We start from the raw sequence: 59802 nt of genomic DNA, 5'->3' as shown, positions 1-59802 counted from the left end.
TTTAGTCAATTCACAAGGTGTCATGACACGGAGTGAACATGGGGGCGACCTTCACTCTCATTCACACCAGAGTATGTGAGTGGAGCGGAGTGAGGAGTGGAGCGAGCACAATTTGAGTGCAGAGCGAGTTTCACAAAGGCAAAAAATCTGATCTCTTAAAAGTTTTGTTCATTTTTGTTCTATTATCTATACAATAGTCCCTGTGCCCAAGGAAGCGAAGGTAGCACTCACGTCTATAGCCATGAAGTGCTTTGAAAGGCTGGTCGTGGCTCACATCAACACCATCATCCCGGAAACCCTAGACCCACTCCAATTCGCATACTGCCCTTACAGATCCAAAGATGATGCAATCTCAATCACACTCCACACTGCCCTTTCCCACCTAGACAAAAGAAACACCTATGTGAGAATGCTGTTCATTGACTACAGCTCAGCGTTCAACACCATAGTGCCCACAAAGCTCATCACTAAGCTAAGGACCATGGGACTAAAAACCTCCCTCTGCAACTGGATCCTGGACTTCCTGATGGGCCGCCCCCAGGTGGTAAGGGTAGGCAACAACACATCTGCCACGCTGATCCTCAACACCGGGGCCCCTCAGGGGTGCGTGCTTAGTCCCCTCCTGTACTCCCTGTTCACCCACAACTGAGTAGCCAAACACGACTCAACACCATCATTAAGTTTGCTCAGGTAGGCCTGATCACCGACAATGATGAGACAGCCTATAAGGAGGAGGTCAGAGACCGGGCAGTGTGGTGCCAGGACAACAACCTCTCCCTCAATGTGAGCAAGACAAAGGAGCTGATTGTGGACTGCAGGAAAAGGCGGGCCGAACAGGCCCCCATTAACATCGCCGAGGCTGTAGTGGAGCGAGTCAAGAGTTTCAAGTTCTTTGGTGTCCAAATCACCAATGAACTATCATGGTCATAACACACCAAGACAGTCGTGAAGAGGGCACGACACATTTTTCCCCTCAGGAGACTGAAAATATTTGGCATGGGTCCCCAGATCCTCAAAGTTCTACAGCTGCACCATCGAGAGCATCCTGACCGGTTGCATCACCGCCTGGCATGGCAACTGCTCGGCATCTGACCGTAAGGCGCTATAGAGGGTAGTGCGAACAGCCCAGTACATCACTGGCGCCAAGCTTCCTACCATCCTGGACCTATATTCTAGGCGGTGTCAAACAAAAAATTGTCAAAGACTCCAGTCACCCAAGTCATAGACTGTTCTCTCTGCTACCGCACGGAAAGCGGTACCGGAGCGCCAAGTCTAGGACCAAAAGGCTCCTTAACAACTTCCACCCCCAAGCCATAAGACTGCTGAACAATTAATCAAATGGCCACCCGGACAATTTACATTGACACGCCCCCCCCCCCCCCCCCCTTTGTTTTTACACTGCTGCTACTCACTGTTTATTATCTATGCATAGTCACTTTACCCCTACTTCCATGTACAAAATAACTCGACTAACCTGTACCCCCGAACATTGACTCGGTACCGGTACCTCTTGTATATTGCCTCGTTATTGTTATTTTTTTGTCTTACTTTTTTATTTGATTTTACTATTTTTGCTTCAGTTTATTTAGTAAATATTTTCTTAACTCTTTCTTGAACTGTATTGTTGGTTAAGGGCTTGTAAGTAAGCATTTCACGGTAAGGTCTACACCTGTTGTACTTGGAGCATTTGACAAATACAATTTGATTTGATCATAGATTTTTGCCCAATATGCCTGACATATTACCTCTTTCAATGAGTTTTCCCGTTTTGATAGGCCTAAAGGTTTTTAGGCAAAATAACCCTATCTATGGAAAAAATCAATGATAGTGTAACGATAGTCTATATCGTCCTCCTCATCGGACGAGGAGAGGCGCGAAGGATCGGAACAATACGCAGAGTGGTTAGTTTCCATAGTGATTTAATATACAACAAAACAATATGCGATACAAAATAACTACCGTGACAGTCCCGTGTGGCAAAAACACTGACACAGGAACAATCACCCACCAACAAACAGTGAACAGCCTACCTTAATATGGTTCTCAATCAGAGGAAACGTAAAACACCTGCCCCTGATTGAGAACCATATCAGGCTAATTGAAAAGAACCCAACATAGAAACACATAACATAGAATGCCCACCCAGCTCATGTCCTGACCATACTAAACAAAGACAAAATAAAGGAAATAAGGTCAGGAACGTGACAGATAGCCTATTGTATAAACTCCCGACGTCCTCAGACATGGATGGACATCGAATACTGACTTGTATCAAGGGTGACCTGGCTGAAATAATAAATGTTCTTTCCTTCGCCTGACCTATTTAGCGTGTATATGCTGTTTAATACTACATGAAGGTTATTTGAAATGATGTGCTTGTTACAGTCACCTTTTCATATTGTTTATTAAAATACTTTTTTAATTCAAAACATATGGTTTTGTTTCAATACTTCAATACAAAACCAAATGCTGGGTCCAGGTAGTAGAATAGATGGGTGTTGGCTAAATAAAGATTTTAATTAATGGAGCTAATTTGGAGTGGCAGTTTTTTTTCCTGAGAGTGAAGAGTGGTTTTTAGTGGAACTGTTGGAAAGGACATGGTGCCGGGAGCAGCAAGCATCACTCAGTGAGTGATGAGCGGGATTTCAGACGGCTCAGCTCCACTCACATACTCTGATTCACCTTGCCTCCATATTTTTTTATTTTAGTGACCTACCCTTTTCTAATCTCGATGTGGCATGTGGCCCTCTAGATAACCAATTGAAAAGAAATGAAAGTAATACTCATCACTATGCAATTAAGAGGGTCTTCACACTGACTAGACTTTTCACAAAAATACCCTCGGCTACACATTATTACTGCAATGTAGACTTGCGAACTTCTCAAGTCTCGACCACTACCTCTGGAGGTAGCGCGTGCCACTAGCCCGACAGTTACCCCCCTCTAAGCAGCGCAGTGTATTATCTTGTTGAGCCAACACTGTTACAGTAAAAAATGTATTAGCTGAGCAATTTTACAGCTAAAATGTCTTCTTTTTTATACTAGTTTTATAGAATTTTTACCAGAAATTTGAGTGTCAGTCTTGTTGGGAAGGGTCATGGCAGCCCTACAGGACTCCAATTGCTTCCAATTACCATAGGCCACGCCAAGCGGTTAAGAGCGGTGGGCCAGTAAACAAAAGGTTGCTGGTTTGAATCCCCAAGCTGGCAAGGTGGAAAAGTCTGCCGTTCTGCCCTTGAGCAAGGCAGTTAACCCCCCAAAACAACTGCCCCCTGGGTGCTGATGAAGTGGACATTGATTAAGGCAGCCCCCCACACCTCTCTGATTCAGAGGGGTTGGGTTAAATGCGGAAGACACATTTTTGTTGAATGAATTCAGTTGTGCAACTGACTAGGCATCCCCTTTCCATTCACACCTGTTCCCACTCCCTTAATCACCTCTCTTGCCTTTTTCAAACCTCTGTTTCCCCATACAAGCAGCATGCTTCTCTCTGAGCACTAGTTCACTACTTTGTCACGTCTTCACCTTTATGTTGATGTGTTCCTAATGTTTTCCCTTTTGTATCTCCCTTCCAGACCACCACATCTTTCATATCACACCTAGAGGCCTTACTAGCCCAACTCCTAACCTCCATATTCAACTCCATCCAAACCTTCGCCCCATGTGCCTCTGTATTGTATAATACAGTGCCTTGCAAAAGTATTCATCCCCCTTGGAGTTTTTCCTATTTTGTTGCACTACAACCTGTAATTTAAATGGATTTTTATTTGGATTTCATGAAATGGATATACCTAAAATAGTCCAAATTGGCGAAGTGAAAAAAAAGAAAAACTTGTTTCAAAAAATTCAAAAAAATAAAAAACTGAAAAGTGGTGCGTGCATATGTATTCACCCTTTTGCTAAGAAGCCCCTAAATAAGATCTGGTGCAACCAATTACCTTCAGAAGTCACATAATTAGTTAAATAAAGTTCACCTCTGTGCAATCCAAGTGTCACATGATCTGTCAAATGATCTCAGTATATATACACCTGTTCTGAAAGGCCCCAGAGTCTGCAACCCCACTAAGCAAGGGGCACCACCAAGCAAGCGGCACCATGAAGACCAAGGAGCTCTCCAAACAGGTCAGGGAAAAAGTTGTGGAGAATTACAGATCGGGGTTGGGTTATAAAAAAATATCCGAAACTTTGAACATCCCACAGAGCACCATTAAATCCATTATTAAAAAATGGAAAGAATATAGCATCACAACAAACCTGCCAAGAGAGGGCCGCCCACCAAAACTCACGGACCAGGCAAGGAGGGCATTAATCAGAGCGGCAACAAAGAGACCAAAGATAACCCTGAAGGAGCTGCAAAAGTCCACAGCGGAGATTGGCGTATCTGTCCATAGGACCACTTTTTAAGCCGTAAGCGCCACAGAGCTGGGCTTTACGGAAGAGTGGCCAGAAAAAAAGCTATTGCTCAAAGAAAAAACAAGCAAACACGTTTGGTGTTTGCCAAAAGGCATGTGGGAGACTCCTCAAGCATATGGAAGAAGGTACTCTGGTCAGATGAGACTAAAATTGAGCTTTTTAGCCATCAAGGAAAATTATATGTCTGGCGCAAACCCAACACCTCTCATCACCCCGAGAACACATCCCTACAGTGAAGCATGGTGGTGGCAGCATCATGCTGTGGGGATGTTTTTCATCGGCAGGGACTGGGAAACTGGTCAGAATTGAAGGAATGATGGATGGCGCAAAATACAGGGAAATTCTTGCGGGAAACCTGTTTCAGTCTTCCAGAGATTTGTGACTGGGACGGAGGTTCGCCTTCCAGCAGGACAATGACCCTAAGCATACTGCTAAAGCAACACTTGAGTGGTTTAAGGGGAAACATTTAAATGTCTTGGAATGGCCTAGTCAAAGCCCAGACCTCAATCCAATTGAGAATCTGTGGTATGACTTAAAGATTGCTGTACACCAGCGGAACCCATTCAACTTGAAGGAGCTGGAGCAGTTTTGCCTTGAAGAATGGGCAAAAATCCCAGTGGCTAGATGGCCAAGCTTATAGAGACATACCCCAAGATACTTGCAGCTGTAATTGCTGCAAATGGTGGCTCTACAAAGTATTGACTTTGGGAGGGTGAATAGTTATGTACCTTCAAGTTCAATTTTTTTGGTCTTATTTCTTGTTTGTTTCACAAGAAAAAATATCTTCAAATTGGTAGGCATGTTGTGTAAATCAAATGATACCAACCCCCCAAAAATATATTTTAATTCCAGGTTGTAAGGCAACAAAATAGGAAAAATGCCAAGGGGATTTAATGCCACTGGCATTAAACATGGCTAAAAGATTACATTAGCTCTGTTGGAGTCACTTTTATAGATAACTTTGACACCTTTTGGAAACCGAAGATGCTCTACAGGAATGACAGAGTCCATCCAAATCATCTTGGCTAATAGACTCTGCCCACACATTTCAAGTCTGCGTTGAGACAATGACTTATCAATGACCCAAGCCCAGCTCAGTTAATCCTTACCATTGTGTGGCTGAGTTGTCATAATGCTGCAGAAAATGTACATTATCCTTGGAACGCTGGCAGACACAATGTAAGTAACCTAATTTATGTTCCTCTAACTGCCCTGAATACCTCTGTTGATCCTACAGATTTTGTATGCAGTAATCATGTGCCTATGAACCAGAGTTATAATGTTAGCACTGAGATGGTGTGCACTAGTAGGAAGTTCACTGTGTGCAGCTCACTCTGCACTATCAGCTCAAAAATAAATAACATGAGCATATCTACTTCTGATAAGCTTCAATGTAAACCAATAAAAACAATCAAGCATTCCAGAAAAGTGCAAAAAATAGCCCACGTTAAACATATGTTGCATATGAAACAAGGTTCATGAAATAAATAACTTGCTAGTAACAGATGACATTCATATTCTGACTATTTCTGAAACTCACTTAGATAATACCTTTGATGATACAGTGGTATCAATACATGGTTATAACCAGAAAAGACAGAAATGTCAATGGGGCGGTGTTGCGGTCTATATTCAGAACCACATTCCTGTAAAGCTTAGAAAGGATGTCATGTTAAATACTCTTGAAGTAATATGGCTACAGGTTAATCTGCCTCACCTAAAGCCTATTCTGGTGGGAAGCTGCTATAAACCACCAAGTGCTAACAGTCAGTATATGGATAATATGTGTGAAATGATTGATAATGTATGAGATATCAACAGAGAGGAATATTTTCTGGGTGATTTAAATATTCAAACTGTAACCAGTGCCTGCAACCTGGTTCAGGTTATAAGTCAACCTACAGTACCAAGGTAGTTATAAACAGCACAGGAATGAAGGCAGTTACTTCCAAGGCAGTTACAGTCAATGAACTAATCACTGATCATAATCTTGATGTGATTGGCCTGACTGAAACATGAATTCACTGTGTTAAATGAGGCCTCATCTCCTGGTTACACTAGTGACCATATCCCCCGCGCATCCCGCAGAGGAGGAAATGTTGCTAACATTTACGATGGCAAATTTCAATTTACAAACAAAAAACAACGTTTTCGTCTTTTGAGCTTCTAGTCATGAAATCTATGCAGCCTACTCAATCACTTTTTATAGCTACTGTTTTACAGGCCTCCTGGGCCATATACAGCATTCCTCACTGAGTTCCCTGAATTCCTATCAGACCTTGTAGTTATGGCAGATAATATTACCATTTTTGGTGACTTTAATATTCAAATGGAAAAGTCCACAGACCCACTCCAAAAGGCTTTCAGAGCCATCATCGACTCAATGGGTTTTGTCCAACATGTCTCCGGACCTACTCACTGCCACAGTCATACTCTGGACCTAGTTTTGTCCCGTGGAATAAATGTTGTGGATCTTAATGTTTTTCCTCTTAATCCTGAACTATCGGACCACCATTTTATTACGTTTGCAATCGCAACAAATAATCTCCTCAGACCCCAACCAAGGATCATCAAAAGACGTGCTATAAATTCTCAGACAACCCAAACATTCCTAGATGCCCTTCTAGACTCCCTCCACCTACCCAAGGACGTCAGAGTACAACAATCAGTTCACCACCTAACTGAGGAACTCAATTTAACCTTGCGTAATACCCTAGATTCAGTCGCACACCTAAAAAAAACATAAAACATTTGTCATAAGAAACTAGTTCCCTTGTATACAGAAAATACCCGAGCTCCGAAGCAAGCTTCCAGAAAATTGGAACAAAAATGGCGCTACACCAAACTGGAAGTCTTCCGACTAGATTGGAAAGACAGTACCATGCAGTATCGAAGAGCCCTCACTGCTGCTCGATCATCCTTTTTTCCCAACTTAATTGAGGGAAATAAGAACAATCCTACATTTATTTTTGATACTGTCACAAAGCTAACTAAAAAGCAGCATTCCAAAAGAGAGGATGGCTTTCACTTCAGCAGTGATAAATTCATGAACTTCTTTGAGGAAAAGATCATGATCATTGGAAAGCAAATTACGGATTCCTCTTTAAATCTGCGTATTCCTCCAAAGCTCAGTTGTCCTGAGTCTGCACAACTCTGCCAGGACCTAGGATCAAGGGAGACACTCAAGTTTAAAAAAATATATTATCTCTTGACACATTGATGAAAATAATCATGGCCTCTAAACCTAAAAGCTGCATACTGGACCCTATTCCAACTAAACTACTGAAAGAGCTGCTTCCTGTGCTTGGCCCTCCTATGTTGAACATAATACATGGCTCTCTATCCACCGGATGTGTAACAAACTCACTAAAAGCGGCAGTAATAAAGCCTCTCTTGAAAAAGCCAAACCTTAACCCAGAAAATATAAAAAAAACTATGGGCCTAAATCAGTGGCGTGCCGTGGGCCTGGGGCCTGGGCCTTCAGTGAGGTATTACACAGTCCCACCCGAATGAATCCACCTCATTATGATGCCATGGCTCTAGACACTATACATTTAGACAGAAACGCAGTATAACCAGGCGTTGCGTCACCTTGAAATTGACAAATTGACATTTTTGGGTAAACAGTGTTTACCCAAAAACATGACACAATCAATGAGTCTTTTCAATATTTCCCTTCACCTTTTCATTGTGCAGCTCCGTTGCCCTGCGCGCGTGTTCTTTGAGCTGTAGATCCACTCCGGTGTCCCCAAAAGTTTTCAAAAGCACCATTGCTTGTTAGTGCCCAGCCGCACTTTGGTGTCTCGTTGCTGCCTTGGTTAGACAACTCAAGTTTGCAAAGCCAGTGTGGCTCCAAACACCAAATCGATCACTTGCAAATAATAGGCATTCCCAGCAGTACAGTTTGCAGTGCTTCTCGGAGCCAAGGAGCCATTGACAGCGCTCGTAGTTGAAACTTTGAAAGTGGCGAGCGAACGAAGCCCTTTCCCGCCTGTGACAGGCTTTGTGACGTCGGGCGACCTCTCCTTACAATGTCTAACTTTTCTTGAAAAGTTCGTCTTGAGAATGGCGTTATAATTATATCCTCGACCAAATCGATATCTTCTCCTCCTTCCGCCATTGTGGGTTGAAAAAACAGCTTAGTAGTACGCGAATTAATTCGTTTATCAAATTCAGTTTCCTAGATCTCCATAGGACCTGCCTCTCAATATTGGTAATCCAATCAAAAGACGTGCACGCACTACGCCTGCTAGCTGGCTCCTGTGTAACACTGGAGCCAGCCAGCAGGCGTACAATAGCCAACTCTAAAGCTGATTGGTTGACACTAAATTTTCATTTCCATTCACTATAAGCGACAAGCGCCCGCACTGTTGATTCTGAAGGCCTGAGGGCAGATTTTAGACCCCTGGCAACACATGATGGCTGAATATGATTGGATAAAAGATCTAACCTAAAGACAAGCCCTCCAAATCTCAACCTGGGGCTGGAAGCAGTGCAACCAAGAGGAAAGCTATGAAATGAAGAGTATAACTCTTACTCTGGGGAATAATTTAATACATATTTGTGGGAAAATATATTTAAAAAAAATATATATTCTGATGATGTTTAGGCCAGCAGAGAAGGCCTTGCAGGCCCTGACGGCCCACCACTGGCCTAAATCGAATCTCCCATTCCGCTCAAAACAAATGTAGAAGGTGTTGTGCAGCAACTCACTGCCTTCCTGAAGACAAACAATGTATACGAAACGCTTCAGTCTGGTTTTAGACCCCATCATAGCACTGAGACTGCACTTGTGAAGGTGGTAAATTACCCTTTAATGGCGTCAGACCGAGGCTCTGCATCTGTCCTCGTGCTCCTAGATCTTCGTGCTGCTTTTGATACCATCGATCACCACATTCTTTTGAAGATTGGAAACTCAAATTGGTCTACACAGACAAGTTCTGGCCTCGTTTAGATCTTATCTGTCGGAAAGATATCAGTTTGTCTCTGTAGATGGTTTGTCCTCTGAGAAATCAACTGTAAATTTCAGTCTTCCTCAAGGCTCCGTTTTAGGACCACTATTGTTTTCTCTATATATTTTTCCTCTAAGTGAAAACATTATGTTTCTGAATGACAACTTTCCCTGCTATGCGGAAGAAACACAGCTGTACATTTCGATGAAACATGGTGAAGCCCCAAAATTGCCCTACCTGGAAGCCTGTGTTTCAGACATAAGGAAGTGGATGGCGGCAAATGTTCTACTTTTAAACTCGGACAAAACAGAGATGTTAGTTCTAGGTCCCAAGAAACAAAGAGATCTTCTGTTGGATCTGACAATTCATCTTGATGGTTGTACAGTCGTCTCAAATAAAACTGTGAAGGACCTCAGCGTTTCTCTGGACCCTTCTCTCTCTTTTGACAAACATATATCAAGACTGTTTCAAGGACAGCTTTTTTCCATCTACATAACATTGCAAAACTCTGAAACTTTGTGTCCAAAAATTATGCAGAAAAATGTATCCATGCTTTTGTCACTTCTAAGTTAGACTACTGCAACCCTCTACTTTCCGGCTACCCGGATAAAGCAATAAATAATCTTCAGTTAGTGCTAAACACGGCTGCTAGAATCTTGACTAGAACCAAAGAATGTGATCATATTACTCCAATGCTAGCCTCTACACTGGCTTCCTTAAGGCAAGGGCTGATTTCAAGGTTTTACTGCTAACCTACAAAGCATTACATGGGCTTGCTCCTACCTATCTTTACGATTTGGTCCTGCCGTACATAAGTACGCTACGGTCAAAAGACACAGGCCTCCTTACTGTCCCTAGAACTTCTAAGCAAACAGCTGGAGGCAGGGCTTTCTCCTATAGAGCTCAATTTTTATGGAATGGTCTGCCTATCCATGTGAGAGACGCAGACTCGGTCTCAACCTTTAAGTCTTTATTGAAGACTCATCTCTTCAGTAGGTCCTATGATTGAGTGTAGTCTGGCCCAGGAGTGTGAAGGTGAACGGAAAGGCACTGGAGCAACGAACCACCTTGCGGTCTCTGCCTGGCCGTTTCCCATCTCTCCACTGGGATTCTCTGCCTCTAACCCTATTACAGGGGCTGAGACACTGGCGTACTGGTGCTCTTCCATGCCATCCCTTGGAGGGGTGCGTCACTTGAGTGGGTTGAGTCACTGACTTGATCTTCTTGTCCGGGTTGGCGCCCTCCCTTGGGTTGTGCCGTGGGGGAGATCTTCGTGGGCTATACCCTGCCTTGTCTCAGGATGGTAAGTTGATGGTTGGAGATATCCCTCTAGTCGTGTGGGGGCTGTGCATTGGCAAAGTGGGTGGGGTTATATCCTGCCTGTTTGGCCCTGTCCGGGGGTATCGTCGAACGGGGCCACAGTGTCTCCCGACCCGTCCGGTCTCAGCCTCCAGTATTTATGCTGCAATAGTTTGTGTCGGGGGCTAGGGTCAGTCTGTTATATCTGGAGTATTTATCCTGTCTTATCAAGTGTTCTGTGTGAATTTAAGTATGCTCTCTCTCTTCTTTCTGTCTGTCTGTCTTTTTCTCTCTCGGAGGAGGACCTAAGCCCTAAGACCATGCCTCAGGGACTACCTGGCCTGATGACTTCTTGCTGTTCCCAGTCCACCTGGTCGTGCTGTTGCTCCAGTTTCAACTGTTCTACCTGCGGTTATGAAACCTTGACCTAATATAGTGTATAAGAAGTCATAAAATAAGTTTTGTAGTGATTCCTATGTTGATGATGTAAATCATATTTTCTGGTATGTGGTGTGTAATGAGGAGGCATCAGGGCACACAATTAATGTGTTGTGAAATCTGTTGTGAATGTTTTGTAATGTTTAAAAAATTGTACAACTGCCTTAATTTTGCTGGACTCCAGGAAGAGTAGCTGCTACCTTGGCAGCATCTAATGGGCATCCATAATAAATACAAATAGGGAAGGACCTTCAACAAGCATGGCATTTACACAAATGACTGATGATTGGCTGAGAGAAATTGATGAGAAAATGTTTGTTGGAGCTGTTTTGTTAGACTTCAGTGTGGCTTTTGACATTATCGATCATAGTCTACTGCTGGAAAAAGGTATGTGTAATGGCTTTACACCCCCTGCTATATTGTGGATAAAGAGTTACCTGTCTAACAGAACACAGACGGTGTTCTTTAATGGAAGCCTCTCAAACATAATCCAGGTAGAATCAAGAATTCCCCAGGGCAGCTGTCTAGGCCCCTTACTTGTTTCAATCTTTGTTAATGACACGCCACTGGCTATGTACTGTATGCGGATGACTCAACACTATACACGTCAGCTACTACAGAGAGTGAAATCACTCCAACACTTAAACAAAGAGCTGCAGTTAGTTTCAGAATGGGTGGCAAGGAATAAATGAGTCCTAAATATTTCAAACACTAAAAGCATTGTATTTGGGACAAATCATTCACTGAACCCTAAACCTCAACTAAATATTGTATTGAATAATGTGGAAATTGAGCAAGTTGAGGTGACTAAACTGCTTGGAGTAACCCTGGATTGTAAATTGTCACGGTCAAAACATGTTGATACAACAGTAGCTAAGATGGGGAGAAGTCTGTCCATAATAAAGCGCTGCTCTGCCTTCTTAACAGTACTATCAACAAAGCAGGTCCTACAGGCCATAGTTTTCTCACACCTGGACTACTGTTCAGTTGTGGGGTCAGGTGCCACAAAGAGGGACTTAGGAAAATTACAATTGTCTCAGAACAGGGCAGCACGGCTGGCCCTTAAATGTACACAGAGAGCTAACATGAATAATATGCATGTCAATCTCTCATGCCTCAAGTTGGAGGAGAGATAGACTTCATCACCACTTGTTTTTGTAAGAAGTGTTGACACGCTGAATGCACAGAGCTGTGCGTTTAAACTGTGATCACACAGCTCGGACACCCATGCATAACCCACAAGACATACCATCAGATGTCTCTTCACAATCCCCAAGTCCAGAACAGACTATGGGAGGCACACAGTACTACATAGAGCCCTCACTACATGGAACTCTATTCCACATCAGGTAACTGATGCAAGCAGTAGAATCAGATTTTAAAAAACAGATAAAAATACACCCTATGAAACAGCGGGGACTGTGAAGAGACACACGCATAGGTACAGACACAGGCATACGCACACACGCTAGCACACGCACTCTACACACACGTACTGTACATTGTAATATTTTTGTATGGTGGTATTATACATTTTATATTGTAGATATGTAGTGGTGTAATAATGTTATATGATGTACTGTTTTATCTTTTGTTTTATGTGTGATGTAAGTGCATTAATGTGTTTGGACCCCAGGAAGAGTAGAGCTTTGGCAGCAGCTAATGGGGATCCTCAATAAATACAAATATAAAATCCTCATTGCATTCTGATCAATGTGCCATGATGGCAGCAAAAGTTCTGAACCTAACATAGCTCTTGTCCTTTCAAGCCTGTTACATTCTGAAATTGTCAGCGTAAATTTAAATCTCAACTGTTGTTTTTTTTTGCTTGGCTGCATTGAGCCACTGACATCAGCGAATTATCAATGTTTTCAGTCTCAATTAGCATTTTACCTCATAATGACTTCTATGATATTAATCATATGAATCCTGGTTTGTTCTAAGAACTTTAATTTGCTAGTGTAGGCCTAAATGCTCCTTTCTAGCAATGGTTCAGCTAAACGCCAGCATATTGTGAGGATGCAGGACTTGTGTTTATCTAGCTAATGTTACCTAGCAGTGTAGCCTATTTTATATTATGTACAGTATGATAACGTTACATTAAATTCATATAGTGGCTTGTGAAAGTATTCCTCCCCTTTCGCATTTTTCATATTTTGTTGCTTTAGAACCTGGAATTAAAATTGATTTTTGGGGGGTTTGTATCATTTGATTTACACAACACGCCTACCACTTTGAAGATGAAAAATATTTTTTCTTGTGAAACAAACAAGAAATAACACAAAAAACAGAGAACTTGAACGTGCATAACTATTCACCCACCAAAATCAATACATTGTAGAGCCACCTTTTGCAGAAATTACAGCTATAAGTCTATTTTCTAATTTCACTTCACCAATTTGGACAAAATAGGAAAAACTCCAAGGGGATGAATACTTTTGAAAGGCACTGTATTTGTAACAGAGGGGTAAATGTTCATTGATATGCTAACGTTACTTGATCATGAAGCATGCTAGCTAGCTGGAGTTAGATGTGGATTGTCAGCTAATTTAATATGTACGGACGAGAAAATAAACCCTTTAATTATCTGCCCATGCTTGTGAATTGTTGCATTATTCAAGAGTAATATGGTTTGGTTGCATTCAATAGTGTAATAAGTTTTAGAAGAAAAGTTGCTCTGATTGTTAAATAGTTTGTGCTTACAGGCTAGTGTGGCTACTGTGATATTTACGGTCAGTTTGAGCTGCGGATTAAGACTGGTGCGTTGCCAGCCACAACAAAAGGTAAGACAATGGTTGTAATTTGAATTGAAATGTAGAAATCTCTGGCCTTATTCCCAATACGAGATATGAAGGAATCTGAGGAGTGGGGTGTCGAAAGCGATTTCTACATTTCAATTCACATTACATCTTTGCCTTACCTTTTGTTGTGCCTGGTAACGCAACATTCTTAATCCGCAGCTCAAACTGGCCATAAATATTACAATAGCCACTAGCCAATAAGCACAAACTATTCAACAATGAAATAGTTGTTCTAAAACATATTACACTATTAAATAATGCCACCAAACCATATTACTCTTGAATAATGCAACAATTCAGAAGCATGTACAGTGCCTTCAGAAAGTATTCACACCCCTAGACTTTTTCCACATTTTGTCGTTTGTCACTGACCTATAATGTCAAAGTGGAAGGATGTTTTTAGAATTTTTTACAAATCAGGTTCAAATGTAAATCTGAAATGTCTTGAGTCAAGTATTCAACCCCTTTGTTATGGCAAACCTAAATAAGTTAAGGAGTAAACATTTGCTTAGCAAGTCAGAGATGACTACCTCATCTCTGTACCCCACACATACAATTATCTGTAAGGTCCCTCGGTTGAGCAGTGAATTTAAAACGCAGATTCAACTACAAAGACCAGGTTTTTTTCCCCAATGCCTTGCAAAGAAGGGCACCTATTGGTAGATGGAAAAAAACAGACATTGAATATCCCTTTGAGCATTGTGAAGTTATTAATTACACTTTGGATAGTGTATCAATACACCCAGTCACTACAAAGATAGAGGCATCTGTTTACGAAGTCTAGTTGATAGGTAATCGACTAGCTGGGCTGTTCCCCGGACCCCGTATGTAGGGACTTTTACAATGCTTGAACATAGCTATTGAACTTGACATTTGTGTCTGTCAACATCCAGTCAACATCCTCTCTTCTCAGGCTCTACATGTGAACGCCTGGGACTGATGCAGTGCACTGTACCAAATTACCTGCAAATCGTGGAGCATGTCCAGCATGGGCCCCTGTCCAAAGAACAACTACTCAGCAGATATGACGATGTATTCAACGGGTCTGTTGAATCAGTACCTGGGGAGGTACACGTTGAATTGGATGAGAGCGTCACTGCATTCCAGTGTGCTCCTCGCAATGTGCACATTGCAATGAAGGCCCAGCTGTGAAGGCCCAACGGGACAAGTATGAGGCTGATGGCCACATGACATCTGTGACTGAACCGACTGACTGGATCAAAAATATGGTCATAGTGAAAAAGCCAGAGAAGATGAGGGTCTGCATCGACCCAAAGCATCTGAACCAAGCACTGAAATACTCCCACAACACCATACCGACACTGGAGGATGTCATCTACAAGCTTCCCAAGACCAGGATTTTCCCATTGATGGACACCCGAGATGCATTCTTGCAATGCAAGCTGGACGAAGAAAGCAGCTTTATGACTACCTTCTGGACACCCTGGGGTCGGAAACGCTGGCTCAAACTCCCGTTTGGTGTGTCTGAGGCGCCTGAGGTATACCAACGCCAGCAGCATGAGTTACTCGCTGGACTTAAGGGCATTGAACCTATAGCTGATGATGTCCTGATCGTAGGCTGTGGTGACACAGACAAAGAAGCAGAACGTGACCACGATGTCAAGCTCCTAGCACTGATGGAGCACTGCCGATCAGTTCAAGATGAAAGATGCCCACTTCCATGGCCACATTCTCTTGGCCAAAGGCCTGAAGCCGGACCCAGATCAGAGCGATCCTCGACATGCCAAATCCGTCTGATGCAAAAGGAGTGCAGCGTCTCATCGGCTTTGCAAACTATCTTGCAAAGTTCATGCCACACCTATCAGCAGTCTATGAGCCTCTGCGCTGGCTGCTGGAAAAAAGACACACCATGGCACTGGCTACCCAAACACGAGGCAGTGGTGCAGGAGATGAATTCTATGGCTTCATCCATGCCAGTGTTGCACTACTACAACGTTACGAATCCTGTCACAATCCAGAGCGACTCCAGCCAAAGGGGACTTGGATGCTGCCTTACGCAGGAAGGCCAGCCCGTTGCGTTTGCCTCGAGAGCGCTCACCCCCACCGAACAAACCTATGCACAAATTGAGAAAGAGTGCCTCAGCATCGTCTTCTCCTGCCAGCACTTCCATCACTACTTATATGGTCGAGAGCTGGTCACCGCTGAAACTGACCACAAACCACTCATTGCCATATTCAGTAAACCTCTCCTCAACGTGCCCAATAGGCTTCAAAATGTGCTCCTGACTCTACAAAACTACAGCCTGAAGGTCGTCTACAAGCCAGGACCAGAGATGTACATCAGCAACACACTAAGCAGGGCAACAGCACAATGTACAGGCAGAAGCACTGCCTATCAGCGGCATGCCATCTGTTCGCTACAGCAGGAACCACAAGATGTTCAACAGATCAATCAGGTGGACTACTTAAAAGTCACAGATCACCACCTAGCTTAGATCAGGCAACACACTGACAAGGACGAACACCTACAGTCACTGAAGTCCATGGTTCTCAGGCTGGCCGTACCTGAAAGAGGAGACACCTTTCACATTGAGAGAATACTGGACCTTTCAAGATGAGATCAGTGAACAAAATCACATCTTGTTCAGAGGTCAGAAGGTCATGATCCCCAAATCACTACGTCCAGAGATGCTTACCCGCATACACTCCAGTCACGTTGGATGTGACGCATGCCACCGCCAGGCACGCAAAACATTATACTGACCAAACATGCAAGCAGAAATTAAAGACTTTGTCAGCAGCTGTACCACAGGCAACGAGTACACTCATGAACAGCAAAAGAAAACCATGATGTCGCACAAACTTCTCACAAGGGCCTGGCAAATCGTCAGCATGGATTAATGCAGCCACAGACAAAAGGACTAACTTCTCATCGTTGAACACTACTCTGAGTTTTGGGAAATTGAACTGCTCCCTGACTTGTCTGCAGAGACGGTCATAAAGCGCTGCAAGGCGCAGTTTGCAAGGCCACCCTGACAAGGTCATCATGGACAATTGCCCACAATTCACTGCACAGTTCAAGTGTTTCGCCTCAGAATGGGAGTTTGGCCACATGACCTCCTCTTCAAGGCACCCAAAGGCAAATGGCAAGGTAGAGTCAGTTGTCAAGATTGCAAAAAAACTGTTACGCAAGGCTTACGCAACAACCCCTGGAAAGCCATCTTACAGTGGAGGAACACACCCACCGAAAACACACCCACCGAAAACAGCAGCCCAGCGCAACGCCTTCTGTCCAGACGTCTGAAGACCACCATCCCTGTAGCTAACAAGCTACTTGAGCCCTGCGTCATGGTTGGCGTCACTGAAGTATATTGTACAGTCCAGGTGTGCATAGCTCTTAGAGACTTACCCAGAAAGGCTCCCAGCTGATTGATAAACAAAAGGTTAATCATGGTCATGAAAATGACTTAGGTAATAAGTATTTTATAGCAGGAGCCTTATTCTAACAAACTAACCTGGGGAGTGTTCAGAGCTTATCCAGAACAGTGACTATAGAAATACCCTGTTAAGCCTAGAAAGGACATTGGTACCTAGGCCAGCTCCCCATGAAAAGAGCATCATGCATTTTCTAATATACAGTTAACAAAATATCTGCAACACGCAGCCTGTTTTTAACCGCCTGAAGAATCTGCTGATGTTGCTGCTGCGATGAACCTGATAACATAGATGCACATCCTTCTCTAGGGGGTATCCATGATATACTTAAAGGGCCAAGGGCCAAAGTAGGCCTATTGTCTCCCTGATGGAAGATCAGTTGCTCATGGGTCATGGCCTGAGACTGGAAGAATGGCAAATATTGTTTGGTTCATTTAGTGGAGTTAAGGAATGTTGTGCACGCAATGTGGGGTACTTCTGACTAGACAAAATCTAAATGTATTAGGCCCTATTCCCACTACGAGAGATGGAGAGTCTGAGAAGCGGAGTGGCGAAAGAGAGCCTCTTTACACTTAGTACACTTTTCGTAAAAATACCTTGGCTACACATACAGTGCATTCAGAAAGCATTCAGACTTTTTCCACATTTTGTTACGTTAAAGCCTTATTCTAAAATGTATTAAATAAATAGTTCCGTCATCAATCTACACACTACCCCATAATGACAAAGCAAAAAACAGGTCATTTTGTTTTGCAAATGTATAAAATAAAATAAACTGAAATATCACATTTTCATAACTATTCAGACCCTTTACTCAGTACTTTGTTGAAGCACCTTTGGCAGCGATTACAGCCTTGAGTCGTCTTGGGTATGAGGCTACAAGCTTGGCACACCTGTATTTGGGGAGTTTCTCCCATTCTTCTCTACAGATCGTCTCAAGCTCTGTCAGGTTGGATGGGGAGTGTCGCTGCATAGCTATTTTCAGGTCTCTCAAAAGATGATTGATTGGGTTCAAGTCCGGGCTCTGGAAGGGCCATTCAAGGACATTCAGAGACTTGTCCCAAAGCCACTCCTGCATTGTCTTGGCTGTGTGCTTAGAGTTGTTGTCCTGTTGGAAGGTGAACCTTTGCCAAAGTCCCCACAGCGTGATGATGCTGCCACCACCATGCTTCACCGTAGGGATGGTATTGGCCAGGTGATGAGCGGTGTCTGGTTTCCTCTAGATGTGACGCCTGGCATTCAGAACAGAGATTTCAATCTTGGTGTCATCAGATCAGAGAATCTTGTTTCTCATGGTCTGTCTGGCAACTCTACCATAAAGGCCTGATTGGTGGAGTGCTGCAGAGATGGTTGTCCTTCTGGTAGGTTCTCCCGTCTCCACAGAGGAACTCTGGAGCGCTGTCAGAGTAACCATCGGGTTCTTGGTTACCTCCCTGACCAAGACCCTTCTCCCCCTTTTGCTCAGTTTGGCCGGGCGGCCAGCTCTAGGAAGAGTATTGGTGGTTCCAGACTTCTTCCATTTAAAAAAAAAAAAGGCCACTGTTCTTCGGGACCTTCAATGCTGCAGAAATCTTTTGGTACCCTTCCACAGATCTGTGCCTCGACACAATCCTGTCTCGGAGCTCTACGGACAATTCCTTCATCCTCATGGCCTGGTTTTTGCTCTGACATGCATTGTCAACTGTGGGACCTTATATAGAGAGGTGTGTGCTTTCCAAATCATGTCCAATCAATTGAATTTACCACAGGTGGACTCCAATCAAGTTGTAGAAACATTTTTATTTATTTATTTGATTATTTGATTTGATTATTTATTTAACCTTTATTTAACTCAAGGATGATCAATGGAAACAGGATGCACCTGAGCTCAATTTCGAGTCTTATAGCAAAGGGTCTGAATACTTGTGTAAGTAAGGTATTTCTGCCAGATAAATTTGCCCCCAAAAATGTTAAACCTGTTTTGCTTTGTCATTATGGGGTATTGTGTGCATATTGATGAGACATTTTTTTTTTTAAATCAGTTCTAGAATAAGGCTCTAACATAACAAAATGTGGAAAAAGTGAAGGGGTCTGAATGGTCTCTGAATGCACTGTATATGTGCTGTACGCAATAGCCTGGGGACGAGGTTACCCAAACATAGACGTTAATGATTTGTCAATCTGAACCAATCATAGACGTCTATGTTTAACACGTTTGGACAGCATAGTACAGTACATTACAGTACATTACAGAAAATAGAGTGTAGTTCAGTATAGTAAAGAAAATAATAGTTCAGTACAATCCTGTACAGTAGAGTAGAATATAGTAGAGTTATGTGCAGTACACAATAGAGCACACTAGATATGAGTACACTACAATGTAGTGTACCTATTTAGGATACATCACCGTGAAGAGAATGAAATTCATATCATTATTGATGCATTTCTGTGTAGTATAGATCAGGGCTCCATGTTGATATTCCATTATGGCAATTCTGTTACCGGGTGTAAACACACTTCACATATTGTAGTTCAATACCCAAAATAGATTTGGTAATGTCCTAGCTGATGACCCATTATTTTTGCAGATATCTTTCAATCTTAATTCGGAGCGGATATTTAATTACTGTGGAATTTCCCCCATGTGAAATGTGGTAGTAAGCCTTGGTTGGTCTTTAGGGATCAAGCTATAATGAAAAATGTGGACGTTAGTATACTGAACAAAAATATAACCTCAACATGTAAAGTGTTGGTCCCATGTTTCATGAGCTGAAATAAAAGATCACCAAATTTTTCCATACGCACAAAAAGCGTATTTCTGACAAATTATGTTCACAAATTTGTTTACATCCCTGTTAGTGAACATTTCTCCGTTGCCAAGATAATCCATCCACCTGACATGTGTGGCATATCAAGAAGCTGATTAAATAGCATTTTCATTACACAGGTGCACCTTTGTGCTGGGGACAATAAAAAGCCACTCTAAAATGTGCAGTTTTGTCACACAACACAATGCCTCAGATGTCTCAAGTTTTGAGGGTGTGTGCAATTGGCATGCTAACTGCAGAAATGTCCACCAGAGCTGTTGCCAGATAATTTCATGTTCATTTCTCTACCATAAGCCGCCTCCAACTTCATTTTAGAGAATTTGGCAGTACGTCCAACCGGCCTCAAACCGCAGACGACGTGCCAACATCCGACTTCTTCACCTGCGGGATCATCTGAGACCAGCTACTCAGACAGCTGATGAAATTGAGGAGTATTTCTGTATGTAATAAAGCCCGTTGGTGAGGTAAAACTCATTCTGATTGGCTGGGTCTGGCTCCCACCCATGGCTACGCCCCTGCCCAGTCATGTGAAATCCATAGATTAGGGTCTAATGAATTCATTTCAATTAACTGATATCTTATTATGAACTGTAACTCAGTCAAATCGTTGAAATTGTTGCATGTTGCATTTATATAACAGTATATAAATAAACTAAACTACATCCTTGAAAAGAAAGGTAAGTGGAAATACATACAATTACGCTAGCACTATTGAATGAATAATAAGAAACGTTGCCATCTGTTGCATCTCAATAAACCCAAGATATAGTCTTATATCACAAAGGAGACATGGGAAAAGAATAGAGTAAATAAGGTTGCCTTTGGTTGAGTTGACTACCGGTATTATACATTCCATCTGGCCGTATTTGTTTTTGAGCAGAAGTTGCGACCTAGTCATGACCTATTGTCCTTGACAAGCTTTTCCAGGCTAATACCATGGGTAGGCTACTACGCCTCAGAGGGGAGAAAAAAACAACGGCGTCAACCGAGTTATCCAATCATAACATCGTTTTTTTTTATTATGTTCCCGCCTTCTTTAGAGGTTGTTATCCAAGAACACAACTTTTGAAACCTGTCAACTTGTAATATACATTGATTAACAAAATAGCATGTATTAGAAAATATTTGTTATGAGCCATTTCAAATCACACACACATCATTTATATTTGAGAAAAATCTATAATAGGTCGAAATTCTGTCAATGGGCGGTTCCCATTTCCTCCAGCGTCAAACGGTCAGAGTGTGTCCCAAACACTGCGTGGTGTTGTCCGCCCTGTGGACTGAGGCCAGGAGTGGAAACTGTTCGACCGGTAAACATCTGGGACGGGAATGTAAAAAAAAACGAACTACAAACGGGAACACGAAATCGCTTTAAACGGAGTGCCATTTGGGCATAAAGACTGTCCATCGTGTTTCCAATGGAAGCGGATGGTTTATTGAGAAGACGTCGGATGACAGCAGAGAGAGCAGGCGGGGACGCCGGGGTTGCTGGAGCCTCTGCCGGCGCAGAGGTCCGATGGCTCGGGGGAAGGATCTGGGGAGTGTCGGAGAGCCTCGTTGGGAGTTTGTCTCCCAGGATCGGAGGCGAGGCCGAGATTAAGACTGTAATTCAGTTCAGTGGCGGCCCCCCTGAAGTAACGTTAGCAGATACTTCGGAACCCGACTATGAAGGTTTGCCGCAGGGCGCTTCGACCAGCACCCACATGGTTGCAGGAGCAGTGGCTGGGATTATGGAGCATTGCCTGATGTTCCCCATCGACTGTGTCAAGGTAACGTGGTAGGCTATGCTGGGCTAGCGTTTAGACGTAAACTAGTTGTAACTGACTGATATTGGAAATTGGGCACATGAGGGTTGGACATTCCTTTGGCTCGTCATGACATGTGGCTTCAACTTGTCAATAAGTTTGGCAGGTCTCAACACAGACGAGGCAAGGTCGAACCGGACAGGCTTGCATTTCAACTAGGAAACTAATTTAACATGCCAATTAACTCCCATCCACTGCGAATTATTTAGTCGGCATAATTTCGGTCGTCGGTTAATAACTTTGGCGTACAGGATGTAATTGGAGTTAATATGAAAACTTTTAGCGAACAGTGTATGTTGCAGTTGTTAGCATCACCTGCTTAGTTAAAAAGCCATTTCAGCTAACGTTAGTTAACTAACCAAACCAACAAGGTCGGCCTGTGCATCAGCTCGAGCCTGGGGGTCAATGTTGATTAGCTAGTAGCAAGCGAGCTAGCCCCTACTAGATAATAGGTTAGGCTTATCAGTTTGACAATGAATGTTAGCTAGCTACCTTTATACCGTATTTTCATGAGCAAATTTTGGAAGCTATTTTGATACTTCTAAAATGAAACGAGAAGTTGTGTTATTTGCTTTGAGGAAGGAGACAGTTGGCACGAAGCAGCACGTGTGCCCCTCCTGTACATACAAGTCAAGGCATAACGTTACCAATGTCACGCTCATTGATAGCCGGGACAGCGCTATTTACATACTAGTACATACTACTATTAACTACTTCCCTGTATTTCGGAACGTTCACCCTATTCAAGAAGAGAACCCATAGGTGGGTGAAACTATCTTCTGTCAAAATAGTCTACACTTTGCAGCACCAAAAACATAGCCGAGCTACAAGTAGCTTTTAACTAGGCAAAGAATGCATTAACACTGGTGTGGTCTTCTAAGGCAATGTTAACTGCTGCCTGGCTAGCAGGATTTAGGTGGGGTGGAACTGTTCATTGTTTACGGAAAATACAGGACTAGATGTTCTGGGATTAAGAGTACAATGCTACTATGTTGTGCTAATTCTGGCTGACAAGTTTGCTCTACCACTGCACACATTTAAGAAAAGTTATGTTATCATAAGACTATAAATTAGTTTAGGATTATGTACTTAGCTGGGATGACTCGGGTGTTATGTAAACAAGAGATGATAAATTACATTGGTCTGTGCAGTTTTGACAAGCCCACTCAATGATTTAGATATACTCTGTAAAGGGCTGTAGCACATGAGCCATGCCAATGTCTGAATTCTTCCCATCTTGTGGTCCCTGTTGAGCAGGGGTCTCCAACCCTGTTCCTGGAGAGCTACCCTCGTGTATTGTTTCGCTCCAACCCCAGTTGTAACTAACCTGTTTCACCTTATCAACCAGCTAATTATTAGAATCGGGTGTGCTTGAAGAGCCCTGCTGTAGAGATAGTCATGAGTTGGTCCTTGATTGAAATGATTGTTTACTGCTATGCAGAGACAGATCAACAGCGTGAGAGTGGTATGGTAGGTAGGGAGAGGAGTCAACTGTTTGTGGCAGGTGGGAGAGCAGGGCTCTCTCAGAACAAAGCAGAGATTCATCTTCTTTCCCAGCTGTAGTTCCCACCTCTGCTCCAGGTGCTGCTCAAACAACTTGGGCTGTGTCTCAATAGTCAGAAGTGGCTTCCTCTCCCTGTCTCCTCTCTTTTCAATGACATGAAAGGACAGTTGAAACAAAGAATGTTCCCAGTGTGCATCCAGCCATCATGTTCCTTTCACATATACTGTGTTTTCAGATCCGTACAAACGGAGGAGAGGAAGCAAGGATGTATCTTTAGAGTTTTGAGGTGCAGCCCAGACAGGGAAATTGTCTGCCTGCTGAGGAAGGGCAGCCTGAGCTAGATGCTACACAGACTTACGGATCTATAAATCATGTCACCTGTCAAACAACATGGCATTAACTGGCCCTACTTTTAAACACATTACCAGATCTGTACAGATGGAGGAGACCTAGCTCAAGCTGACAGCTGACCCCAGTGGACTAGCACTGACACAAACACAGTTAAAAATCCTTGTAAAATAGCTTGCAGGGGTTGTGACAGATTGCACAGTAGAGATAATGTCGTAACTTGTTGTTTACACTCAATCCAAAGGTTGAGATTAGACATGCTCTTTCCGGGCAAGCTCTCTGCAATACAAAACCATACCAAAGGCTATTTTTATTTATTTAAACGTTATATAACTAGGCAAGTCAGTTAAGAATAAATTCTTATTTACAATGACAGCCTACCAAAAGGCCTCCTGCTGGGATTAAAAATATAGGACAAAACGCACATCACGACAATAGAGACTCTACATAAAGAGAGACATAAGACAACATAGCATGGTAGCAACACAACATGACAACCACATGGTAGAAACATAACATTGTAGCAGACAACAGCACAAAGGACAAGAAGGTAGAGACAACAATACATCACGCGAAGCAGCCACAACTGTCAGTAAGAGTCCATATACAGTACCAGTCAAATGTTTGGACACTCATTCAAGGGTTTTCTTTATTTTTACTATTTTCTACATTGTAGAATAATAGTGAAGACAACACTATGAAATAACATATGGAATCATGTAGTAACCAAAAAAGTGTTAAACAAGTCATATCTTTGAGATTCTTCAAAGTATCCACGCTTTGCCTTGATGACAGCTTAAAATTAAATGTTATTGGTCACATACACATGGTTAGCAAATGTTATTGTGAGTGTAGCAAAATGCTTGTGCTTCTAGTTCCAACAGTGCGGCAATATCTAACAAGTAATCTAACAGTTCCACAACTACCTTAATACACACAAATCTAAGTAAAGGGATGGATTAAGAATATGTACGTATAAATATATGGATGAGCAATGACTGACCGGCATAGGCAAAATACAATAGATGGTATAAAATACAGTATATACATATGGGATGAGTAATGCAAGATATGTAAACATTATTATTAAAGTGTAATTAAAAAAGTGACAAGTGATCCATTTGTTAGTGGCCAATGATTTCAAGTCTGTATGTAGGCAGCAGCCTCTCTGTGTTAGTGATGGCTGTTAATCAATCAAATGTATTTATGAAGGCCTTCTTACATCAGCTGATGTCACAAAGTGCTGTACAGAAACCCAGCCTAAAACCCCAAACAGCAAGCAATGCAGGTGTAGAAGCACGGTGGCTAGGAAAAACTCCCTAGAAAGGCCAGAACCTAGGAAGAAACCTAGAGAGGAACCAGGCTATGAGGGGTGGCCAGTCCTCTTCTGGCTGTGCCGGGTGGAGATTATAACAGAACATGGCCAAGATGTTCAAATGTTCATAGATGACCAGCAGGGTCAAATAATAATAATCACAGTGGTTGTAGAGTGTGCAACAGGTCAGCATCTCAGGAGTTTTAAACAACAGTTCTGGTAGCACTTCCGGTGAACGGGTCAGGGTTCCATAGCCGCAGGTAGAACAGTTGAAACTGGAGCAGCAGCACGACCAGGTGGACTGGGGAGAGCAAGGAGTCATCAGGCCAGGTAGTCCTGAGGCATGGTCCTAGTCCTCCGAGAGAGGGAAAGAAAGAGAGAAATAGAGAATTAGAGAGAGCATACTCAAATTCAAACAGGACACTGGATAAGGCAAGAGAAATACTCCAGATATAGCAGACTGACCCTAGCCCCCCGAGACACAAACTATTGCAGCATAAATATTGGCGGCTGAGAACGGAGGGGTCGGGAGACACTGGCCCTGTCCGACGATACCCCGGACGGGGCCAAACAGGCAGGATATAACCCCATCCACTTTTCCAAAGCACAGCCCCCACACGACTAGAGGGATATCTCCAACCATCAACTTACCATCCTGAGACAAGGCAGGGTATAGCCCACGAAGATCTCCCCCACGGCACAACCCAAGGGGGGGGCGCCAACCCGGACAAGAAGATCACGTCAGTGACTCAACCCACTCAAGTGACGCACCCCTCCTAGGGATGGCATGGAAGAGCACCAGTACGCCAGTGACTCAGCCCCTGTAATAGGGTTTGAGGCAGAGAATCCCAGTGGAGAGATGGGAAACGGCCAGGCAGAGACCGCAAGGTGGTTCGTTGCTCCAGTGCCTTTCCGTTCACCTTCACACTCCTGGGCCAGACTACACTCAATCATAGGACCTACTGAAGAGATGAGTCTTCAATAAAGACTTAAAGGTTGAGACCGAGTCTGCGTCTCTCACATGGATAGGCAGACCATTCCATAAAAATTGAGCTCTATAGGAGAAAGCCCTGCCTCCAGCTGTTTGCTTAGAAGTTCTAGGGACAGTAAGGAGGCCTGTGTCTTGTTACCATAGCGTACGTGTAGGTATGTACGGCAGGACCAAATCGTAAAGATAGGTAGGAGCAAGCCCATGTAATGCTTTGTAAGTTAGCAGTAAAACCATGAAATCAGCCCTTGCCTTAAGGAAGCCAGTGTAGAGGCTAGCATTGGAGTAATATGATCACAGTCTTTGGTTCTAGTCAAGATTCTAGCAGCCGTGTTTAGCACTAACTGAAGATTATTTATTGCTTTAGCCGGAAAGTAGAGGGTTGCAGTAGTCTAACTTAGAAGTGACAAAAGCATGGATACATTTTTCTGCATAATTTTTGGACACAAAGTTTCAGATTTTTGCACTTTTATGTAGATGGGAAAAAGCTGTCCTTAAAACAGTCTTGATATATGTTTGTTAAAAGAGAGAGAAGGGTCCAGAGAAACGCTGAGGTCCTTCACAGTTTTATTTGAGACGACTGTACAACCATCAAGATGAATTGTCAGATCCAACAGAAGATCTCTTTGTTTCTTGGGACCTAGAACTAGCATCTCTGTTTTGTCCGAGTTTAAAAGTAGAACATTTGCCGCCATCCACTTCCTTATGTCTGAAACACAGGCTTCCAGGTTGGGCAATTTTGGGGCTTCACCATGTTTCATCGAAATGTACAGCTGTGTTTCTTCCGCATAGCAGGGAAAGTTGTCATTCAGAAACATAATGTTTTCACTTAGAGGTAAAATATATAGAGAAAACAATAGTGGTCCTAAAACAGAGCCTTGAGGAAGACTGACATTTACAGGTGATTTCTCAGAGGACAAACCATCTACAGAGACAAACTGATATCTTTCCGACAGATAAGATCTAAACGAGGCCAGAACTTGTCTGTGTAGACCAATTTGAGTTTCCAATCTCCAAAAGAATGTGGTGATCGATTGTATCAAAAGCATCACAAAGGTCTAGGAGCTTAGGACAGATGCAGAGCCTCGGTCTGACACCATTAAAGGGTAATTTACCACCTTCACAAGTGCAGTCTCAGTGCTATGATGGGGTCTTAAACCAGACTGAAGTGTTTCGTATACATTGTTTGTCTTCAGGAAGGCAGTGATTTGCTGCACAACACCTTCTACATTTTTTTGGAGCGGAATGGGAGATTCGATTTAGGCCCATAGTTTTTAATATTTTCTGGGTTAAGGTTTGGCTTTTTCAAGAGAGGCTTTATTACTGCCACTTTTAGTGAGTTTGGTACACATCCAGTGGATAGAGAGCCATTTATTATGTTCAACATAGGAGGGCCAAGCACAGGAAGCAGCTCTTTCAGTAGTTTAGTTGGAATAGGGTCCAGTATGCAGCTTGAAGGTTTAGAGGCCATGATTATTTTCATTAATGTGTCAAGAGATATAGTATTTTTTTAAACTTGAGTGTCTCCCTTGATCCTAGGTCCTGGCAGAGTTGTGCAGACTCAGGACAACTGAGCTTTGGAGGAATACGCAGATTTAAAGAGGAATCCGTAATTTGCTTTCCAATGATCATGATCTTTTCCTCAAAGAAGTTCATGAATTTATCACTGCTGAAGTGAAAGTCATCCTCTCTTTTGGAATGCTGCTTTTTAGTTAGCTTTGTGACAGTATCAAAAATAAATGTAGGATTGTTCTTATTTTCCTCAATTAAGTTGGAAAAAAGGATGATCGAGCAGCAGTGAGGGCTCTTCGATACTGCATGGTACTGTCTTTCCAATCTAGTCGGAAGACTTCCAGTTTGGTGTAGCGCCATTTCAGTTCCAATTTTCTGGAAGCTTGCTTCGGAGCTCGGGTATTTTCTGTATACAAGGGAACTAGTTTCTTATGACAAATGTTTTATGTTTTTTTTAGGTGTGCGACTGAATCTAGGGTATTACGCAAGGTTAAATTGAGTTCCTCAGTTAGGTGGTGAACTGATTGTTGTACTCTGACGTCCTTGGGTAGGTGGAGGGAGTCTAGAAGGGCATCTAGGAATGTTTGGGTTGTCTGAGAATTTATAGCTTGTCTTTTGATGCCCCTTGGTTGGGGTCTGAGCAGATTATTTGTTGCGATTGCAAACGTCATAAAATGGTGGTCCGATAGTTCAGGATTATGAGGAAAAACATTCAGATCCACAAAATGTATTCCACGGGACAAAACTAGGTCCAGAGTATGACTGTGGCAGTGAGTAGGTCCGGAGACATGCTGGACAAAACCCACTGAGTCGATGATGGCTCTGAAAGCCTTTTGGAATGGGTCTGTGGACTTTTCCATGTGAATATTAAAGTCACCAAAAAATTGTAATATTATCTGCCATGACTGGAAGGTCTGATAGGAATTCAGGGAACTCAATGAGGAATGCTGTTTATGGCCCAGGAGGCCTGTAAACAGTAGCTATAAAAAGTGATTGAGTAGGCTGCATAGATTTCATGACTAGAAGCTCAAAAGACGAAAACGCAGTTTTTTTTGTAAATTAAAATTTGCCATCGTAAATGTTAGCAACACCTCCGCCTTTGCGGGATGCACGGGGGATATGGTCACTAGTGTAACCAGGAGGTGAGGCCTCTTAACACAGTAAATTCATCAGGCTTAAGCCATGTTTCAGTCAGGCCAATCACATCAAGATTATGATCAGTGATTAGTTAATTGACTATAACTGCCTTGGAAGTGAGTGATCTAACATTAAGTAGCCCTATTTTGAGATGTGGGATATTACTATCTCTTTCAATAATGACAGGAATGGAGGAGGTCTTTATTCCAGTGAGATTTGCTATGGTGAACACCACCCTGTTTAGTTTTGCCCAACCTAGGTCGAGGCCCAGACACGGTCTCAATGGGGATAGCTGAGCTGACTACACTGACTGTGCTAGTGGCAGACTCTACTAAGCTGGCAGGCTGGCTAACAGCATGCTGCCTGGCTGGCTAACAGCATGCTGCCTGGCTGGCTAACAGCATGCTGCCTGGCTGGCTAACAGCCTGCTGCCTGGCTGGCTAACAGCCTGCTGCCTGGCTGGCTAACAGCCTGCTGCCTGGCTGGCTAACAGCCTGCTGCCTGACTGGCTAACAGCCTGCTGCCTGACTGGCTAACAGCCTGCTGCCTGGCTGGCTAACAGCCTGCTGCCTGGCCTGCACCCTATCTCATTGTGGAGCTAGAGGAGTGTCTATGTTCGTAGATAAGATGAGAGCACCCCTCCAGCTAGGATGGAGTCCGTCACTCCTCAGCAGGCCAGGCTTGGTCCTGTTTGTAGGTGAGTCCCAGAAAGAGGGCCAATTATCTACAAATTCTATCTTTTGGCAGGGGCAGAAAACTGCTTTCAACCAGCGATTGAGTTGTGAGACTTAGCTGTAGAGTTCATTACTCCCCCTAACTGGGAGGGGGCCAGAGACAATTACTTGATGCCGACACATCTTTCTAGCTGATTTACACGCTGAAGCTATGTTGCGCTAATGGCCTTGAGATAGAAGTTATTTTTCAGTCTCTCAGTCCCAGCTTTGATGCACCTGTACTGACCTCGCCTTCTGGATGGTAGCAGGGTGAACAGGCAGTCGCTCGGGTGGTTGTTGTCCTTGATGATCTTTTTGGCCTTCCTGTGACATCGGGTGCTATAGGTGTCCTGGATAGCAGGTAGTATGCCCCCGGTGATGCGTTTAGCACACTCTTGGCATTCTTTCAACCAGCTTCATGAGGTAGTCACCTGGAATACATTTCAATTAACAGGTGTGCCTTGTTAAAAGTGAATTTGTGTCATTTCTTTCCTCCTTAATGCATTTGAGCCAATCAGTTGTGTTGTGACAAGGTAGTGGTGGTATACAGACAATAGCCCTATTTGGTAAAAGACCAAGTCCATATTATGGCAAGAACAGCTCAAATAAGCAAAGAGAAACAACAGTCCATCATTACTTCAAGACATGAAAGTCAGTCAATCTGGAAAATTTCAAGAACGTTCTTCAAGTGCAGTCGCAAAAACCATCAAGCGCTATGATGAAACTGGCCTCATGAGGACCGCCACAGGAAAGGAAGATCCAGAGTTACCTCTGCTGCAGAGAATATGTTCATTAGAGTTTCCAGCCTCAGAAATTGCAGCCCAAATAAACTCAGCAAAACAAGAAACGTCCTCTCACTGTCAACTGCTTTTATTTATAACAAACTTAACGTGTAAATATTTGTATGGACATAACACGATTCAACAACTGAGACATAAACTGAACAAGTTCCACAGACATGTGACTAACAGAAATTGTATCTGTCCCTGAACAAAGGGGGGGTCAAAATCAAAAGTAACAGTCAGTATCTGGTGTGGCCACGAGCTGCATTAAGTACTGCAGTGCATCTCCTCCTCATGGACTGCACCAGATTTGCCAGTTCTTGCTGTGAGATGTTACCCCACTCTTCCACCAAGGCACCCGCAAGTTCCCGGACATTTTTGGGGGGAATTGGTCTCACTGCACCGTCCGATCCAACAGGTCCCAGACGTGCTCAGTGAGATTGAGATCCGGGCTCTTCGCTGGCCATGGGAGAACACTGACATTCCTGTCTTGCGGGAAATCACACACAGAACGAGCAGTATGGCTGGTGGAATTGTCATGCTGGAGGGTGATGTCAAAATGAGCCTGCAGGAAGGTTACCACATGAGGGAGGAGGATGTCTTCCCTGTAACGCACAGCGTTGAGATTGCCGGTAATGACAACAAGTTCAGTACGATGATGCTGTGACACACCGCCCCAGACCATGACGGACCCTCCACCTCCAAATCGATTCCTCTCCAGAGTACAGGCCTCGGTGTAACGCTAATTTATTTGACGATAAACGCAAATCCGACCATCACCTCTGGTGAGACCAAACCGCGACTCGTCAGTGAAGAGCACTATTTGCCTGTCCTGTCTGGTCCAGCGACGGTGGGTTTGTGCCCATAGGCGACGTTGTTGCCGGTGATGTCTGGTGAGGACCTGCCTTACAACAGGCCTACAAGCCCTCAGTCCAGCCTCTGTCCGCAATAGGCTGAGAGTCTGGCCACTGATGGAGCGATTGTGTGTTCCTGGTGTATCTCAGGCAGTTGTTGTTGCCATCCTGTACCTGTCCCGCAGGTGTGATGTTCGGATGTACCGATCCTGTGCAGGTGTTGTTACACGTGGTCTGCCACTGCGAGGACGATCAGCTGTCTGTCCTGTCTCACAGTACGGACAATACATTTTATTTCCCTGGCCACATCTGCAGTCCTCAGGCATGCTGCAGGAGGCATAAGGTAAGTTCACGCAGATGAGCAGTGACCCTGGGCATCTTTCTTTTGGTGTTTTTCAGAGTCAGTAGAAAGGCCTCTTTAGTGTCCTAAGTTTTCATAACTGGGACCTTAATTGCCTACTGTAAGCTGTTGGTGTCTTAACGACCATTCCACCGGTGCATGTTCATTAATCGTTTATGGTTCATTGAACAAGCATGGGAAACAGTGTTTAAACCCTTTACAATGAAAAAGGAACATTTCTTTTTTTGCTGAGTTAAACTCAGCAAAAAAATGTGCATCACAGAGTTCAAGTAACAGACACATCTCAACACCAACTGTTCAGAGGAGACTGTGTGAATCAGGCCTTCGTGGTCGAATTGCTGCTAAGAAACCACAACTAAAGATCACCAATAAGAAAAGACTTGCTTGGCCCAAGAAACACGAGCAATGGACATTAGATCGGTGTATATCTGTCCTTTGGTCTGATGAGTCCAAATTTGAGATTTTTGGTTCCAACCGCTGTGTCTTTGTGAGACGCAGAGTAGGGGAATGGATGATCTCCGCATGTGTAGTTCCCACCATGAAGCATGGTGGAGGTGCTTTGCTGGTGACAGTGTCAGTGATTTATTTAGAATTCAAGGCACACTTAACCAGCATGCACTCTGCAGCGATACACCATCCCATCTGGTTTGCACTTAGTCCCACTATCATTCGTTTTTCAGCAAGACAATGACCCAACACATCTCCAGGCTGTGTAAGGGCTATTTAACCAAGAAGGAGAGTGATGGAGTGCTGCGTCAGATGACCTGGCCTTCACAATCACCTGACCTCAACCCAATTGAGATGGTTTGGGATGAGTTGGACAGCAGAGTGAAGGAAAAGTAGCCAGCAAGTACTCAGCATATGTGGGAACTCCTTCAGTACTGTTGGAAAAGCATTCCAGGTGAAGCTGGTTGAGTAAATGCCAAAAGTGTGCAAAGCTCTCAAGGCAAAGGGTGGCTGCTTTTGAAGAATCAAACATTTTAAATATATTTTGATTTAACACTTTTTTTTGTCAGGGCTGTGCTATTGCATAGTGTTGATGTCTTCACTGCTATTCTACAATGTATAAAATGGTACAAATAATGAAAAACCCTTGAATGAGAAACTGTGTCCAAACTTTTGACTGGTACTGTATATACCTGTGTCAGGGCCGAGGGAACTGTTTTCATTTAATTTCACTTTTATTCACAGATTAGTCACATTGTGACGTTGACATCAAATATATTGCAGGAAAGACCTTTTCAAGATGGCAGCAATCTGCGAAGATACATGTAAATCTCTTACAGGGCTAGAATTCCACAGCCTATAACGGTGGCCCGAGGCCCTGTTTACATTTCCTTGAAAGCGTGCACACACCAGTGCAGAAAACAATCTGCATGTGAGAGCCCAGGGCCTCCTTTGCTTGTGGTGATGTGGTCATTATTAGAAGACCCTCTGCCTCTCACAGCACTAGATGTACTGTGAGAGGATGAATCCTGACACTGGCCCAACGATAAGGATTGTGTTTGTGTGTGGAGTCAGGTTGTTTGAGTGTTGCTGGTGGGACAGATGCTTACAGGAAGTCAGCTTTTGTCCCTCTCTGACCCTGGGTCTCGTTATTCAACACTTCCTTCTATTCAACTGGGCGTGGGCATGACTACTCAACATTTTCAAAATATTTAGCGGGTGGAAGGTATAAGCACTGACTTATTACTTACTGTGTTTTGATTGGTTAGCAGTGTATTCATCCCATCTCTGCTCAGATTTCATTGGTTGTTAACATGGTAGTTCTCAAATTTTAAGTTAAATGTTATGATTGCAGTAAGGTTAGGTATGGCGGGAAGTTTATGGTTAGGTTATGAATAGGGTAACCAGTAGGTGTGTGACCTCTAACCTCTCTTCCCTGTGTAGACGCGTATGCAGAGCCTACAGCCTGAGCCTGCTGCCCGTTACCGGAATGTGATGGATGCTCTTCGGCGAATCATAACCACCGAGGGTGTCTGGCGACCAATGAGAGGGCTGAATGCCACAGCTGTGGGGGCGGGTCCGGCGCACGCCCTCTACTTCGCCTGCTACGAGAAACTGAAGAAAAGTCTGGGTGACATCATCCACCCCGGGGCTAACAGCCATCTGGCCAACGGTATACCAGGAAAACACACACACACACACATTCAAATCACACACTAGCACATGCACACACCAATCCTATACTTCTCTGCAACCACTCTTTGGATTACTTGTTGACTTCCTGGAAATATAACTATATGACATTGTTTTTTCTAGTAAATGCTAGCAGTTCATTTGGTTTTTCCAATATTCTATTTTTAGCAACTCAAGCAAGTAGTGAAGATTCAATTAAACTATTTTGCTGTATTTTTACAGCTGTGTTGCTGTAGTCCTGTAGAGATAATCTCTAACACACTGCAGAGAGAGAGAGGGAGAGAAGACCCCCTTCTCCCCTGGACACTAAGTGGATGCTGCTCGGACTAACCTAGATGAACCTTGCTCTCAGACACTGAGTTATGTGTGTGGGTGAGTCAGCCTGCCAGTTCTGGAGCAGAGAGTGGCTGGAGCAGAGTGGCGGGAGAGTGGTGGTGCCACACCCTTAATACCCCCATCCCCTGGACAGTAGAGGGGACAAATTCCTGCGCTATACTTCAGGCTCTCTCATACCCAGTACAGTAAGCAGGCCCTAAGAACCTGGTTCCTCTCTAGGTTTCTTCCTAGGCTCCTGCCCTCTAGGGAGTTTTTCCTAGCCACTCTGCTTCTCCATTGCTCTTTGGGGTTTTAGGCTGGGTATCTGTATAGCACTTTGTGACAACTACTGATGTAAAAAGGGCTTTATAAAAGACATTTGATTTGACTGAATCTAACTTGTTGGGCCACCTGCCAGTGTGATAAACATCACCAGCCACTCAGGTGGTGGATCAGCTGTTGGCCGGGGCTAATTCCGTCCCAGCAGGGCACTAGGAGGGATATCTTTCTGGCCATGGAGCTGATCTGACATTGTCTGTATGCTCTCTAAGGTCAGAGTTCTGCAGAGTCAGCCAGGTCCACAAATAGACCAGGGCCTCTGACTGACTACATACCATGCTACGGTGTCCGGGTCCACGCTACAGACATGCGTCAGAAAAAGGTTTTTAATCTGAGCACTGCTGCGTGAGGAGAGAGGCTGGCACTATTGCTGCAGCTGAGGAGGGGGCCGCGTGTGAGCGATGGGAGCGAGCCACAGAGGTATAAAAGAAGTGGGGACTGCATCCGTTGTTTTCAACATAATCTGCTCGCGTTTACATGCAGCGATTTATGGACCGTCTATATCCGGGTTGCATCCGGTTTACATGGCCCAACTTCACATGCGCACTTTCACTCAGTGTGCACAGGGAGCAGCGACGACGTCATCCAAATACATGTCAGACATTGGATGAAGATAAAATGTTAATCTTCGGCTGTGAGTGATTTTTTGGGGGGGGGGGGGGCTTCATCAACAATTATTTGTCTGAATATAGCTGGCTAGGCTAATTAAGGCCACATGCTGCGCTTTCTCCCCAACCCCATTCAGATAAAACAACAGCCTACTTGTTGGTTGCTCGTTGTAGTCTACTCATTTTCACTTTGAATTCTGTAATTTTTTTCTAATTTGCATTGCATTGGTGTAATCTCATTGCATTGCATACGCTTTGATTGGCCAACATAGACAAGCTACACACGTGAAGGGTGCATGTCATAAAAACAACATTGAAAAGTTAATTTTATTATATTGAACAAAAATATAAACGCAACATGCAACAATTATAAGTTCATACAAGGAAATCGGTCAATTTAAATAAATTAGGCCCTAATCTATGGATTTCACGTGACTGGGAATACGGATATGCGTCTGTTGGTCACAGATGTCTTTAAAAAAAAGATGGGAATATGAATCAGAAAACCTGTCAGTATCTGGTGTGACCACCATTTTGCCTCATGCAGCGCAACACATCTCCTTCACACAGAGTTTATCAGGCTGTTGATTGTGGCCTGTGGAATGTTGTCCCACTCCTCTTCAATGGCTGTGCGAAGTTGCTGGATATTGGCGGGTACTGGAACATGCTGTTGTACACGTTGTTCGAGAGCATCCCAAACATGCTCAATGAGTAATATGTCTAGTGAGTATGCAAGCCATGGAAGAACTGTGGCGTTTTCAGCTTCCAGGAATTGTGTACAGATCCTTGTGTCATTATCATGCTAAAACATGAGGTGATGGCAGAGGATGAATGGCATGACAATGAGCCTCCGGATCTCATCACGGTAGTCAAATTACCATCGATAAAATGCAATTGTCTTCGTTGTCCATAGCTTATGCCTGCACAAACAGTTGAAGTCGGAAGTTTACATACACTTAGGTTGGAGTCATTAAAACTTGTTTTTCAACCACCCCACAAATTTCTTGTTAACAAACTATAGTTTTGGCAAGTCGGTTAGGACATCTACTTTGTGCATGACACGAGTAATTTTCCCAACAATTGTTTAGACTAATTATTTCACTTATAACTCACTGTATCACAATTCCAGTGGTCCAGAAGTTTACACACACTAAGTTGGCTGTGCCTTTTTAAACAAATGGCTAAAAGTGCCACGTTGATCTGTAAAAACAATAGTACGCAAGTATAAACACCATGGGACCACGCAGCCGTCATACCGCTCAGGAAGGAGACGCGTTCTGTCTCCTAGAGATTAACATATATTGGTGCAAAAAGTGAAAATCAATCCCAGAACAACAGCAAAGGACCATGTGAAGATGCTGGAGGAAACGGGTACAAAAGGATCTATATCTACAGTAAAATTAGTCCTATATCGACATAACCTGAAAGGCTGCCCAGCATGGAAGAAGCCACTGCTCCAAAACCGCCATAAAAAAGCCAGACTACGGTTTGCAACTGCACATAAGGACAAAGATCGTACTTTTTGGAGAAATCTCCTCTGGTCTGATGAAATAAAAATAGAACTGTTTGCCATAATGACCATTGTTATGTTTGGAGGACAAAGGGGGAGGCTTGCAAGCCGAAGAACACCATCAAAACCGTGAGGCACGGGGGTGGCAGCTTCATGTTGTGGGGGTGCTTTGCTGCAGGAGGGTCTGGTGCACTTCACAAAATAGATGGCATCATGGGGATGGAAAATTATGTGGATATATTGAAGCAACATCTCAAGACATCAGTCATGAAGTTAAAGCTTGGTCGCAAATGGGTCTTCCAAATGGACAATGACCCCAAGCATACTTCCAAAGTTGTGGCAAAATGGCTTAAGGACAACAAAGTCAAGGTATTGGAGTGGCCATCACAAAGCCCTGACCTCAATCCTATAGAAAATTTGTGGGCATAACTGAAAATGCATGTGCGAGCAAGGAGGCCTACAAACCTGACTCGGTTACACCAGCTCTGTCAGGAGGAATGGGCCAAAATTCACCCAACTTTTTGTGGGAAGCTTGTGGAAGGCTACCCGAAACGTTTGACCCAAGTTAAACAATTTAAAGGCAATGCTATCAAATACTAAGTGAGTGTATGTAAACTTCAGACCCACTGGGAATGTGATGAAAGAAATAAAAGCTGAAATTATTCTCTCAACTATTATTCAGGCATTTCACATTCTTAAAATAAAGTGGTGATCCTAACTGACCTAAGACAGGGAATTTTTTACTATGATTAAATGTCAGGAATTGTGAAACTGAGTTTGAATGTAAGGTGTATGTAAACTTCCGACTTCATCTGTACCTATCTCATCGCTCAGAAGACTGCCGCTTACTGGATGTTTTTTTTTGATGCACCATTCTTGGTAAACCCTAGACACTGCCGGGTGTGAAATGCCCAGGTGGTCAGTCCTTTCTGATATACTAGATCCGGCGTGCCTGGCAAAACTCAGTCGCTTCGGTCACTCGTTTTGCCTATGCTAACGTTCAATCGAACAGTAACTGAATGCCTCTGCCTGTCTGCCTGCTTGTTTTATAAGCCATGGCCATGTGACTCACTGTCTGTAGGAGCGACCCATTTTCATGAAAGTGGTGGTGTACCTAAAACTGTCCGGTGAGTGTATATCCTTGTATGTAACAATGCCAAATTTGATTTTTTAATTTAATTGAGAAAAAGCTTTTTCATTGTTACAATAGTTCTATAATTTTTTCACTGACGCACATGAATAATCACACAAGTATTCGAATACTAACGTCCGTTCCGACATTTGAAAATTCAAATAACCTTGCACATCCCTAATTTGCACGACAAGAAATTTTTAAATTTTGCTCAGACAAAGCTAGTACTAGAGATACTTGCTCTTTTTTATCCCTGTATCTGTTCTCTGCTCTTTCTTTCTCTTCCCTTCTTCCCAGGTCAGCTGTCTGTCTCTTCTCTTCCCTCCTCCCTGGTTTCCAGGTCAGGGGAGAGGCAGGGTAAGACCTGCCCAGTAGAGGAAGGGATGTTTGACTCTGGTCCAGCAGGAGTGGTGATGGCCTGTTTTACCGCTAGGGAGAGCTAGAGCATTTTCTGTCATCTGGCCTCTCCTCACCCCTCTCTCCTTCTCTCCCTCTCCTCTACTCTTTCCTTCTCTGCAATCTTTCTCCTTTTATATCTCTGGTCTTTTCTGTCTCTCTCTCTCTCTCTCTCTCTCTCTCTGTCTCTCTCTGTCTCTCTCTCTCTCTCTGTGTGTTTAACCATTGAGTGTGTATGTGTTACAGGTGCGGCGGGGTGTGTGGCCACATTGCTTCATGACGCAGCCATGAACCCATCTGAAGGTAAATCTATCCATCTATAAATATCTTTCCCTCTCTTAAACCTGCTTTCTCGATCTCACACATGGCATGTATTCAGGTGACTGAGATGTTCTTTGCTGCAGATAAATGGCTGTAGCAGAGCTCCCTCTGCAGCTGTAGCTCCAGCCTGTTTACTCTGCACTGCTCGCTAGGGAGGGGAGGGCAAGGTGGAGTGGGAGACAGAGAGAAAGAGAGTAGGGTGGTGGGGAGGAGCAGTGCCAAGAATGAAATCGGAATAGAGACTGGGATAGAGATTGAGGGAGCGAGCAGGGTTGAGAGGGAGGGGGGAGAAAGATGCTCCCTTGGGTCATGTCAACTTTGTATTGAACTCCACCACCATCTGTAGACTACAGCGGACTTTGATGGGTATCCTTCCACTGAAATGCCTGGACAGGTGATCCTCAGGCAGCTGTGGAGGCGAGGGACATAGGTGCTAGTCTCAGATTCCAAGGTAACGCCTGGGTCGCTGCTTTGAACTTCAGCAGTCTAAATAAAAATCTCTGTTAATGTCTTAATTAATCTGAACATCCTAATGCCCTCCTCAGCCTTGGAGTATGTTATGACTGCATTTAAAAAAAAATATATATATATCTGGTCAATAATTTGTCTTTCTTTTTTATCCTCCGGGCTATGTTCTTGGTCCCTAATGATGGAAACACACCTGGCAATCCTCCCTTGCATCCCTCCAATCCTCCCCTCTACTCCTCCTCTTTACTCACCTATCCATCCCTTCCTTCCTCTCTGCCTCACTATCCCTTCTTTTTTCCTTTATACTGCCGCTCTCTTTCCCCCATTCCTCTACTGCCTGCATTCTCTTTCTTATGCTCTGTTCTGGCTATTCCTATCTGTTTTTCTCTCTCCCTGTCCAGTGGTGAAGCAGCGTTTGCAGATGTATAACTCTCCGTACCGAGGCGTGATGGACTGTGTGCGTGCCGTGTGGCAGAGAGAGGGCGCCGCAGCCTTTTACCGCTCCTACACCACCCAGCTCACCATGAACGTGCCTTTCCAGGTGCTCCACTTCATGACCTACGAGTCCCTCCAGGAGCTCCTCAACCCCCACAGACAGTACAACCTCTCCTCACACATGGTGTCTGGAGCCCTGGCCGGGGCCATTGCTGCTGCAGCCACCACCCCTCTGGATGTCTGCAAGACCCTGCTCAACACCCAGGAGTCCCTGGTGGGGCTCCCCACTGCAGGCCAGGGTGGAGGTCAGGGGACACACAGACACATCACAGGCCTGGCCCATGCCTTCCGGACAGTGTACAGGCTGGGCGGCCTGCCTGGGTTCTTTAAAGGAGTCCAGGCCAGGGTGATCTATCAGATGCCCTCCACAGCCATCAGCTGGTCTGTCTATGAGTTCTTCAAGTACGGAATCACCAAGCACCAGCACGAGAAGAGGATAGCGCAGCGGAAGGAGGGAGGGAGAGAAGTAGAGAAGGAAAAATAAAGAAAATCCTCTTCATTCAGCCATCTCTCTTTGCCATCTCTTCCGTTTTCTCTCTATCAACCCCCTTCCTTTGCCCTTCGGAGCAAGCAGGTATTCAGAGCAAGGGAGAATTGAGAGGAACAGTGGAGAGGAAGAATCGATACGCACATAAACCAACCAATACCCTCTTTACCCCGTTCAGACAGCCAATAAGAAAGAGACTTTCAGATGTGGTTCAACTAATAACATCCCTGCTAAACTGTTTGCAACTGAAAATTTACAATTTCCTATGAAAGTGAATATGTCATGTATTGACACTACTTTATCAACGCACATAAATGCTAACTAGAACAATTGTTGATTCTGTTTTGCTAGTCTCCAGTGAGTTTTGTTAAATATTTTGCTAATGAGTTTCCAATCCCTTTCATAAGAATTGTTGTGATGAATTTGACAACCGCTGTCCTAACTGTCCGTGTTAAAGGTAGACTCAGCAATATAACATCATTCTACACACCTGGGCCAATTCCTGCTGATAGAAATTAACAAAATTCCCTTATTGAGGTGCAGATTGAAAGAGCCATTAGATTTGGATTTGGTTTTTGTTGATATGTGTAAGCAGGAAGTGTCCCAGCTTTGTATGATGTTATATTGCGGAGTACCTGTAAAGTTAATTGTTGTGTTAACTGTATGTGGATGAGAATGTTCACTGTAAACCCCACCAGGGGCCACTGTGCTCCTCTCAATAATGCTGGAGTAATAGAATATGATGAGGTGTGAGTGACAGTCTGCCTTTAGGGGGCGTTAGTGTTGCTTTGTAAACCCAGGCAATAGTTTATAGGCTTCAGGTACAAGTTGGCCTTAACCCCAGATCTAGAATCAGTTTGTCGTTTCTCAATTCTTATGTTAACTGTTGAGGGTATGAAAGAATATCTAATCCTAGACCAATGGTTAGGAGCAACTTCTACCTTTTCGCTTCAGAACTGGTAGAGACACAAAGGGAGTCCTCTCAAGGTTTGAAATCAGGAATTGCTCTCAAAATGGTTGCATACTATATATGTGAATTTAAATGAGACATTTTTTTTAATCGGATCAGATTTTATGTAAAATGCTGAAATAGACTTAATTTATTGTTGCCAGTATTTTGTAAAGTACGTTAACTCTCAATAGTTCCTCAGAATAGAGCTATTTTTGTATTGATTCTGGAACACAAAGAACTAACCTTTAGTTGGCTGACACCACTGTTCTAGATCTAAAGCGACATGATTGGCTTCTAGAAATAATTGCCATTTCATTGGCCAATAAACTCCACCCTGTCTTCTGATTGGTACTGATGTAAGGAGATGTTGTTTTCCCAGTTCTCACGTATTTTTGTTTTGAGTAGCTCAAATTCTTGGATGGGATAACCTACACACACACTTCAATTTTCTGTCGGTTTAGAGTCACACCCTTGTTTTACCTAGACTGGCTGCCTGACTGTCCCAGTATTAACAAGTACACAAAGGTTTAGACAGGACAGGTTGGCTAAAGCAGAGACCAACAGGCATACACAAAGGATATGGATTCCCATGCATTAACAGCCAAATTCAAACTTCAGAACCATGTTTACATAAAATATTGATGTTTACACACAGTCTTCATGTTTAGGGACGATTATGGAATGTTGGGTAACGATTAATTGTCATGGAAATAGCCACGGTTGTCATTTTTGTTGAAAGAAGTTTTGAGCTTGTAATCTTTAAACGTTGACTATGACCATGAATACAACACACTTCTGTCAACAACAAAAAAATAATTTTGACCGCATGCATCTTTTGTCAATTTAAGGTTCTCCTCCCGACCGTGCCGTGCTGCTCTTAAAGTTATTACCAACATTACCCATTTCTTGTAAAACTGCTATTGGGTAATTACTGAACACAAACATATAAACGTGTGGCCCCATGGTTCATGAGCTGAAATAAAAAATTCCAGAAATGTTCTCATGTTGTGCACAAATTTGTTTACTTCCCTGTTAGTGAGCTTTTCTCCTTTGCCAAGATAATCCATCCACCTGACAGGTGTGACATAACAATAAGCTAATTACACAGCATGATCATTACCCATGTGTACCTTGTGCTGGGGACAATAAAAGGCCACTTTAAAATGTGCAGTTTTGTCACAACGCAATGCCACAGATGACTCAAGTTTTGAGGGAGCGTGCAATTGTCATGCTGACTGCAGGAATGTCCACCAGAGCTGTTGTCAGACAATTGAATATTAAGTTCTCTACCATAAGCTGCCTTCAGTGTCGTTTTAGAGAATTTGGCAGTACGTCCAACTGGCCTCACAACCCCAGACCACGTGTCACCATGCCAGCCAAGGACCTCCACAACAAGCTTCTTCACCTGCGGGATTGCCTGAGGGGGGGGACCAGTGCTGAGGAGCATTTCTGTATGTAATAAAGCCCTTTTATGGGGAAAACTAATCTGTTTGGCTGGGCCTGGCTCCGGAGTGGGTGGCCTATGCCCTACAAGGCCCACCCATGTCTGCACCCCTGCCCAGTTGTGAAATCCAGAGAATAGGGCCTAATTTATTTATTTAAATTGACTGATTTCCTTATATGAACTGTAACTCAGTAAAATCTTTGAAATTGTACTGTAGATACTGTATATCTACTTGAATATAAAGTTGAATCCTCCCTTCTCCTAAAATGAATTTATTAGGACAATACTTTATTTTAGTTCACGGTTACTGTCCATAATTGTCAGTTCCATGATTATACAATAATTGTGTCAGCCCTACTCATGTTAGGGTTTGGCCCTGACTAACTAAAGGGTCAAGAAGGAAAGAGCTCATGTTGTAGAACTTCCAATGGTCCATTTAAAGGTTTCTGAACATGCCAAGTTTGTTTAATTAATAAGCTGTTCTAAAGACTAAAGGTTGAAGTTACCTTTAGACACATACACTACATGACCAAAAGTATGTGGACACCTGCTCGTCGAACATCTCATTCCAAAACCATGGGCATTAATATGGAGTTGGTCCCCCCTTTGCTGCTATAACAGCCTCCAATCTTCTGGAAAGGCTTTCCACTGGATGTTGGAACATTGCTACGGGGACTTGCTTCCATTCAGCCACAAGAGCATTGGTGAGGTCAGGCACTGATGTTGGGTGATTAGCCCTGTCTCGCTGTCGGAGTTCCAATTCATCCCAAAGGCATTCGATGGGGTTGAGGTCAGGGCTCTGTGCTTGTCAGTCAAGTTATTCCACACCAATCTCAAAAAACAATTTCTGTATGGACCTCGCTTTGTGCATGGGGGCATTGTCATGCTGAAACAGGAAAGGGCCTTCCCCAAACTGTTGCCACAAAGTTGGAAGCACAGAGTAATTTAGAACGTCATTGTATGCTGTAGCATTAAGATTTCCCTTCACTGGAACTAAGGGACCTAGCCCAAACCATGAAAAACAGCCCCAGACCAATATTCTTCCTCCACCAAACTTCACAGTTGGCACTATGCATTGGGGCAGGTAGCGTTCTCCTGGCATCCGCAAAATCCAGATTTGTCCGTCAGACTTCCAGATGATGAAGCGTGATTCATCACTCCAGAGAACGTGTTTCCACTGCTCCAGAGCCCAATGGTAGCAAGCTTTACACCATTTAAGCCGACGCTTGGCAATGCGCATGGTGATCTTAGGCTTGTGTGCGGCTGCTCGGCCACGAAAACCCATTTCATGAAGCTCCCGACTAATAGTTCTTGTGCTGACATTGCTTCCAGAGGCAGTTTGGAACTCAGTAGTGAGTGTTGCAACCGAGGACAGACGATTTTTACACGCTTCAGCACTCGGCGGTCTCGTTCTGTGAGCTTGTGTGGCCTACCGCTTCGCGGATGAGCCGCTGTTGCTCCTAGACGTTTCTACTTCACAATAACAGCACTTACAGTTGACCAGGGCAGCTCTAGCAGGGCAGAAATTTGACAAACTGACTTGTTGGAAAGGTGGCATCCTATGATGGTGCCACGTTGAAAGTCACTGAGCTCTTCAGTACAGGCCATTCTACTGCCAATGTTTTCTATGGAGATTGCATGGCTGTATGCGCAATTATATACACCTGTCAGCAATGGGTGTGGCTGAAATAGCCAAATCCATGAATTTGAAGGGGTGTCCACATACCTCTGTATATATGTAGTGTAGCTCTATGATTAGCTTCCTCCCCATTCAGGGGTGTAACATCGTCTACTCTGTTGTATATTATCAATCACATAAATGTATTGATTGATTGGTTTATTGATTGATTGATTAGGGACCTTGACAATGAGGGCGTGGATGATGAATGGAGCTGATCAGTCTTAAAGATCTCTGACTATAACCTGTAATCCTGTCAGATCAATAAACAGAGCAGTGGACTCCACAGATGCTGGTACACTGTTTGCATTGTCTGTTTTCATACACACACACACCTTTCCTCTCTTATCAAAACAGAAATCAAAAGTTTAAACAGCAGTTTGTTAAAACTCATTTTTCAACCACTCCACAAATTTCTTGTTAACGAACTATAGTTTTGGCAAGTCGGTTAGGACATCTACTTTGTGCATGACACAAGTAATTTTTCCAAAAATTGTTTACAGACAGATTATTTCACATATAATTCACTGTATCACAATTCCAGTGGGTCAGAAGTTTACATACACTAAGTTGACTTTTAAACAGCTCAGAAAATTCCAGAAAATGATGTCATGGCTTTAGAAGCTTCTGATAGGCTAGTTGACATCATTTGAGTCAATTGGAGGTGTACCTGTGGATGTATTTCAAGGCTTATCTTCAAACTCAGTGCCTCTTTACTTGACATTAAGGGAAAATCAAAAGAAATCAGCCAAGACCTCCACAAGTCTGATTCATCCTTGGGAGCAATTTCCAAACACCTGAAGGTGCCACGTTCATCTGTACAAACAATAGTATGCAAGTATAAACACCATGGGACCACGCAGCCGTCATACCACTCAGGAAGGAGACGCGCTCTGTCTCCTAGAGATTAACGTACTTTGGTGCAAAAAGTGCAAATCAATCCCAGAACAACAGCAAAGGACCTTGTGAAGATGCTGGAGGAAACAGGTACAAAAGTATCTATATCCACAGTAAAACGAGTCCTATATCGACATAACCTGAAAGGCCGCTCAGCAAGGAAGAAGCCACTGTTCCAAAACCGCCATAAAAAAGCCAGACTACGGTTGCAACTGCACATGGGGACAAAGATCGTACTTTTTGGAGAAATGTCCTCGGGTCTGATGAAACAAAAATAGAACTGTTTGGCCATAATGACCATCGTTATGTTTGGAGGACAAAGGGGGAGGCTTGCAAGCCGAAGAACACCATCCCAACCGTGAAGCACGGGTGGCAGCTTCATGTTGTGGGGGTGCTTTGCTGCAGGAGGGACTGGTGAACTTCCCAATAGGTGGCATCAAGAGGATGGAAAATGATGTGGATATATTGAAGCAACATCTCAAGACATCAGTCAGGAAGTTAAAGCTTGGTCGCAAATGGGTCTTCCAAATGGACAATGACCCCAAGCATACTTCCGAAGTTGTGGCAAAATGGCTTAAGGACAACAAAGTCAAGGTATTGGAGTGACCATCACAAATCCCTGACCTCAATCCTATAGAAGATTTGTGGGCAGAACTGAAAATGCGTTTGTGAGCAAGGAGGCCTACAAACCTGACTCGGTTACACCAGCTCTGTCAGGAGGAATGGGCCAAAATTCACCCAACTTATTGTGGGAAGCTTGTGGAAGGCTACCCAAAACGTTTGACCCAAGTTAAACAATTTAAAGACAATGCTACCAAATACTAATTGAGTGTACGTAAACTTCTGACCCACTGGGAATGTGATGAAAGAAATAAAAGCTGAAATAAATCATTTTCTCAACTATTATTCTGACATTTCACATTCTTAAATAAAGTGGTGATCCTAACTGACCTAAGACAGGGAATTTTTACTAGGATTAAATGTCAGGATTTGTGAACAGCTGAGTTTAAATGTATTTGGCTAAGGTGTATGTAAACTTCCAACGTCAACTGTATCTCCGTTGTCATTGTAAACAGGGCAGGGGAATGTACTTCCTGGTTAGCCTGCTGATAATAAATTAAAGCCATTAGCATTTAAATGTTAGAAAGTGATCTCTCCCAGTACTTCCCCTTGTTAGGTCCTTTAGTGCTTGTGTTGTCTTAATCATTTGAACAGAGCTAGGAGAAGTAGCCTAAAGCATGGTGTCCTCTGGTTAGCTAAGACAGTGATGTTTTGGGCAAGCAGCTTTAGAAAGAATCGGCTTTCACAGGTTCAGGTGTAGAGTGATGTCTCACTGACTCATCTCACTCACTCACACACACACAACACTGTCTCTTGTCAGCCAGACACCTGTTCAAACAGCAAGTTATAATGAACCGTCTGTGTGTGTGTGTCTATCTGTTTCTCACTGTGTGTGTTTGGCCCTGCATATATCTTCCTGTCTGTGGTGTAGCTGGCTCACCCATGCCTCTGGTGATGCTCCTCATGAGAGCCTGACTGGGTGTGTGTGGGGGGGATACAGTCTCTCTGACACCATTTCCCAGCCTATCCTAATATAAACTATTTAGTCTGGAGCTAAGCCATGTTGGTCTGTGGGTGTGCGTGTCTTTGTAACTAGTTTGAAAACAAATGAACGTTTTGCCTCTCTTATCTGACATGACTGTATTTGGTATGTAAACTATGAACACAAAGACTACTGGACAGCAGTAGTAATGATGAACACAAAGACTACTGGACAGCAGTAGTAATGATGAACACAAAGACTACTGGACAGCAGTGGTAATGATGAACACAAAGACTACTGGACAGCAGTAGTAATGATGAACACAAAGACTACTGGACAGCAGTAGTAATGATGAACACAAAGACTACTGGACAGCAGTAGTAATGATGAACACAAAGACTACTGGACAGCAGTAGTAATGATGAACACAAAGACTACTGGACAGCAGTAGTAATGATGAACACAAAGACTACTGGACAGCAGTGGTAATGATGAACACAAAGACTACTGGACAGCAGTAGTAATGATGAACACAAAGACTACTGGACAGCAGTAGTAATGATGAACACAAAGACTACTGGACAGCAGTAGTAATGATGAACACAAAGACTACTGGACAGCAGTAGTAATGATGAACATAAAGACTACTGGACAGCAGTAGTAATGATGAACACAAAGACTACTGGACAGCAGTAGTAATGATGAACACAAAGACTACTGGACAGCAGTAGTAATGATGAACACAAAGACTACTGGACAGCAGTAATAATGATGAACACAAAGACTACTGGACAGCAGTAGTAATGATGAACACAAAGACTACTGGACAGCAGTAGTAATGATGAACACAAAGACTACTGGACAGCCGTAGTAATGATGAACACAAAGACTACTGGACAGCAGTAGTAATGATGAACACAAAGACTACTGGACAATAGTAGTAATGATGAACACAAAGACTACTAGACAGCAGTAGTAATGATGAACACAAAGATTACTGGACAGCAGTAGTAATGATGTACACAAAGACTACTGGACAGCAGTAATACTGATGAACACAAAGACTACTGGACAGCAGTAGTAATGATGAACACAAAGACTACTGGACAGCAGTAATAATGATGAACACAAAGACTACTGGACAGCAGTAATACTGATGAACACAAAGACTACTGGACAGCAGTAATACTGATGAACACAAAGACTACTGGACAGTAGTAGTAATGATGAACACAAAGACTACTGGACAGCAGTAATACTGATGAACACAAAGACTACTGGACAGCAGTAGTAAGATTGAACACAAAGACTACTGGACAGCAGTAGTAATGATGAACACAAAGACTACTGGACAGCAGTAATACTGATGAACACAAAGACTACTGGACAGCAGAAGTAATGATGAACACAAAGACTACTGGACAGCAGTAGTAATGATGAACACAAAGACTACTGGATAGCAGTAGTAATGATGAACACAAAGACTACTGGACAGCAGTGGTAATGATGAACACAAAGACTACTGGACAGCAGTAGTAATGATGAACACAAAGACTACTGGACAGCAGTAGTAATGATGAACACAAAGACTACTGGACAGCAGTAGTAATGATGAACACAAAGACTACTGGACAGCAGTAGTAATGATGAACACAAAGACTACTGGACAGCAGTAGTAATGATGAACACAAAGACTACTGGACAGCAGTAATACTGATGAACACAAAGACTACTGGACAGCAGAAGTAATGATGAACACAAAGACTACTGGACAGCAGTAGTAATGATGAACACAAAGACTACTGGACAGCAGTAGTAATGATGAACACAAAGACTACTGGACAGCAGTAGTAATGATGAACACAAAGACTACTGGACAGCAGTAGTAATGATGAACACAAAGACTACTGGACAGCAGTAATACTGATGAACACAAAGACTACTGGACAGCAGAAGTAATGATGAACACAAAGACTACTGGATAGCAGTAGTAATGATGAACACAAAGACTACTGGATAGCAGTAGTAATGATGAACACAAAGACTACTGGACAGCAGTAGTAATGATGAACACAAAGACTACTGGACAGCAGTAGTAATGATGAACACAAAGACTACTGGACAGCAGTAGTAATGATGAACACAAAGACTACTGGACAGCAGTAGTAATGATGAACACAAAGACTACTGGACAGCAGTGGTAATGATGAACACAAAGACTACTGGACAGCAGTAGTAATGATGAACACAAAGACTACTGGACAGCAGTAGTAATGATGAACACAAAGACTACTGGACAGCAGTAGTAATGATGAACACAAAGACTACTGGACAGCAGTAGTAATGATGAACACAAAGACTACTGGACAGCAGTAGTAATGATGAACACAAAGACTACTGGACAGCAGTAATACTGATGAACACAAAGACTACTGGACAGCAGAAGTAATGATGAACACAAAGACTACTGGACAGCAGTAGTAATGATGAACACAAAGACTACTGGACAGCAGTAGTAATGATGAACACAAAGACTACTGGACAGCAGTAGTAATGATGAACACAAAGACTACTGGACAGCAGTAGTAATGATGAACACAAAGACTACTGGACAGCAGTAATACTGATGAACACAAAGACTACTGGACAGCAGAAGTAATGATGAACACAAAGACTACTGGATAGCAGTAGTAATGATGAACACAAAGACTACTGGATAGCAGTAGTAATGATGAACACAAAGACTACTGGACAGCAGTGGTAATGATGAACACAAAGACTACTGGACAGCAGTAGTAATGATGAACACAAAGACTACTGGACAGCAGTAGTAATGATGAACACAAAGACTACTGGACAGCAGTAGTAATGATGAACACAAAGACTACTGGACAGCAGTAGTAATGATGAACACAAAGACTACTGGACAGCAGTGGTAATGATGAACACAAAGACTACTGGACAGCAGTAGTAATGATGAACACAAAGACTACTGGACAGCAGTAGTAATGATGAACACAAAGACTACTGGACAGCAGTAGTAATGATGAACACAAAGACTACTGGACAGCAGTAGTAATGATGAACATAAAGACTACTGGACAGCAGTAGTAATGATGAACACAAAGACTACTGGACAGCAGTAGTAATGATGAACACAAAGACTACTGGACAGCAGTAGTAATGATGAACACAAAGACTACTGGACAGCAGTAATAATGATGAACACAAAGACTACTGGACAGCAGTAGTAATGATGAACACAAAGACTACTGGACAGCAGTAGTAATGATGAACACAAAGACTACTGGACAGCCGTAGTAATGATGAACACAAAGACTACTGGACAGCAGTAGTAATGATGAACACAAAGACTACTGGACAGCAGTAGTAATGATGAACACAAAGACTACTGGACAATAGTAGTAATGATGAACACAAAGACTACTAGACAGCAGTAGTAATGATGAACACAAAGATTACTGGACAGCAGTAGTAATGATGTACACAAAGACTACTGGACAGCAGTAATACTGATGAACACAAAGACTACTGGACAGCAGTAGTAATGATGAACACAAAGACTACTGGACAGCAGTAATAATGATGAACACAAAGACTACTGGACAGCAGTAATACTGATGAACACAAAGACTACTGGACAGCAGTAATACTGATGAACACAAAGACTACTGGACAGTAGTAGTAATGATGAACACAAAGACTACTGGACAGCAGTAATACTGATGAACACAAAGACTACTGGACAGCAGTAGTAATGATGAACACAAAGACTACTGGACAGCAGTAGTAATGATGAACACAAAGACTACTGGACAGCAGTAATACTGATGAACACAAAGACTACTGGACAGCAGTAATACTGATGAACACAAAGACTACTGGACAGCAGTAGTAATGATGAACACAGAGACTACTGGACAGCAGTAGTAATGATGAACACAGAGACTACTGGACAGCAGTAGTAATGATGAACACAAAGACTACTGGACAGCAGTAGTAATGATGAACACAAAGACTACTGGACAGCAGTAGTAATGATGAACACAAAGACTACTGGACAGCAGTAATACTGATGAACACAAAGACTACTGGACAGCAGTAGTAATGATGAACACAATGACTACTGGACAGCAGTAGTAATGATGAACACAAAGACTACTGGACAGCAGTAATACTGATGAACACAAAGACTACTGGACAGCAGTAGTAATGATGAACACAAAGACTACTGAACAGCAGTAGTAATGATGAACACAAAGACTACTGGACAGCAGTAATACTGATGAACACAAAGACTACTGGACAGCAGTAATACTGATGAACACAAAGACTACTGGACAGCAGTAGTAATGATGAACACAAAGACTACTGGACAGCAGTAGTAATGATGAACACAAAGACTACTGGACAGCAGTAGTAATGATGAACACAAAGACTACTGGACAGCAGTAGTAATGATGAACATAAAGACTACTGGACAGCAGTAGTAATGATGAACACAAAGACTACTGGACAGCAGTAGTAATGATGAACACAAAGACTACTGGACAGCAGTAGTAATGATGAACACAAAGACTACTGGACAGCAGTAATAATGATGAACACAAAGACTACTGGACAGCAGTAGTAATGATGAACACAAAGACTACTGGACAGCAGTAGTAATGATGAACACAAAGACTACTGGACAGCCGTAGTAATGATGAACACAAAGACTACTGGACAGCAGTAGTAATGATGAACACAAAGACTACTGGACAGCAGTAGTAATGATGAACACAAAGACTACTGGACAATAGTAGTAATGATGAACACAAAGACTACTAGACAGCAGTAGTAATGATGAACACAAAGATTACTGGACAGCAGTAGTAATGATGTACACAAAGACTACTGGACAGCAGTAATACTGATGAACACAAAGACTACTGGACAGCAGTAGTAATGATGAACACAAAGACTACTGGACAGCAGTAATAATGATGAACACAAAGACTACTGGACAGCAGTAATACTGATGAACACAAAGACTACTGGACAGCAGTAATACTGATGAACACAAAGACTACTGGACAGTAGTAGTAATGATGAACACAAAGACTACTGGACAGCAGTAATACTGATGAACACAAAGACTACTGGACAGCAGTAGTAATGATGAACACAAAGACTACTGGACAGCAGTAGTAATGATGAACACAAAGACTACTGGACAGCAGTAATACTGATGAACACAAAGACTACTGGACAGCAGTAATACTGATGAACACAAAGACTACTGGACAGCAGTAGTAATGATGAACACAGAGACTACTGGACAGCAGTAGTAATGATGAACACAGAGACTACTGGACAGCAGTAGTAATGATGAACACAAAGACTACTGGACAGCAGTAGTAATGATGAACACAAAGACTACTGGACAGCAGTAGTAATGATGAACACAAAGACTACTGGACAGCAGTAATACTGATGAACACAAAGACTACTGGACAGCAGTAGTAATGATGAACACAAAGACTACTGGACAGCAGTAGTAATGATGAACACAAAGACTACTGGACAGCAGTAATACTGATGAACACAAAGACTACTGGACAGCAGTAGTAATGATGAACACAAAGACTACTGAACAGCAGTAGTAATGATGAACACAAAGACTACTGGACAGCAGTAATACTGATGAACACAAAGACTACTGGACAGCAGTAATACTGATGAACACAAAGACTACTGGACAGCAGTAGTAATGATGAACACAAAGACTACTGGACAGCAGTAATACTGATGAACACAAAGACTACTGGACAGCAGTAGTAATGATGAACACAAAGACTACTGGACAGCAGTAGTAATGATGAACACAAAGACTACTGGACAGCAGTAGTAATGATGAACACAAAGACTACTGGACAGCAGTAGTAATGATAAACACAAAGACTACTGGACAGCAGTAATAATGATGAACACAAAGACTACTGGACAGCAGTAATAATGATGAACACAAAGACTACTGGACAGCAGTAGTAATGATGAACACAAAGACTACTGGACAGCAGTAGTAATGATGAACACAAAGACTACTGGACAGCAGTAGTAATGATGAACACAAAGACTACTAGACAGCAGTAGTAATGATGAACACAAAGACTACTGGACAGCAGTAGTAATGATGAACACAAAGACTACTGGACAGCAGTAGTAATGATGAACACAAAGACTACTGGACAGCAGTAATACTGATGAACACAAAGACTACTGGACAGCAGAAGTAATGATGAACACAAAGACTACTGGACAGCAGTAGTAATGATGAACACAAAGACTACTGGATAGCAGTAGTAATGATGAACACAAAGACTACTGGACAGCAGTGGTAATGATGAACACAAAGACTACTGGACAGCAGTAGTAATGATGAACACAAAGACTACTGGACAGCAGTAGTAATGATGAACACAAAGACTACTGGACAGCAGTAGTAATGATGAACACAAAGACTACTGGACAGCAGTAGTAATGATGAACACAAAGACTACTGGACAGCAGTAGTAATGATGAACACAAAGACTACTGGACAGCAGTGGTAGTGATGAACACAAAGACTACTGGACAGCAGTAGTAATGATGAACACAAAGACTACTGGACAGCAGTAGTAATGATGAACACAAAGACTACTGGACAGCAGTAGTAATGATGAACACAAAGACTACTGGACAGCAGTAGTAATGATGAACATAAAGACTACTGGACAGCAGTAGTAATGATGAACACAAAGACTACTGGACAGCAGTAGTAATGATGAACACAAAGACTACTGGATAGCAGTAGTAATGATGAACACAAAGACTACTGGACAGCAGTAATAATGATGAACACAAAGACTACTGGACAGCAGTAGTAATGATGAACACAAAGACTACTGGACAGCAGTAGTAATGATGAACACAAAGACTACTGGACAGCCGTAGTAATGATGAACACAAAGACTACTGGACAGCAGTAGTAATGATGAACACAAAGACTACTGGACAGCAGTAGTAATGATGAACACAAAGACTACTGGACAATAGTAGTAATGATGAACACAAAGACTACTAGACAGCAGTAGTAATGATGAACACAAAGATTACTGGACAGCAGTAGTAATGATGTACACAAAGACTACTGGACAGCAGTAATACTGATGAACACAAAGACTACTGGACAGCAGTAGTAATGATGAACACAAAGACTACTGGACAGCAGTAATAATGATGAACACAAAGACTACTGGACAGCAGTAATACTGATGAACACAAAGACTACTGGACAGCAGTAATACTGATGAACACAAAGACTACTGGACAGTAGTAGTAATGATGAACACAAAGACTACTGGACAGCAGTAATACTGATGAACACAAAGACTACTGGACAGCAGTAGTAATGATGAACACAAAGACTACTGGACAGCAGTAGTAATGATGAACACAAAGACTACTGGACAGCAGTAATACTGATGAACACAAAGACTACTGGACAGCAGTAATACTGATGAACACAAAGACTACTGGACAGCAGTAGTAATGATGAACACAAAGACTACTGGACAGCAGTAGTAATGATGAACACAAAGACTACTGGACAGCAGTAGTAATGATGAACACAAAGACTACTGGACAGCAGTAGTAATGATGAACACAAAGACTACTGGACAGCAGTAATACTGATGAACACAAAGACTACTGGACAGCAGTAGTAATGATGAACACAAAGACTACTGGACAGCAGTAGTAATGATGAACACAAAGACTACTGGACAGCAGCAATACTGATGAACACAAAGACTACTGGACAGCAGTAGTAATGATGAACACAAAGACTACTGAACAGCAGTAGTAATGATGAACACAAAGACTACTGGACAGCAGTAATACTGATGAACAGAAAGACTACTGGACAGCAGTAATACTGATGAACACAAAGACTACTGGACAGCAGTAGTAATGATGAACACAAAGACTACTGGACAGCAGTAGTAATGATAAACACAAAGACTACTGGACAGCAGTAATAATGATGAACACAAAGACTACTGGACAGCAGTAATAATGATGAACACAAAGACTACTGGACAGCAGTAGTAATGATGAACACAAAGACTACTGGACAGCAGTAGTAATGATGAACACAAAGACTACTGGACAGCAGTAGTAATGATGATCACAAAGACTACTGGACAGCAGTAGTAATGATGAACACAAAGACTACTGGACAATAGTAGTAATGATGAACACAAAGACTACTAGACAGCAGTAGTAATGATGAACACAAAGATTACTGGACAGCAGTAGTAATGATGAACACAAAGACTACTGGACAGCAGTAATACTGATGAACACAAAGACTACTGGACAGCAGTAGTAATGATGAACACAAAGACTACTGGACAGCAGTAGTAATGATGAACACAAAGACTACTGGACAGCAGTAATACTGATGAACACAAAGACTACTGGACAGCAGTAGTAATGATGAACATAAAGACTACTGGACAGCAGTAGTAATGATGAACACAAAGACTACTGGACAGCAGTAATAATGATGAACACAAAAACTACTGGACAGCAGTAGTAATGATGAACACAAAGACTACTGGACAGCAGTAGTAATGATGAACACAAAGACTACTGGACAGCAGTAGTAATGATGAACACAAAGACTACTGGACAGCAGTAGTAATGATGAACACAAAGACTACTGGACAGCAGTAGTAATGATGAACACAAAGACTACTGGACAGCAGTAATACTGATGAACACAAAGACTACTGGACAGCAGTAATAATGATGAACACAAAGACTACTGGACAGCAGTAGTAATGATGAACACAAAGACTACTGGACAGCAGTAGTAATGATGAACACAAAGACTACTGGACAGCAGTAGTAATGATGAACACAAAGACTACTGGACAGCAGTAGTAATGATGAACACAAAGACTACTGGACAGCAGTAATACTGATGAACACAAAGACTACTGGACAGCAGTAATACTGATGAACACAAAGACTACTGGACAGCAGTAGTAATGATGAACACAAAGACTACTGGACAGCAGTAATACTGATTAACACAAAGACTACTGGACAGCAGTAGTAATGATAAACACAAAGACTACTGGACAGCAGTAATAATGATGAACACAAAGACTACTGGACAGCAGTAATAATGATGAACACAAAGACTACTGGACAGCAGTAGTAATGATGAACACAAAGACTACTGGATAGCAGTAGTAATGATGAACACAAAGACTACTGGACAGCAGTAATACTGATGAACACAAAGACTACTGGACAGCAGTAGTAATGATGAACACAAAGACTACTGGACAGCAGTAGTAATGATGAACACAAAGACTACTGGACAGCAGTAATACTGATGAACACAAAGACTACTGGACAGCAGTAGTAATGATGAACACAAAGACTACTGGACAGCAGTAGTAATGATGAACCCAAAGACTACTGGACAGCAGTAATAATGATGAACACAAAGACTACTGGACAGCAGTAGTAATGATGAACACAAAGACTACTGGACAGCAGTAGTAATGATGAACACAAAGACTACTGGACAGCAAGTAGTAATGATGAACACAAAGACTACTGGACAGCAGTAATACTGATGAACACAAGACTACTGGACAGCAGTAATAATGATGAACACAAAGACTACTGACAGCAGTAGTAATGATGAACACAAAGACTACTGGACAGCAGTAGTAATGATGAACACAAAGACTACTGGACAGCAGTAGTAATGATGAACACAAAGACTACTGGACAGCAGTAGTAATGAATGAACCAAAGACTACTGGACAGCAGTAATACTGATGAACACAAGACTACTGGACAGCAGTAATACTGATGAACACAAAGACTACTGGACAGCAGTAGTAATGATGAACACAAAGACTACTGGACAGCAGTAGTAATGATGAACACAAAGACTACTGGACAGCAGTAGTAATGATGAACACAAAGACTACTGGACAGCAGTAATACTGATGAACACAAAGACTACTGGACAGCAGTAATACTGATGAACACAAAGACTACTGGACAGCAGTATAATGATGAACACAAAGACTACTGGACAGCAGTAATACTGATTAACACAAAGACTACTGGACAGCAGTAGTAATGATAAACACAAAGACTACTGGACAGCAGTAATAATGATGAACACAAAGACTACTGGACAGCAGTAATATGATGAACACAAAGACTACTGGACAGCAGTAGTAATGATGAACACAAAGACTACTGGACAGCAGTAGTAATGATGAACAAAAGACTACCACACACGTCGGATATATAAGTATATAAACAACAAATATGATACACTTCACATTAAATGGGTTCAAACAAATAATGCAAAATCTTAGCCAAAGTTACTTCTAGCTCTTCAGACTCATCAACAATTCTTGATACCATTTGTGTCCATTGCAAACTCCCACCCGTATGTCGTACATGATTCATGATTTGTTCCATTTTCAGCAAACGCTCTAACTTAGCCCAGGTATTGTGTGTCGTGTAGAACGATACATTATTCACTTTATTTTCAATAATCGATGCATAACATTTGTAAGGTCTCTCAAAGAAAAAAATGTATTTATTCGCTCCACATCGTAGACACATAGTTACCCATAGCTTTTACGTCTAAATAACAAAATGTCACTCGGTCTCTTGGGATTATTGAGCCAGAAAAGCACCACATCAGCAACCACAGCTTCCGGTATTTGTTGTCGGCCACCAGGGTGTGTCGGATTTCTTTGAGTTTCTCGTGGATGAAAATTGCCTCCTTCAGTTCATGTAGGAAGGCCTCGGTTACCCCGTAAACTCTAGGGATAGACGGCACAAGACCCATAGCCTCCAGGGCGCTGACCAGCGAGGGTATAAACCTGCGGGACCACAGTCTTTTCACAGCTCCTCAAAATGATTGAAAAAGTAGTATCTCGAGGGTCGTATAGGCAAGGATGACGACGCTGGCTGGGGTGATTGATCTCACAGCCGATGCATTTTTCTCTTATATAGTCGCCAATCACCAAGTCTAAAAGTGTAGCTACAGAGGCCTTGATGGTATCCACAAAAATAGTACTGACCACCCCATCAAACACATCCTCAGGCTGGGTACATGTAGGGGTGTCGAGGGTCTTGCCAGGGGTGAGTAGAGTGTAGGGCTGTGAGGCATTGAGTCCTTAGTTTCGGGGCCCCATGACGTAGATGCGTCCACGTAGATGGTCTGGAGATCCATGGTGTATGCTGAAATGAAGAACTGGCTGCTTTTTTCTTTTTATTGTAGAACAAGGCCATTGGGTATCTGGGGGGGCGTGGTTAAAGCATCCGCTTACTTAGTTTTCTTCTGACGCTGTATCTTCTGGAGGCTCTTTTGCATCGTAATCTTTACGATTCGTATATATTATGCACTTCTTTAAATGAACAAGGCTCTGCCGCTGTTGGCTCTGTACAAAGAGATCATCCAACGCCTGCAACATTTTCAATTCCATTACATCCCAACTTTTAAAAGGAATAAGCAGACGCAGTCGGGTATCCCCAGTATGGCCCCCCTCCCTGAGGTTTTGGTTTCGGATTTCCTGGGTGCCGATATAGAACTCCACGCAGCGCAGGGACGTCCATTCTGTCTTTGTATTTTCACCCTGTGAAATATTCGTCCTGAGGAGTCAGGGGTACCTTCCCAACGGGTCTCGTGGCCCGTGAACACACTATACCCTTGGTGATAAGGCGCAGTTCAGGACACACAACCTTGCGAAAAACCGACCAGTCTTCAACACCATATTCCAAGCCTACAGTCTGGTCTGTATATTCTTCTCCTTCAGCTACCGTATAGAGGGTCACTCTACAGGCCACGTAATCAAACCGATACCCCCAAAGCTGTCCATTAGACATCAACACTTGATCTTTCAGCGCATTTGATGGAGGTATTTGGGTTCTATAAACATTTAAAAAACGTTTTTTTGGAGCATCATATATTGCGGGTTGATACTTGGCCCGTGCTCTATGGACCAACCGAGGACCGCTTCAGTTGTTACAGTCATCACTGCTTTGTCACCGATCCCAAATTCCATGGTTATTCTTAAGATCTTGTACAGTCTTAAACAGGAATTGTTCTGGGGCTTTATAAGGCTTCTGCAAAGCCAGCCTCTTTGAAATGTTCATTAACAACCCCCAACACTAGACATCCAGGAACAGTTTGACATGACACCTGGTCACTTACTTATCCAAAAAGCACCCCTAACCATCAGGATGTCCTGACCGGAAGCCCAAATATGGGCATGCCCCCATTCTACAAACCATGGGGCATCAATCACTACATAGGGTCTAAATATGATCTTTTTTTGATTTACGACATTGACAGCTTGACACTTACCCCAAAGACCCCCACCCCAGGCCAGGATGTCCTGACCGGAAGCCCAAATATGGGCATGCCTGCTAAAACAGGACATAGGGTCATAAATCAGGCTTGGGTCATAAATCATTACGGTTGACCTGACAAACTGGACCCTTACCCAAAGACCCCACCTAACCATCAGGATGTCCTGACAGGCAGCCCCTTAGGTTCACATAGCGGTCACATAGGTTCACATAGGGTCATCCATCAAATTTTGACGTGTGACATCTACTTTAATCTCTCTCAGACGTAATAGTTGCTTTGTAGCTTCCATGGTTTCAATTACACAATAAAAGTACAGAGCTTGTTTTAGAACTGCATTCAATCACTACATAATACCAGTAGATGGTGTAATATGAGCTCGGGCCTTCAGCAAATGACTTGTGTGGAATAATAGACACAGAAGAGCCTAGAATAACCGCCTGAGCTTCAAAATAGAAAGTAAATATGATTTAGGTTAGGCCTATTCCGCTATCTAAATATGCCATGCTGTTGTGTGTTATTTAATGGCCATATAATTGCATAATAATTTTTTTAGCCCCGGGGGCCACTGTGGTGATCATGTAACCTAATGAATCAAACTTTTTCCAGTATTTGGGATCACGGACAGTAGGTCTTATGTTAGGCATTTGACTGTTGTATTAGTGAGTTCCACTCTGTATGTAGGCCATTTGCGTTTCACAACCCCATCACGCAGAGGCTATATCCATATCAATAAAAGACTAAACTAAATATTGATTAAGTCTGGACTACAACCTGTCATGAGCAAAATAGCCAAGACCTCAGAGAAAAAATTGTAGACCTCCACAAGTTGGTTCATCCTTGGGAGCAATTTCCAAACGCCTGAAGATACCACGTTCATCTGTACAAACAATAGTATGCAAGTATAAACACCATGGGACCATGCAGCGTCATACCGCTCAGGAAGGAACAGCGTTCTGCTCCTAGAGATGGACGTACTTTGGTGTGAAAAGTGCAAATCAATCCCAGAACAACAGCAAAGGACCTTGAAGATGCTGGGGGATACAGGTACAAAAAATACCTATATCCACAGTAAAATTAATCCTATATCAACATAACCGAAAAGCTGCTCAGCAAGGAAGAAGCCAATGCTCCAAAACCGCCATAAATAAGCCAGACTACGGTTTGCAACTGCACATGGGGACAAA

The 59802-nt window shown here is 42.9% G+C and overlaps 1 protein-coding gene across 6 annotated transcripts; it reads left to right on the top strand.

Moving 5' to 3' along the window:
- Positions 1–21157: 21157 nt before the first annotated feature.
- Positions 21158–41586, top strand: LOC120046697 (mitoferrin-2-like). Of its 6 annotated transcripts, XM_038992114.1 has the most exons (5): positions 33427–33544; positions 33787–33936; positions 37390–37463; positions 38111–38167; positions 39055–41586. In XM_038992114.1, exons 3-5 carry the CDS (start codon positions 37433–37435, stop codon positions 39630–39632), a joined length of 666 nt encoding a protein of 221 aa, XP_038848042.1. In that variant the 5' UTR covers positions 33427–33544; positions 33787–33936; positions 37390–37432; the 3' UTR covers positions 39633–41586. The 6 variants fall into 6 exon arrangements, with proteins under 6 accessions (XP_038848040.1, XP_038848042.1, XP_038848046.1 ...); XM_038992112.1 differs by lacking the exons at positions 33787–33936; positions 37390–37463 and adding an exon at positions 21158–21875 and having other exon boundaries at positions 33316–33544; XM_038992118.1 differs by lacking the exon at positions 37390–37463.
- The last annotated feature ends 18216 nt before the right edge of the window (positions 41587–59802 follow it).

Source organism: Salvelinus namaycush, chromosome 4 (assembly GCF_016432855.1).
Source record: "Salvelinus namaycush isolate Seneca chromosome 4, SaNama_1.0, whole genome shotgun sequence".
In the NCBI taxonomy this organism is placed as follows: Eukaryota; Metazoa; Chordata; class Actinopteri; order Salmoniformes; family Salmonidae; genus Salvelinus; species Salvelinus namaycush.
Note: the sequence above shows the minus strand (reverse complement) of the source record. Positions and strands in the feature narration are given on the sequence as shown.

Bases quoted from the DNA above. Each gene is read 5' to 3' on its own strand.
- LOC120046697 (XM_038992112.1), top strand. From the start codon at position 21,525: ATGGAAGCGGATGGTTTATTGAGAAGACGTCGGATGACAGCAGAGAGA. The intron at 21,876-33,315 runs GTAACGTGGTAG...TTCCCTGTGTAG, and splicing joins TCCCCATCGACTGTGTCAAG to ACGCGTATGCAGAGCCTACA. The intron at 38,168-39,054 runs GTAAATCTATCC...CTCCCTGTCCAG, and splicing joins AGCCATGAACCCATCTGAAG to TGGTGAAGCAGCGTTTGCAG.